The sequence below is a fragment of the Lathyrus oleraceus genome, chromosome 1, assembly GCF_024323335.1.
Source record: "Lathyrus oleraceus cultivar Zhongwan6 chromosome 1, CAAS_Psat_ZW6_1.0, whole genome shotgun sequence".
NCBI classification, from domain to species: domain Eukaryota; kingdom Viridiplantae; phylum Streptophyta; class Magnoliopsida; order Fabales; family Fabaceae; genus Lathyrus; species Lathyrus oleraceus.
Window position 1 is genome coordinate 194,928,048 of NC_066579.1, and position 72,089 is coordinate 195,000,136.

At 36.4% G+C, this 72,089-nt stretch overlaps 2 protein-coding genes and 1 long non-coding RNA gene across 3 annotated transcripts; all 3 read right to left on the minus strand.

Annotated features, from left to right (window-relative positions):
• Positions 1–6,281: 6,281 nt before the first annotated feature.
• On the minus strand, positions 6,282–8,723 carry LOC127127255 (uncharacterized). Its single transcript, XR_007805297.1, has 3 exons — positions 8,031–8,723; positions 7,876–7,947; positions 6,282–6,838 (listed from the first exon to the last, which is right to left on the minus strand). It is a non-coding gene; the product is annotated as an uncharacterized LOC127127255 (long non-coding RNA).
• Positions 8,724–9,086: 363 nt separating this feature from the next.
• Positions 9,087–11,074, minus strand: LOC127099099 (uncharacterized). The gene is made up of 7 exons (XM_051037373.1): positions 10,282–11,074; positions 10,010–10,080; positions 9,840–9,917; positions 9,640–9,749; positions 9,426–9,504; positions 9,263–9,327; positions 9,087–9,150 (listed from the first exon to the last, which is right to left on the minus strand). The coding sequence occupies exons 1-7, from the start codon at positions 11,072–11,074 to the stop codon at positions 9,087–9,089; spliced, it is 1,260 nt and encodes a 419-aa protein (XP_050893330.1).
• A 6,996-nt stretch (positions 11,075–18,070) lies between these two features.
• Positions 18,071–21,039, minus strand: LOC127099115 (uncharacterized). The gene is made up of 6 exons (XM_051037374.1): positions 20,952–21,039; positions 20,698–20,751; positions 20,524–20,619; positions 19,554–20,351; positions 19,200–19,319; positions 18,071–19,089 (listed from the first exon to the last, which is right to left on the minus strand). Exons 1-6 carry the CDS (start codon positions 21,037–21,039, stop codon positions 18,071–18,073), a joined length of 2,175 nt encoding a protein of 724 aa, XP_050893331.1.
• Positions 21,040–72,089: the final 51,050 nt, after the last annotated feature.

Below are 72,089 nucleotides of genomic sequence, written 5' to 3' on the forward strand. Positions count from 1 at the left end.
AGAATATTGTGTGCCTTCCAATCATGTGACCACAATTTCTTATCATTATCATTCCATTGACCTTCTGGTTTTGGTACAACAATATCTTCACCATGTTCATTGTAATTTGGGGTTAAATATACGATACCCCCTGCAATGTTAGCAAAATTCGGTTTGCCCCCTTATAATGTTTTTTTGATCCCCAATGATATGTTATCGAAAAGTTCGAATATGCATAATTATAACCAAAGTATGATAAATAACAAAAAACTGATCAACAAACTCTCAACCACAATCAATTTAATGCAATTCTAAAAGCATATACTATTCCCAATGATAAAATACACAAAAATACTATTGAGACAAATGATCAAACACCTTGTGTGCAATCGATTTTGTTTAGATATTTTTATAGTTTTATTTATCTTCAAATCCAACCAGAATCTAAAGGATTGTGATCAACTCAACAAACCTTTTTCAAATGGTTTTCAAAAGGATCAACCAAACGTATTGAACGCACAATCGATGAAGTTGATAATTTGCAAATTAATCGTAAAAGGGATAGGATAGAGACAATACACATGGATTTGTTTAGGCAGTTCCCCAATCAACCTTGCTATGGGTACGTCTGCCCTCAATTCGAACTCGAATTGAGATAATGAAATAAACCTTAATTTACAAAAGTAGAATACAAGAGAAATGTAGCAATACAAACCTAAAAATCCTAAGTTTGATGTTAATTCTAACACTTTCTCTTCTCTTGATCTGAGCCTGATCAAGTCACCCAACAACGCCAATTTGATCACCGTCATATGCTACTCCTTTGCAAGAACCTTCTGTTCTTCAAAGCCTTCACTCGACCGAATCTACATTGTGAATTGTTATAACCCAGGATTAACTAATATGATCCATCGGCTCACGCTACTCCTTTCCCAGAAACCCCGTTCTTCAAAGCCCTCACTCGATCAGATCCAAATTGCATAACCTTGTCCAACCTTCACTCGATCGGATCCAAATTGTGTAACCTTGTCCAAAACCTTCAAACCCTAATTGATATTGAAGGAAAACCCCAACTTGGTTTTGTTATTTGAAACCCTTCAAGATCTCAACATAATTTACAATTCAACAACCTAAATTGGATGCTATCAACCGATTCTAGATGACACCCAAACAAAGAATGATTATGTGTAGTTTGTTTGTGTTTATGGATAGAATGTAGGTTGAAAATGATGAGAACTATTTGAAATCTCGATTTTGTGTAGGTTTACTCTAGAAACTTACTAGAAACGATGCATGCATGTACAAGTTAGAAGCAAAAAGAATGCAAGAGGCTTAGAAAACAATGCAATTTTTCAAGATTTTTGATGTATGTGTCGACATATGTAAGTCAGATGTTGACCTGGTCGATGCATGTGTCGACATGTATAGGTCATGTGTCTACACATACAATCGTCACATCAAACAGAAGCTACAGGCTTTAAAAATGAGGTACATGTGTCAACCTGTAACTCGTATGTGTCAACGCATAGGAGATTTTTTCTTATATGTGTCGACCTATAGCGCGTATGTGTCAACATATATACTATTTTTCCCATAAAAACTTGTTTTTAATACATGAAACCTTTTTAAACTCATTTCAAAATGTTTTTATGCCTCTTAATGCTAAGATGCACATTAAGGCTCAAAGGATACCATCTAATTTACATAAATGCTAAAATATCCTAGTTTTGACATCATACAAAATACATCTAACGGAAAGTTGCACTCACACAAAACACGAGTAATTACGTTAATTTAAATGAATTTTATTTTATGTTTATAAAATTATAGCTAAGTATTTAAGGTGTAATTGCAATGGGTGCAACAAAATTGGTTTATTCATCAACAAACTATGTTGCACCCGCTACAATTTAACTATCAATTTTGAACTAGAACTTTTTAGGCATAAAAGAAAATTCACTCAAACTAAACATATTATTTGTGTTATGATGATGAATCATTAAAAAAAAATATAAAATCACCAACGATAATATCACTAACAACAACATAACAATATTCACAAAAATATTTTTTAACTCAATAAATCATCACCTTCTTCACACAATTTTTTTTTGTTTTCCATAATTAAAAAGGTGGTGGTTATTACTCCTTCCATACACGTGAAACAAAAATGTGTGAATAAGGTGGTGATCCATTATAATGCAAAGATCTTTGATAAATATTGTGGTTGTTGTTTTGGTGGTACGAGTATTGTTGATTATGTAGTTTTTTTATAAATATGATTAATCATCATAATGTGAGTAATATCGTTAATTCAAGTGAATCGGTTTTATGTCTAGAAAGTTATATATAAGTGAAAAAGGTTTGATTGAAGTGGGTGTAACAAAAATGATTAATGGAGTATCCGTCTTGGTTGCACCCATTACAACTGAGCCTTTAGACATGACCTAGAACTTTCTATACATAGAACTCAATTCACTCAAAATAATAATATTACTTAACTTATGACGATGAATAACATAATTAAAAGAACATACAATTAACAAAAGTCGTACCACCACCATTTACACCATAATATTCACAAAGAAATTTTTACATCAATGAACCACCACCTTTTACAGACTTGTTTGATTTCTGCAACAAAAAAAGATGGTTATTAATGCTTTCAGGCAACATAATAAAATAAGTGTGTAAATATAGAGGTGGTCCATTGAGGTTAAAAATCTTCGTGAACTTTTAGGTAATGATATTAGTGGTATGAATGTTATTGATTGTGAGATTTTTTAATCATGATTAATTATCATAACACGAGAAATAACATTAATTTAAGTGAGTGAGATTATATGTATATAGTTCTAGTTTAGTGTCGAAGATTTGATTGCAATGAATGCAACATATTTGGTTGATACAATAACCATTTTAATTGCACCTATTGGAATTGAACATTCAACAATAAACTAGAAGTTTCTAGATACAAAATCTAATTCACTCAATTTAATCATATTCTTCTTGTTATAATAACAAATCATAATTAAAATAATTTAAAATTCTCAACGCTCATGACGCCAACACCACAATATCCACAAATAACTTTGTACCACAATGAACACTCCCTTAGTCACACATTTTTTGTTTCTCATGATTTTTTTTTTATGAAATCAACTAATTTAAATTAAAGTACAACATATAAAATTAGCATTCATACCTTCAGCAAATGATATGCAACTAATTTGAGTAAAATTAATAATATGCCAACAACTTGTCTTCCTCAATACCAAATTTATTCAAGAAAATCATAATCGTTGAAAATTGATCTATGGAATTACAAAATCATAAAATAGTGTAATACATAATAGGGCGTAGACACATATAAAATTTCAATGATATCCATTTTGGTCAGATCTAAAAATATAATCTCTGAACTGAGATTTATTATCTTGTTCTTAGATCTAATAAATACAAAATTAACAACGTTTAATTAAATCATAGAATAGAAGTTGACAAAAAATATATCTAAGGAATGAAAGAAAAATGCAACTTAATTGATGGTAGGATGAAACCACCATGTAAATCGTTATTCTATCGTCAAAATTAACTCATTTAAACAAAAACATTTGATATATGGTGACGGAGAATTTGTAAAATGATACCTGTATTATAACTTGAAAGCATAAGGTCGAAAGAGTATAGTGAGTCAAAGAGAAAGAAAGGGGGAATGAAATTTTGGACGAAACGCAGCTGACCTTTACTAATATTCTCAAAAACTATAACCTAGCATTTTATACAAAATTAATAAACAGAGGGGGTTGTGCTTGGTAGGTTTTCATATTTTAAATTAAAAATAATTATAGTATTTAGATAGAAAAAAATCACATAAAATAATATTTAATTTCTAATTTCCAAATACACTACATATACATGTATGAAAAATTAAAAATTAAAAATTAAATAATAAATTTATATTTATATATTTTTAGGCATAAACAAACTTTTTGTTCTACCTATTTTTCTCCGATCATCATATTTTTTCCTTCTTAAAATTATGTAAGTTTGGTTCTTTTGTCATTTATGAGCACATGGATTTGTGTTTTAGTAGGTTTTAATATTTTAAAGTGAAAATAGTTATATTATTTAGATATAAGAAAAAAAATCAAATAAAAATAATATTTAATTTTTCATTGTCAAATACACTACAAATACATCTATAATAAAGACTAAAATAATTTGTTGGTCCCTATAAGTTAGCGAGTTTTTGATTTTGGTTCCTATGATTTTTTTTGTTTGAATCCCTATATCTCATTTTTATTTTATTTTAGTCCCTAAAGTCAAAGTCTACAGCCTTTTGACTTTAGGGACTAAAACCAACACAAAAAGTGAGATATAGGGACTCAGACAAAAAAAAAGATACAGAGATCAAAATCGAAAACTCGTTAACTTATGGGGATCAAATGATTATTTAAACCTATAATAAATTTAAACTAAAATTTTAATAATAAATTTATATCAATATACTATTTTATCTTTATACTTTTAGGCTTAAGTAACTGTGAAATAGCCTCTATTGGATGGGGTTTTTTTTCGATGCTTTGTGGTGAGAATATTGACTTTCTTACTATTCATTTTCTTCTCCATAAGATCCATCAGGTGATTTCATAGTGAGATGGTAGGAAGATTCATGGTCTTGATGAGTTTAATTTCTTTTTCTTAAGAAAAATTTATCACCTTCTTAGGGAGGACTATAGTGTGATATTTGATCATTTTCATTGTTTTTATTCCTTACCCCCGAGTTTCTTTTCTTATTTCGTCATATTGATTCCAAAGTTTTAATGCCTTATGAAATTGGGTGATTTTTTACCTATTTCTCTAGCAATCTCTCTCTCTAAGTGTGTTGCTAAAGTGTTAGCAACCAGTTAATTTATGATTATGGATAACCTTATCTCCCCAATCAATCCAACTTAATTAACAAAAGGTTGTTAGTTGATTGGGTGGTTTTTTTAATGACTTGGTGGATGTGGCAAAGTAGTCCAAAGACGCTTGCTTCGTATTCAAGGTGGATTTTAAAAAAGTTTATGATTCAATTGGTTGGTGTTTCCTGGACTATATGTTATACAATTTGGCTTTAATGTTAAGTGGAGATCTTGGATTCGTGCTTTGTGTTCTTTGAAAATCTCTTGATTTTGGTTAATTGTAGTCCAACCCAAGAAATAAGTATCCATAGGGGTTTGAAGCAAGGCGATCTTCTGATGTTGTTTCTCTTCTTGCTTGTGACATAAGTCCTTAGTGGTTTGTTTTCCAAGGTTATGGATCTTTATCTTTTTCTGGGTTTAGGGTTGACTTCTTTGATTTGGTTATCTCCCATCTTTAATACGTATATAATACAATCATTTTGGAAGGCAAATCAGTTGATAATGTTTGGTTGATTAAGGCTATTCTTTGAGGGTTTGAGCTTGCCTTGGGCCTCTGGGTCGACTTTGCTAAGAGAAACCTTATAAGAGTTAATGTAGACACCAATTTTGGGCTTTGATGGTGATTTTCTTCACTGAAAACAAGAGATTATTCCTTTCAAATACCTTGGTTTACTGGTGAGGGAAAGCCACGCATTAAAACTAGTTGGGAACCAGCCACGCATTAAAACTAGTTGGGAACCTTTAGTTGATCTTATTTCTAGATGGTTGGTTACTTTCGCCGAGGCATAGTCATGTCAGCCCGATGACCTATTTAGCTTACTTAACTCGGTCCTTAATGGTATTCACATTTTCTTCTTATTTTCCTTAAAAACGCATGTTAATGTTTGAAAGAATATGCTTAAGATTCAACAAAGATTTCTCTAGGATTAGGTGAAATGTGAGATGAAGATCTCTTGGATTAAAGGGTTAAGTTATCAAACGTCTATAACCCTAAGAAGAAAAATGGATTAGGTGTTCAAGATACCTACTTAGTTATCTTGTCCCTTTAGGGAAAATGGCGGTGGCGACTGATTTCTAGTGCATTTGGCCTCTAGTTGATATTCAGACGGGTAAATACATAAGTAATTCAGTTACCTCCTTGGGGGATGTGAGGGTAATCTTGGATTACATTTTTTCCCTCAAGATTTATAAAAAATCTATGTTTCTTAAATTTATCAAAATCGTGAATTTCGTTTATTTTTATAAATATGCTTGTAAAATCCTTAAACTTGCTAAAATTGAACCTCTTCTCTCTCAATTGCAGCAATATAAGAGTAGTGATTTCCATTGTATCAATGTTTGCAAAAGCCAATGATGGATGATGCATTGTAGGGTAATTTTGATGAAATTTCAAGATTAGGCTGAAGCAACATTACCATAGGAATCAAGTCTGATACATAAGCATTCCTACTAAGTGGATTCTAATATATTAAAAGACAATATTTTTCACACTGCCTCAACTGAAAAAGCTCCAAGATCTCTCCAATATTTCCATGGAATTTTTCAAGATTCATCAAAAGAAAAATCTCAGTTCTATTATGGAATCATGATTCTAGTAGCCCTTACTCTTCTCTCTGCTTCTCCGCCTTTATGTTCGCCTACCTAAGTTTCCCTTTATGACTTCTTGATTTTTCCTTCCGTTCTCTCCACCGTGTGTGTTCTCTCATCCATAGGTTTTCCTTTTTTCTTATAATTTATTCATCCCTTTTTTCTACATCCTTGGCCTTTCTCTCGCCTTTTTCCTATCCTTTCCCCATCCCACTCCCATAGAGAACACTAATTTATTAATTAAACCAAACCCCATTCAAAGGCACTACTCTCCAACAAATCCTTCACCTTAACACATTGGAACTAGCTATGACACCAACCGTGTGCCATCCTCCACCAAACAAGAAATCGACTTTTACCAAAACCTGCAAAATACCAACAAACAACCCATCATTAGAACCAAGAATCTGGAAAACAATATCATTCGTACCAATAATCAAAGCCCAAACCAGAAAACAAATAAAATCTAATATACTCCTTCAGAAAATAACCCAAATCGATAAATAGATGAATCTAAACCAGAATTATTCGTCTACCAAGAGGAAGAAATCCAAGAAAATCAAGTTTTCAAACAAAATGTCATCCTAGGGAAAATCATCATAGAGAAACCTATTCACTAAGGATATATTCAACATGCATTATCTAATATCTGGTGTAATCCTCCAAACTATCTCATGGCCAACATTCCTACTAAACAAAGCAAGCAATAAAACATCAGCAAAGATCCAAAGTACTCAGAGGAAGGGAACTGAAAAAAATATACCCAAACACACACTACAACTCACCTAGCCACACTCAGAAAAGACCAAACAAGCCTCCAAATAATGAGCTCTTTAGCAAAAAGGACAAAATTCAAAAATGCAATAGCTCTTATAACAAGATGAGAAGAAATATGAATGATACATACCTGGACATCAACTTCCCTAATAACAAGGCCAACAGAAACCAACACACTGATACACAAAGCAAGGAGCAGAATAAAGTTGAAAACAATATCACCGAAAAAGGTTATGCCAACACCAGACAACACATCAATAACTTGTATGAGAAAACAAACCATATTCAAACTCGTATAATTGATACTTGTCAAAAATACAAAGTGAACCAGCCCAAGAATATTGAAAGCATGGATCTAACACCCACAGAAACACCAACACCAACAAAAATAACAAATCCATCAGAAACCAGTTGTCCAATGTTATGAGAAATAAAGGGAAGAATTAAGATAATAGAAGCTTGAATGTTACAAATAAGGACAACCACGTCCATCATCATAACATTCACAATAAAACAAAAAGCATCAGGTTAGACATTAGATATCATGAAGTTATCAATAAAGAGAAAAAAACACAAATTACCAAGAAACTACTAAGAGAAATCCTAACATGCACGAAGAGCTTACCTAGAATAAAGGTAGAAGCACAAATCAAGGGGACATCAACTCCTTAGAGAACCCTAATTCTCACCATAGAGACTAAAAAAACAAAAGAGACTTCCAAGTTAGCAAAAATTTAAACAACAACAAGAATACAAATAACACAAAGGATGAAATCTTACCTAAAGTTGACGGATAAGGATAATAATCATCACATATGGAAACCTCTAGAGAAATGATGGATCAAATGCAACATGGGTGCTTGCTTAGATCTAAAAGGAAAATGAGGGCTATGAGAAATTTTTCGGAACTACAGAGGAGAAATAATGGTATTGAACACTTAAATAATAGACGGTGAAGAAAACCCTAAAGAGGCATAAGCAATGGCTTTGAAGAAAGAAATGGACTTGGCTTTAGATTGCTATTTCATGGAAGTTCTTTTTGAGACAGAAAACAAAAGCATGGCCAATATGATTATGGAGGAAGAGAATCATTGTATTATCACTAGTATGATTATCAACAACACTAAGAAGAATATGAAAATTCTTAGAGGAACTATGGCTTGTTTTTCTAATAGAAACACAAACGTAGCGATACAAATCCTAGCCAAACACGCTAAATTTTTTAATAATCGGGTCTGGTTAGGGGAAATTTTTTAATAATCGGGTCTGGTTAGGGGAAACCCCAAAATGCATTTCAGGCTAGTCTAAATTGGACATGAGGTCCATCTAATTCCATCTCATCTTTTATAAATTGGCTAGACATGAATTTGGGGGAATGGGTTGATTTGGATGAATTCTTTCAGGTTTCTAATGGCATGCAAGACTCTTTTTCCTCCTCTCCTTCTCTTTTTTCCCGTAGCCCTCTCTTTTTCCTCCCTCTATTATCTTTATTCAATTTACACTAAACAAAAAATTAGAGAATTAAAGTTAGAAAGAAACTTGCCATATGGGGAATTACCTACTCGCCCTTCTCTTGTTTCAAAAATTCCAAATAGATCATTAACATCAAATGCCATTATTCTAACTAGCGTTCAGATGGGCACGGAACGGGCACTCGCGTGTCCGTCTGCCCGCTTTTTTTAATGCGCACAGCAGAGAAAAATAAATATATGTTTTCTTTTTATGAGGTTTCTACTGTAGGTCGCATTAAAAATAATATTATTACATTTTGAAAATGATAAATAAAGATATTCAAAATTATATTGAAGCATGCAAAGTAATATTGATACTGTGAAATCAATGACGTTCTTTAAGAGGAATGTCGAACATGAAATCTCTATTCGAAGTATTTTCTTTTTCCCTGCAATTGTTTTCCGTAGTAAAGAAAAAATGTAAGACTCTTAAATTAGAATTTTTTTAGAGAAAAAGATAGTAAAATTAATAGTAAGTTGTGTAATATAGCTTTTGCTTACCTTATAAAGATTCGAATCAATTCTTCGTACATCCCTTTATCAATGCGCTCTTGAGATTTAAAAAACTACAAATACATGACGAAATGTCGTATTATAAAAGAAATACATTCAGAACATATGACTCGTTTGAATATAATATGGTTTATTGCGACACAAATAATACCTGGAGAATGGAGATACTTTGTTTTAGTCTAGATTTGGTAGAACAACAATTATGACTTGTTTCTGAATTACCTGGATTTCTGGTAAATAAGGAAAACAATGGACTTAGTAAATATATATGGTTTTATTTACATAAACCCACAAATAGCAGTTAAATTCATGCATTCAAAAATAATCTAGAGTAAATATATTCTTAAATGAATTAAATAAAAAACCTCTCCATCCTTTGAGATATTATTTCTCTTTTCACCATTTTCCAAAGTTGTGTTTTATCTGTTATCACTGTGGAGCTCCAACCGATGGAGTAAATTTTCAAACGTTTGACCTGTTTCAATGAGGATGATAAAAATGTTACTGAAAGAGTGATGAAAGTGCAAGATTTTTTTTATACGTATTACGGAAAAGATAAATACACCTTATTGTCGAGTTTGCCGATGGATGAAATACTTTGTTCATCCTTCCATGTGTTCCATTTACCTTCAAAGTTTGTTATCTAAAATTTATTGCATAAGAATAGTGAGAATAACTATCACCCCATTTATATCTAACATAAAAGCATAAAGTAAATGATTAAGTATAACTTACTTTCATGTTGAAGCAAGTTTCAACATTCTTTCGTCTCAACTCCTTACATAATTGAAAGATTTCATCGTGTTCTAGTTTGGTTGTATATTAAAGCAAAAGAAAATTATATTTACTTATTATTTATCTATGATATAAATAATACAATATAAGTTTGGTATGTCGTGTAACCAAAATGGGAATCAACGTGTGAGCAATTTTTTCAATGTACTTAATAAATATCTGCGGGTGCGATAAAAGAATTTGTTTGTAGACTACATTTTTTGTGTAGTCACCATCTTCTCCTTTCAATTTTCCTTCCCTGGTTAAAACTCTTGTTGTAGTCTGTGAAACACCCCTGGATAAAGCCACATATAACTGTCCATGACTAAAAACATGTCCTGGAAGATATATTCCAACATTTGGAATGGTTTGTCCTTGTGATTTATTTATTGTAATTGCAAAACTTAGTCGCACAGGAAACTGCTTTCTACTAAGGACAAAAGGCAGACTATCACTTGCAGATGTTTTTATTTTAATTCTAGGCAAAAAAGCATGTTTTCCTGCGTTGCTTCCTGTCGGGATTTCCACATCCAACATATTCATAAATAAACCATGACATAATAACCGGGTCCCATTACACAATCCATATCTAGGATCTAAATTTCGTAACAACATCAATGGTGCACCCTTTTTTATCTTTAGAATATGTGGTGGCAAACTACCTTGTGCAATTGAGTTTAAGAATTCTTGCTGGTATAAATTATGATTATCTCCTTCAACCTCGTCAAACGATAACAAATTATGTTCTTCTCCTGGAAACTGATTGATAATCATATCATTCAATTTTTGGACATCATCATTTGTTGGTGTCAAAATAGCTCTTTGTACCATATATGGGGCATCCCAATCATGCAATTCTAAATTAGGAAAAATATGTTGGATAAGTACTTGTATGGAATGTTCACCTTCCCACGAGATTGCAATATGTAAAGGTAACCTCACCATGTCATCTGGTTTGGTAGGTTCAACACCATCAACAATGCGAATAAGAAATTCTGCAAACTCTTGATCATGCAATGATCGCATATTTTGACGCAAATGCAAAATCTTGGTATGATTCCATAAATGAGACTGAACAATACATGTGTAGCACCTCAAATTTGCACCCTACCATTGTGTACATTCATTTCATATTAGGGCATAGCATTAACAATGTCCACTGCATAACATTGCATTGTCCATGTGCCCAAGTGCAAGCTCAGTTGATGAATCAGGTCAGAATGATCAGGAGAATCAGTCAATCAAGCAAGTGAGTGCCATTTTCATTGGGACAAGGCCTTAGGGTTGATTTATCAAGCTCATATGGTCCAAGGATCATTTTGAAGTGGTTTGACCAAAGTTTGGATGCTCAGAAATCACCAGTCATTGTTCAGTCAACCAGAAACCCTAGAAAGTCAACTGTGGTCAACTGTGCCCGATTTTATGGATTGGAAGGTGGGAAATGGTTTGAAAGGCCTCATTCATGTCCATATGAGTCTCATTTGACATATCAAATACCAAGGTTGAAGATTTGGAGGTCAGACAGAAAGTTTCCAAAAATAGCAGGTGACCTGTAATTTCAGCTGCCCAAAATGGAAACTTTTTCCCCTCAAGATAACTTCATCATACAAGCTTCAAATGGAATTTTGTCCAACATGAAAGTTGAAGATCTTGTTCTCACCTTTCCAAAAAATCCAAGAACTTGAAAATCCAATGTGTGGTTTGCAAAATATGGCTCAGTGAATTTCAGAAAAGACCCGTAATCAGGAGGCCATAACTACCACATGGTTTGTCCAAATTGCGAGTTCTTTATATGCACAAACTCCATTCGACATGTACTTCAAGGGTGCATCATTGGATTTTTCCAAAAATGGCCAAGGCAAAAAGTCACTTTTCAACTGGACAGCTGAATTGGACCAGGGGCAAAATCGTCCAAATGTCAAAATATTTGGAATTTTGAGATGGGACCTTTTGTAACACCTCAGGAATGGCATTTGGAGTGTGTTTGAATCCTCATTTCATGGCTAGGCCTCATAATTTGAGTTTTGGCTTGAAGAATGAAAGTGCATAAATTGGACATTTTCCATCACATGGTGAAATTGCAAAATAGGCATCCAATTGAAATGAAACTTGTTTCTACACATTGCATATGGCATTTTGGACTTGTTGGAACCAAAATGGGTCTGCAATTTGGACTGATTTGAAGGAAGGGCATTTTTGGCCATTTTGAAGGAAAATGCATTTTTGCTTACAATGCCAATTTGCTAATTACCTTGATTAATCATGATTTGTGGCATGGTATAAAAGTCTAATTACTGCATAAACCTAACAGAATTTCATTTCACCAAAAAACCAGATCAAGATCATCACTATTCTCTAGAATCTTCAAGAATTCACAAAAAACCAAAATCCTCCAAACTCCATCAAACTTGGATCAATTTGCGATTTTCTTTTTGCATCGATCTTACATTGGCTTATGCTTCGTCTGTTTATGCTCAAGAGCTTCCAAAACCGCGCCATTCTCAACTGCATCTTCAAGGTTCATCCATGGTGAATGGTGATTTCAAGCGATTGGAGCAAAGTCGAGTGAATCAAAGCTTCAAATATCCTTGCCACTAGCCTATACTGTACCTGTTTGGGGTTTATTCGCGCGAATTCAACCGATTCCACTACTGCAATTTCCAGGTAACGTCGGATTCGATTATCACGGTTTGTTGAATCATTGTGTGCGTGTTGTAGCTTGTTAGGTGTAGTTCATCATGCTAGGCTCGGTTTTAGAAACGGATAACCGTAGGTGGAGAAATCCGAACTCGAAGCTTTGACGCGAAATCTTCTTTCGCTCGATCTGTGCGGTACGGTAGGAATTAGGAGTTTTCTTTGGCATAGTGTTGTTGTACGTAGAATAACCTTTCCAACGGTGTACGGTTTTTTGGATTTGGTGAAGAAAAGTTCGAAACCGTTATTGCCGTTGAAGAGCTGGAGCTGCGCGAAGAAGATGAGTGTTTTCTGGAATTTTCATGCTTCGATCTTCCTTCCCTGGCCGCGAATTCAACTTGTTGTTTACCGCTTGAATGAACAAATCATAAGGCGCCACCTCATCTAAGCTAAACGACACCGTTTTTGGCTGGGACTTAAATATTACAATTCTGCCACTGGACTTTAATTTATTTAATTCAATAAATTCTTAGAAAATCATAAAAAATACTATAACACCTTAGAAAATTCATAGAAAAATGTAGAAAAATCAGAAAATTGTGAAAATAATTTTGTTGACTTTGTGGTTGAATGTAGATGATTTTTGACCTATTGGTCAAAGTTGTGCTTGGAATATTTTTCATTTGACCTAGGGTTTCCTCCACATGTGCATAATTTGACACCTTTGAATGATTTGATCATGAAATCCTCATATTGTATGATAAATGGCTGAAAATTTTTGTGATGAATCTTGACTGGCTGAGGTTTTTTTCTATGTAAATTTTATGCATTTTTGATACCTGGCCATGGAGTTATGAATTTTTGAACTTAGGTGTGACAATTTGTGTCACACCTCTTGATGCCAATTTGTTGGATTTTTTAGCATGACCTATCCTTGTTAGAATTGTTTGAAATTTGGTATGGATGCTCATTAACATGTTAGGATCCTTTGTGAATTTTTGTGGAATTATTCATTGTGTTTTCTAATTGATCATGATTTTTCATTTCTGATGGTTGAATTCGCAAGCTCATATGATGCATGTTGGTAGATTGATTGAGAAATGCTCATATGGTACTGTATATTCATGAAATTTGGCATGCTTGTAGTAGACACATGTTAGGACCTCCCTGTTTTGGTCTCATCCATTTCCTTTTTGTTTTCATTGAGTTATGAATTTTTAAAGTGGAAGCATGTGTTGAGGTTGTGATTTGGAGCCTATACTTGTGCCTGTTTTTGTTGATTTTTATTGACATGGTTCCATTTGCCCAATTAAGCTGAAATTTGGTGTGCCATACCTGGATTAGGTCCTGTTTAGATGTAAATTGTTTGAGAATTTTTGGGATTGTGTTGATGTGGATTTGAATGCAATAATTCTGTTTGTAGGCTTAGGGCTTCCTTTGAACTAATTTGCCTTATTTTGTGCATAGAATGAGCATGATGAATGATATGACCATGAAATTTGGTAGAATAGTTCCTGACATGTGTAGCTTTCATTTGGCTTTGGTCCTACTAATTTCCCATGTAATGTCACTGTTTACCATTTGATTGAAGTTAATGTATATTTTGTAGCTTCATTTGATTGTGTTTTTGCATGCTTAGACATGTTGAATTAATTCCCATAGTTCCATTAGTCCAAATGGCTTAAAAATTGACATGTAGCTTGTTGAATGTCCTCTGTTTAGGATATAATTTTTGTGGAGTTTTCCATGCTGTTTTGGTATTTTTTGTGATGTGATCTTGCTGATTGCTCATATGTGGTTTAACATTGTTCACTTTGCCTTACATTGTGTGTAGAATAAAATGTGTACATAGTTTGGATATGGGACCAATTGGGATCCCTTTGTTATTAAAATAGCTTGACTTTGATCATGAATTGGTTGCTGTTTTAGGATTTTTCCATCTTTTTGACCCTAGGCTAGTCCTAGTGGTCATGTTACTTACATTTGAATGTGATTGTGGCTTTTCAGGTTAAGAGGTTAAGGCTTAAGGATATTGTTTCACACTTGGGATGTTTTACTTGACTTGTAAACTAATGTGGCTGTTTTGTAGGATGTTGGTCCACATGGACTTGTGCTACGCACACCATTGTTTGATTGGGATTGTTAATTGGTCATTATATTGTTGTCTGATTATGAATGGGATGCTGATTCTGTTTGACTTTTGTACAGGTACACTTAGTTGCTCAGTTCTCTTAAGAACTTGCTTTGCATTGCTTTGCTTATAAGCAATTGGCATTGAGGTATAGAACCTTCTTCTTCATGTAGTCTGGAGACCCGGCTGTTACCGGGCCGGGCAAACTGTCTGAAGTCCTCCTTAAGAGGCAATGCTTGTGTATGTTTATATTTGTCCCAAGCAGGAAAAGTCCTCATCTGAGGCAATTGGTGGAAGGTAGGGATAAGCAATCTATCCCCCACTATTCTGTGAGTCTTCTCCTTGCTCCCATTACATGGTTGTAGCATTGAGATCCGAGCCCAAGATCTTGTACATTGTACAGTCGAGTCTATGTCCTAAGCGTAGAAGGGTCCCCCCATTCTGGACCCACGCTCCCTTGTCTGATGCTCTCTCTGACTTGAGATAGAAGCAATGAGGCACACCCCTCATCACCTTTCATCTAGCTTCACCTTAGCCCCTCAATGGCAAGGTTAAGAGCTAACCTGACCCCGATACAGAGGCTTGTTTGTTGAGGTTGATATGACCCCTCGACTAAAGCCTAGCCCTGATGTTTGAGCCCCTTGTTGGTGTGTTTATTTCATGCTGTATATGTTTGTGTGGTGTGATTGTATCCCCTAGGTTTGCTAGACTCCGCGTAGTCTCGTTTGCATGTCAATTAAGGTAGCACGGTTCCTTCGTATAGGACTTCCTTTCTTGCTTGAGCTTTCCTAAAACACAAATAAACATTATCCCCTCTTAAGGATACGTCAACTCCTTCTACTACAGGTGAGTAAGTCTCCAAAGGTCGAGCATCAGGTAGATTGTGTAGTGACGTCGTCCACTTAAAAAACACAAACCAACGGGAATAGTTTAGCCGAACTACGGCAACTCTGATTCTCATGTTCAGATGAGATACGTAGGCACGAGACGCGATGTCTTGCCGAGTTTGACTAACCACTAACACTTTCTCTTCTCTCGCCCTCGTTGCGATTGAGACCTTTCTTTTCTCTCGCCCTCGTTGCGATTGAGACCTCCCCTTTCTCTTGCCCTAGTTGCAATCGAGACCCTTGCTTCCTGTGCAAGCCGCGTCTAGGATAGGTTGGCCCTTGTGCCATTTAGCTAGAAACCTTAACTTAGGGTTGACTTTTGCATGACAACATCTAGGCTCGAGTCGTAGTCTCCCTAGAGTTGTGTCTCCCTCTGTTATCTGGTTAGGCTAGAACCTTTGTCCCTGCGTAGGGGAACTACATCGCCCTGATCTTCACACCAGATGAAGTATGTAGGCAGGAGATTGAGCTGATCTCTCCGGGCGCCCTTTTCTTTCCTTTGTGTGTGTTGTCTGACCTTTGCTAGGCTCGAGTCCGCGACTCCTTAGCATTTGCTGTCTGTCTGTTTGTGTGTGTTTGACAGTTATAGGCTGAGTCCCCGACTCCCTATTAACTTGTTGTGTTGTTGTGTGCTTGGAAGCCGATGTAAGTCCATCGAGTGGCATTTGGGTTCCAGTGTGCGTGTGTTTAGGTTCGGATGCTGATGTAAGTCCAGTGATTGGCATTCAGGCTCCACGTTTGCCGTTGCCTGTGTTTGTTTGTGTGCGTGTTAGCCGAGCTACGAATGCTCTGATTCTCCTTCGTCCAAGGAGATACGTATGCATAGGATGCGATATCCTAGCGAGCATGTGTCGTTTCCCCAGTCCGAACTACTTAGACTCTGATGTCTATGCTTGATAGACTAAGTAGGCCCAGGATGCGATATCCTGCCGAGTCAGTTTCAGTCTGTTTTCTTGTGTCTCCTTCAGCCAGTATGTGTGTGTGTGAGCAGTGTTTTTAGCAACCATTTTCCTTCCTATTGTGCGTGGATCCCGTCGAGTACGACGGATGCGTAGGGGTGCTAATACCTTCCCTTCGCATAACCGACTCCCGATCCCATTCTCTTTGGTCGCGAGACCACGTCTTTTCCCAGGTTTACTCTGAGCGTTTCCTTTCCCTCTTTTTGGGATAAATAACGCACGGTGGCGGCTCTGTTGTTTCGTTTTCCCGCCGGTTTTTCGCGTAATGCGACAACATGCTGAAATCATTTATGCCTTAGTACCTTTTCTTACAACAGGAAGAACTTGACAAAAATCCTCCCCCCCATGATCAGAACTTTTCCACCAAATGGAGCATTGTTGCTACAAATGTCTTGTAATGATCGATCTAAGGCTTCCAAACAATTTTTGTTTGTCATTGGTGCTTCATCCCAAATTATTACGGCAGCAACTCTAATGAGATTTGCAAGATCCTTTTGCTTTTCAATACCACAAATGGAACTCGGTTGAATATCAATAGGGATCTTAAATCGAGAGTGTGCAGTCCTACCACCGGGTAACAATGTTGCAGCTATACCAGATGATGCAGTTGCTAAGACAATTTCTCCTCTACTTCTTAAACTTGCCATTAATGTTCTATAAAGGAATGTTTTACCTGTTCCTCCTGGACCATCAACAAAAAATATCCCATTGTGTTTTTGAACAATTACATTCATAATGGTGTTGAATGCAATCATTTGATCATTATTTAACTTAGCAATAGATTCAATATCTTCATTGGGGATATCAATCGCTAACTCCTCTTGTATGATACTCGGAACTGCACCTCTGTCTATTGTAATAGGGGGTAAAGATGGGAGATCATAATCATCAATCTTTTTACCGTGCAGGTTTAAGAGTTCATTCAAGTCCTTCAACAACATATTAGTTAAGTCTGATTCCACATCATTGTTAGCTATTTGATAATCCTCTACCATATGTGTAAAAAACTCATTCCAAAGGCCTCTAACATCAGTAGGTTCACAAAATATTAAAATCGTCACGAATAACCTTCGTAAAGCATATGGCATTCGGAGACTCGTAGCCTCAACCAAACAATCACGAATACTATGATCAGTCTCTAGAAATCCCCTATCCTCGGCTGATTTTTTGAATGTACTAAAAGTCATGCCGTTATTTGTAAGAAGATATTCCCAACTGGTTGGACCTATGACATGCGATAACAACAGTCGCAAGTAAAACTTATCTCCCTCCGAAGGTGATACCGTATAGATTCTCCCGATAACTTTTCTTGTTGATCTCCTACAATGCCATTCCATATCCCGCTTGTTCCAACAATAATGCTCTGGAATCTCTCTATACAGATACTTTCTTGCTTGTGGATCTCGTATATTCAATGCAAAGAATTGTGTGAGCATTGTTTGGAGTTGCGTTCATTATTTAACACATCTGCAATTTGCTGATGATCATAAAAGCGCACTTGATGGCGGTTCGGCAAGTGGATCTGCAATCTTTCAACTGAAGGATATAATCGGTAAAGAGTGAATCGAAATATTTTCCATAATGCCTCGGGAGCACAAATCCATCTTGCATCAACATATTGTTGAACTTCATCCATGTATGATCCTTTATGAACCTCCATAGCCACACGATCAGGGCCCTTGTACACATATTTGTATAGATACTTGATACTTTTAATGCTACTGCAAATCTCTACATTGATGTGACAGTCATACTTTAACAGTAACCAAGGGTTATAAGGAACCACCCATCTATTATCGACAGACCTATCTCTACCTAACGATACAGACTCATCAAACCTTCTCCTATACTCGGGATATGAGTCAGTGCCTTGACGTGTTTCATCCAAGAATTGTTTGGGATACCTTTTTTTACAATGTCCGTCTTTCATACATGGAGACTTTCGGTTGATTATGCCGCAAGGTCCGTGGATCATATGTCTTACAACAACTTCATGCAACTGTGGTTCACATTCTAATTTAGGTATTTCTGCTCTTACCATACTATCATAATCTTTTGGGTCACGCAACTTATCGTTACTTTCTAAGACCAACAACATATGCACATGCGGCAGTCCTCGCTTTTGAAATTCAGTGACATACATGTAGCTTGTAACTTTACCCAAGACTCCTTTATTAATAACATCATCCTTCAATTTCTCAAATTTCGAACGAAATATTCTTATTAGTAAATCTGGACGATCTTGTGGTGTTTGAAAAGGCAAAAGTTCTGATGTTATCTCACTCCAAGAAGGATTGCATGTCATTGTTAGAAAAATATCTGGTTTACCGCCATTAAGAACAATAGCCATGCCATCTTCATAACGTTGTGTCATGTCTCGACGACCGCCAATAAATGATGATGGCAATATTGTTCTTTTTCCAATGTTCTCTACGATGATTCATGAAATGCATTAGTATTAGAATATATGAATTATTAGCATTAGAAGTACAACTAATTATTAATCTAAAACTGTATATTTATGCTATATGAATTTGTACCTGCATTAGTTTCACCAACATGCAAAACATCATGTAAACCTTGGTACAATTCAGAACGTATATCACTTTGGTGCTCTTTAATCCACCTTAATCTCCCTGATTCAATTTTGACATAATTGTCTACAACATATTGTTGCAACAGTCGACCCGCATTTAACAACATTGATTGATCATTTGGGAGAATATATAATTGATTGAAAAAAATGTCGGTGTTAAATGTAAAGTTTTTTAAACAACACTTAGCTAAGTATATTATCTACTAAAATTAATCCAAATTTACCTGAAGCATGTAACTGTAATATGCTCGACATGACAATCTTCGTCAATTGCAATTTGTTGTGTTGATGTCCCAACCATGCGTCCCAAATGGAAACAATACAGGGTATTGCAAAGGATCATAATATCCCTTTGTCTCTTGAACTTTCTTGAGATTTCCATCACAACGAATGACATTAATATCCCTTCCATAATCCATAGAATCTGCATCACATCCAACAATAATTGTCGCAACTTGTTCAGCAGTTGGAAGATTGTATTGATGGTGATTACTTGGACGCTCCTTAAGTATGAGGCTACATTCACTGATATTTGGAAGTATTGAAAGTTGCTTGAACCTAATTATAAAAGGATTAAACTGATGGAGCATTTTCTGTAATTTGTGAACTACATTTTGGTGCAGCTGTGGATTTTCCTGCATTCTATTATGTAGCTCATTATCGGTGTCATAGATGTATAGTTGTAAGAAACGCGGCCTGACACCCTCATTTGGATAGAAACCTCCTATGTTATGGTAAAAAGAACCTTGAGCACGAAATGTGTATATACCACGACCAGATGCAAGAATATTCTCATCAACATGAACACCAATTGAAGTGAATGAAAGCACATGGTTATAACTTCGAATATGTTGCCTAAAATGTTTTCCTTCAGCTGAACCATCCAAAAATAATTGTTGCAATTCTATAGGAGCATCAACTCGTGAGAATGATACCTTTCCACCATTACAACACGTGTCACGTGATTCATGATGAAACAATCTTACATTGCAGTGTCTACAGGTAAATGGATAAGGCAACCAGAATTTTGCCATCATCATATTATTTTTGAAATTTCGAGCAATATTGTGCTTTGCTCGAAAAGCATGTCCTGATTCTACAGGAAGGAGTTTGATATTGATTACTAAATATTATCTAAAATCTAAAATACAAATAAAAAATATATGCAAGATGCTTCAATTATTATATTTTAATATTGCATGATTTTAAATTTTATGTCACATGAGCAAATGCTACATTTATTTGAAGCAAAAATTTTACGAACATACCTTGAGGACGACGTGATAATGCACCATTTTCTCTGGCGTCCATGTTAACATATGATATTACTGCATCCTCCAAAGCTTCATCAACATCCATATCATCTGATACAAAAATAATAATTAATATATATACATTTGTAAAAATTAATACTCGCATACTTAGAACTATATCACTTATACCTGTATCGGATTGACTCGTGTTGTTTCGTTGATTAGGTGATGTGCAATTACGATCTGCGAGTTTAAATACATAAAATAAGATATGATGAAAGCGAACAAAATTATGAAATGTAATAATATATATATATATATATATATATATATATATATATATATATATATATATATATATATATATATATATATATATATATATATATATATATATATATATATATATATATATATATATATATATATTGATAATCACCAACCAAGTGCAACATCATTAACATGTGTAATTCTACTTGGGCCGGCTTCACTGTCATGAGTTCCTTGAAAGTGTGATCTTGGAAAAGTCATATTTATAAAATTTTGAAATGAAACTCTCGACTGACTATTTATAGGGCGAGATGTTTGAGCTTGTTTCTCTTGCTCTTTTCGCCGCCTATAATTTTCACGTCGTCTCGACAAATTGTTTTCTCTCTGCTCGTTGCTCATATTTTGTCTCCTTTTCCTTTCATTTTCGGACCTTCTTGACCTCTGTTGTTGACTTGATATTTGACGGGTATTATTTTCCATTTTATTAATGTAATTGTCAACTGGAAACTATACCGAATCCGCTACACAAACATAAAATAAAAATAAAAAAATTATGAAAATTAAAAAAATAAGCATGAATAACATATAATCATTATATTATTCTATATACTATTTTATTAAGTTATATCATTATATTATGCTTATAAAAAATTATATAAGCATATAATCAAATTATTAATAAACATTAACATAACTTGATATGATATTCTATATACTATTTTCATAACTTGATATGGTATTCTATATACTATTAGCGCGGTGAAAAATAGTATATAGAATAATATATGCTTATATGAAAATAACTTGATATAATCATTATATTATGCTTATAAAAAATGCTTATATGCTTAACAAAAATTATGAAAAATAAATAAATAAGCATGAATAACTTGATGTATTATTCACTTGATATATTTTTATACTATATACTAATTTAACTTGATATATTTTCATACTATATACTAATTTAACTTGATAAATAATTTACCTTAAAATTAAAATTAAAAAAAATGGTATTCTATAAGAGAGAACAAAGTCAAAATGCAATGCAAAAAAAAAGGGAGTGATACTTTTCTTCTCTCTAACACTTTCTATTCCCTTACATCTTTAAATTTCTTTTTATCTCTTTTGGTTACTTTTCTAGAAACTTTAAATTATTTCAGTAACTTCAATTAAATCATGCATCTTTTTCATGTCTCTGCATTAAACTTTGAGGGTTTTTATAAGAACACCACACAATTTCAAGTATACTATAAATTTAAATATGTTGTTGATTTCCGCAAATAACCTACATAAATGTTGCATGGCGAACATAAATGTTGATATATTTTTTAGTGAGATTTTATTTCCGTTTTTTTTTCACATAATATTGAATTTGTGCATTCAAAATAATTTTAATAATTAAATTATTTCTACTTAATCTAACACAGTTAAAATACATTAAATATATCACTTATGTAATAATTATGTAATATATTATTGTATTACACTTTATCTAAAATACGTTAAAATAAGTGTTGCAGTGAATAAGATGATTTTATTATTCAAATTATGAAAATATATTAAAATAAGCATTACACTTTGTATGTTACCCAAAATACGTTAATATTGTTTTCTTTTAACCAATAAAATATATGTTACCCAAAATACGTTAATATTGTTTTCTTTTAAGTAATAAAATATTATGTTACCCAAAATTTCCACCAATTTATTAATTAATATTTCGTTCAACTAATTATTTTAATAATTAATAATTAAATTATTATAGTATGTCAGTCCATTAAATCAATTTAAGTTGTGAACATCACACCCCTGCTAAATCAATTGTGGATTCTGTCTGATGCATTTTGTTTAGGCCGTTACCTAAATATATAGGTGATCTTTTGTCCGAAGGTACTCATATGAAATTTTGTCTCTTTTAATTATTAATTTATTATTAAAATAACTTCTATAATGTTTGTCCTGTCCAAATAATTATGTGAAAGGTATTTTAAATAATTTGTCCGAAGGTACTAATTAGTAAAACGTGGTTATTAAAAATAACCGGTACATGAGTACCTAAATATATGAACATACAAAGTGGTACTAATTTCTTAATGCTTTTTAATTAATATAATATAGAGTTTATAAATTAGGAACTATTAAAAACATCATAATTATAAACGTGTAAACATCAATAAATAATTGGTTATTTTAAACGTTTTAATTCCAGAAAAAGAATTATTAAACACGTTTTATAAACTCTGTGTAAATAATCATAATTATACGTAATTGGTTATTTTAAACGTTTTAATTAAAACGTAATAATTAAAAACATCATAATTATAATTAATTAATATACCACTATATAGAAGTTACTAATTTCTTAATGCTTTTTCTATAATAATACACGTTTTATAAAGTAACTTCTATAATATTTGTCCCGTTCATATATTTTTACATATAAGAAGTCATAAAAGGTGTAACTTTATAACTTTATAACTCATATAATGTTTACATGTGATATTTACATGAGTACCTAAATATATGAACATCACAACTTTTGAAAAAGTGCTAATATGACAAATCTCACACCATAAACTTTGAACCTTCTTTCTTTTTGTTAATGCACTTTTCTTTTCCACTTTCACAATTGCAGAATGGAGGACTATAAATAAGTGAAAAAAGTTGATTATACAAATATGAACGAATCCTAACAAAAATTCCAGTGTTGCTTTCGAAACACATAAAGCAAAGAAGTCATAGATAGAAGTTAGAATTTCACGTACCTTCAAGAAGTTTCCAGCACGTACCTTCAAGAAGTTTCCGGCAAGGCAATTCAATCGCGAAGGTTGGCCGTTGGATGTATCAATGGTGATGTCGGAAGTTCAACGGTGATGTCGGAAGTTCAGCGGTGCTTTTGGTTGTTGTTGTAACCGGAGGAAATGAAAAAAATGAAAATCGTGAATGTTCGTAGGATCGTTGTTGGTGGTGGTTCACCTTCTTTCTTTTTGTTAATGCACTTTTCTTTTCCACTTTCACAATTACAGAATGGAGGACTATAAATAAGTGAAAAAAGTTGATTATACAAATATGAACGAATCCTAACGAAAATTCCAGAGTTGCTTTCGAAACACATAAAGCAAAGAAGTCATAGATAGAAGTTAGAATTTCATGTACCTTCAAGAAGTTTCTGGCAAGGCAGTTCAATTGCGAAGGTTGACCGTTGGATGTATCAGCGGTGATGTCAGAAGTTCAACGATGATGTCGGAAGTTCAACGGTGCTTTTGGTTGTTGCTGTAACCGGAGGAAATGAAAAAAATGAAAAAAATGAAAAATGAAAAATGAAAAATGAAAATCGTTTATGTGTGTAGCCAATGCATCCATTATTTAAAATTAAACTGTTATTTCCTATATGTTGTAACTGCTATTCCTATTTTGTAGGAGTTAAAATTTGATAATAGGAATAAAAATGTGAGAAGTTATAAAGTGAAAATTTTGGTGATGTCACATAAACTCCCACTTACACTTGGATTTTATGTGTGTAAGCCAATGCATCAATTATTTAAAATTAAACAGTCATTTCCTATATGTTGTAACTGCTATTCCTATTTTGTAGGAGTTAAAGTTTGATAATAGGAATAAAAACGTGAGAAGTTATAAAGTGAAATATTTTGTTAAACTGTTTCATAAGTGTAAGATGATATGAGTGCCACATATTATTATCATTGGATAAAATAAAAATAATTAAAAAGTAAAATCGGGAGAAAAATAGGCCGCTCCAAATAGGTGTATCCCTTTTATATATAGGTATAGATAATACAATTCTAAATTTCAATATTAATCTCATGTGATATATATATATATATATATATATATATATATATATATATATATATATATATATATATATATATATATATATATATATATATATATATATATAGAGAGAGAGAGAGAGAGAGAGAGAGAGAGAGAGAGAGAGAGAGAGAGAGAGAGAGAGAGAGAGAGAGAGAGAGAGAGAGAGAGAGAGAGAGAGAGAGAGAGAGAGAGAGAGAGAGAGAGAGAGAGAGAGAGAGAGAGAGAGAGAGAGAGAGAGAGAGAGATTAATTACTATACACGTGTAAAAAGTTTTACACCATCGATTCATCACCATCATCCGTTTGTATTACTTTATAGATTTTTAAAATAAAAGTCAAATTTCTTTTAATATCCGACGTCTATAATTAACTGACGGTGTAAAATCCTTTTACACTGTCAGTGTATTTCAATTAAAATTATATATATATATATATATATATATATATATATATATATATATATATATATTTATATATCTATAACAATATATAAAGGGAATACTTTCTTTTGGTGTAGCCTATTTTTCTACCATTTTTACCCTTATTTTATTGTGTAATTTACCTAATAACTTCCAATAAAACCACTATTATTAACTTCCACGTAACTTCCTACTAATAACTTCCACGTAACTTCCTACTAATAACTTCCACATGTTGTACTTTTTAAAAATTATATTTAAATAAAAAATATCACTTATATTTTCAATGATGTGCATTAAAAAAGCGGACAGACGGGCACGCGAGTGCTCGTCTGGACGCTAGTCTATACTAATATATAAAGGGATAACATGATTTTGGTGTAGCTTTTTTTCCTTCCAAATATACCCTTTTCAATTTTATTTTAAATTTTAACTTCTCTTTCCCACAAACGACGGTTATATAACGGTTTATTATTTTTCACACTATTATCTTTATAAATAATTAAAAATAAAAATAAAAATAAATAAAAATATAATACGATTTATATTTTATGCGAATCAGTATTTGAGAAAGCGGACAGACGGGCACTCCCGTCTGGACGCTAGTATATATAAAGGGAATACTTTCTTTTGGTGTAGCCTATTTTTCTACCATTTTTACCCTTATTTTATTGTGTAATTTACCTAATAACTTCCAATAAAACCACTATTATTAACTTCCACGTAACTTCCTACTAATAACTTCCACGTAACTTCCTACTAACAACTTCCACATGCTGTACTTTTTAAAAATTTATTTAAATAAAAAATATCACTTATATTTTCAATGATGTGCATTAAAAAAGCGGACAGACGGGCACGCGAGTGCCCATCTGGACGCTAGTATCTAGAACAATATATAAAGGGAATACTTTCTTTTGGTGTAGCCTATTTTTCTACCATTTTACCCTTATTTTATTGTGTAATTTACCTAATAACTTCCAATAAAACCACTATTATTAACTTTCACGTAACTTCCTACTAATAACTTCCACATGCCGTATTTAAAAAAAATTATATTTAAATAAAAAATATCACTTATATTTTCAATGATGTGCATTAAAAAGGTGGACAGACAGGCACGTGAGTGCCCGTCCGGACGCTAGTATATATAAAGGGATTTTTTTTTTGGTGTAGCCTATTTTTTTATACCATTTTTATCCTTATTTTATTGTGTAATTTACGTAATAACTTCCAATAAAACTACTATTATTAACTTCCAAGTAACTTCTTACTAATAACTTCCACATGCTGTATTTTTTTAAAATTATATTTAAATAAAAAATATCACTTATATTTTCATGATGTGCATTAAAAAGCGGATACACAGGATGCTAGTGTATATATATATATATATATATATATATATATATATATATATATATATATAGATAGATAGATAGATAGAGAGAGAGAGAGAGAGAGAGAGAGAGAGAGAGAGAGAGAATTAAGTGCAAATACCCAACAAAGACTGCAATGAAACATATGGTTAAGATGTGATCTGTTTGTGAAGAGGTCATGAGTTAAATCCTCACTTAATACTGAAATATTATTTTGTTAATTAGTCATTTATTATTTGACATGTGGCACCAATAATTATTCAAGAAATATTATTTAATATATTAACTATTAATTATATAAAATAATAATATAAAATTAATTTTTTATTTTAAAATTTTGGTGACCGACATTTTATGATGTGACGCCACATGCACAATACCATGTCAGGGTCATATCATAAAATGAATTGCCAATAAAGAAAATTTATTGAAGTTATAGAACACTAGTCCTTTTAATTGTTTAAATCCTTCCTTTCTTAAAGCTGCAATGCACGTGGATGGCCATGTCCATGGCTTGATTTATTGAAGTTACATTTTGTGCCACATATGTAGAACATGTGCATTGAGGTCACACCTCATGTATTTTGTTGCCACGTCCATATTTATTGACAAAAGTACTTATTATGTCGATGTCGTTTACCTTAGATGCTTCATTGACTTCGAGCGAATTCATTAGTATAACTAGGGAATCACTTATTTGGTTTACCTATACTCTAAGTTAGGTGAAGCTTGACTTTGGAAGATTATACATATGACAACAAGCAACATGTTATTTACTGTTGGGTGAGGATATGGGAAAATAGACTTGTCCCTTTTTAAACCAATTCCCAAAAAAAATCTTTTAAGAAATCAGAGTTAAAAGCACATAAGCAAAAATACAACAAATGGATTCAAAAGCTATATGTTTTCTTATCATCATAAGACCAATTCTTCAATCAATATCATAAAAAACTAAAGAGATTGAAGTTGCTTTGATAAGAAATTTAAATCCAATAACTTATATACAATAAGTTCTTAATTGAAGATGAATGTTCAATGAATTATACACATCTCAGACATACACTTATATGATAAAAAAATATAAGCAAGGTCTAATTCTAGATAAAATTCTAATGATGAACAATACTTAACATTCATGGTAATATGCAGGAAAATTAAAAGATGTAGAGAAATAAAAATGTACACCCGATACATAGTTGTTCATCAATTCTTCCTCCCAATGCCTTCTCCACTTTTGATGATTTTCACCATCATAAATGGTAACATCTTCCTTTATTTTTAAGTTTAAAGATACATGTAATTTGGTACAACAAATTATTCTCAACCGAAACACTAACATCCCAATACTTTAGCCAACACGAATCTAAAATAATAATCCATGCGGTTGATAAAGATTAATTAACAGGTAATAATTAAGATCTTTAATGACCTTGATCCAAAAAACTTGATAGACTCAATAATTTTGCTTCAAGTTTCAATTTTGCAGCACCCTTTATTCAAATTTAAGGAAGACTTGTTCGAGTGATTATTCTAACAATGAATGATTCGAAAACTCCCAAATTTGTTTGTGGAAATCTTTACTCGGACCCACCAAAGTCTTACTTGGAATATGGAGAAAAATATTCTCTCGCTTGATAAGTGACATTCAACAATGTGAATAAGAAATTATCCTTTCTTTTGATACAAACAAAAAAAAACTTCTAAAAAAACATTAGATTCCCTAATGCACCTTAGTCTACCTTTCACACTCAATCATTAGAGTTGAGTACCACAACAATGGATTTGTCACATAAGGTTGAAGATGATGAATAATATCTAAAGGATCTCACACAACACAAAGACAAACTTCTCACACTTTCAACATTCTAGGAAGTTTTTCATAAGTTTGAATCTTGGAGATAATGTATTTGTGAATGAAGAAAATTGCATGGTTTCTTTCAAGGTTCTTGGTAAATAAAGATTTGGTTCTTGATGAATATTCTGGGTTTTCTTTCCTGAATGTTTAACAACTTGTGAAAAGAATTTATCTTCATTTGACATCACTTTATGTGTCATGATTACACATGATATCCCTTGTGATCATCAAAGTTACATCGTTTATAAGAGACAAACAAAAAAATTTAAATAGGTGCTAGAGATAACACACAAAAAGGTAGGAAAACTACAATGTGATTCGAGTCAAATCATGAGTTTATTATTTAAATCAAAGAAATAATTATTTGAGCCATGTCTGGGTCTATAATTCGAGTCAAACAAAGTATGGTTAAAATAACATTTGATTTAGAAATATACTTGATTTCCATGATTCGAAACAACTTATATGTGATTCAAATCAAGAAGTGTTTTGATTTGAATCACATACTTCACTGATTTTCGATAGTGGCAAATTCTTCACTTACAAGCAAACATTTGAACTGAATCATAACTTGTCTGCTTCAAATCAAGCCTCACAAAAATGTTGATTTAAGACATTTAACTTATGGTTCAAGCTACTGTGAGTGCACTATTATCTTAGAGGTTTTTGATTGATGTCAAAATTAGGAAATTCGCATTTGTACATTGGATCTTATCTTTCTATGTCTAGGTTGCATTTTCATTTTATGACACTTTTAGATCAAGTCAAACGCATTTGGACAAGTTAAAAAGAAGACTCCCTCTGAAGCATATTGAAAAGAAGACTCTCTGTCAAGAAAGAGTTAATACATAGGGCTTTGGAGTCGACACACATCACTGAGGAGTCGATTACGTCGAGTTATGGTTCGACTCCCACTAAAAGCTATTTTTGAATTTCAATCCCTGTCCCGGATGGGTCGAATCCCAGGAAGTATGGGTCGACTCCCTTTCCCTTAGGAGTCAACTCCCACCTCGAATAGGTCGGCTCCTACTGTTCAAAATGTCCAATTTTGTAATTTTGTAACCTATTATTTTATTGTTTTCTATTTTACACACACACACACACACACACCTATATATAGTCATTCATACATCATTTCACTAATAGAGAAGAAACCTGAAAGACACAAATAAATTTTCATCATCTTCATCCCCTCTCATTGCATTCATATAACAACTACTCATAATATTTTTTGTTGTGTGATCAAGAGATAGTTTGATAAGGTCTAATTAGGATTAGGTTGTCATAAATTGGATTGGAAGGTCTTTGGGGTTTCAAATAATAAAACCAAGTTGGGATTTTACTTCAAGATCGATTAGGGATTTGAAGGTTTTTGGCAAGTTTATGCAAATTGGATTTGATCGAGTGAAAGCTTTGAAGAACGGGGATCTCTTGCAAAGGAGTGGCGTGAGACGATAAATCATCTTGGTAAATCTTGGATGACAACGATTCACAATTTGTATTCGATCGAGTGAAAACTTTAAAGAAAGGGGTTTCTTGCAAAGGAGTTGTGTGAGACAGTGAATCGAATTGGTATTGTTGGGTGACTTGATCAAGCTCAAATCAAGGGAAGAGAAAATGCTAGAATCAACATCAAACATAGAGTTTGTGGGGATGCATTGCTACATTTCTCTTGTAAAACTACAATTGCAAAGGTTAATTATCATTATCTCAATTTGAGTTTGAATTGAGGGCAGACGTACCCATAGTGAGGCCTATTAGGGAACAACCTAAACAAATCCTTGTGTACTCTCTCTCTTTCTCTCTATCTCTTTCACTTTTCATTTGTAAATTGTTGAACTCGTCGATTGTGCTATCAATACGTTTGGTTAAACGTTTTGACAACCTTTTTAAAAAAGTTTTCTTGAGTTGATCACAATATATTATATTGTATTTGTATTTTCAAAATCAACAAAATAATACAAAATTCTAAACTAAATTGACTGCACACAATATGTTCAATAATTTGTCTCAATTGCGTTTTGGGTTTGTAAGACCCCAATTTTGACCCTAAGATCCCTCATGCAATTTCATCATAAGCACTAGCATTGGGATCATACCTTGGCATCCTCCTTACCCCTCTCTCATTGGGTTTGTTTTGGGAGAGATCACCAAGCATCATATGATTGTATCATACTTGCATATTATCATTTTACTAACCAAAATACCAAAAATATGTCTTTGCATTTGCCTAACTCTTTTGTAGGTAGGGCATGATCACATTGATTTTATCAGGTTAATATCTAGGGTTTGAGGCCCTCATGACAAAGAGCATAACCATTAATTTGATCCAATAATGTTTATAGGCATCATATATGAGTCCCATTGATCTCTACATGTTATATTGATCAAGTTTTCTTCAAGAGGTTGGAGGTGATTTGCCTTGGAAACCCTAGTTTGACTGGGTATCTTGAGTAACTTCTCCAACAAGCCATCTCACCAATTGATCAAATTTATAAAGGGACACTTCAAAATTCATAATCTTATGCATATCTGATCTACCATGAGCCAATAAAGTCAAGAGAATTGAAGGATAGCAAGTTAGTTGATGATGGTTGGCCAGATGAATTCATCTGTCAAAACTGGGTCTCCCTAGGCCCCATCTCCTAAACTTTTGACCATATGAAAATGATTCCAAGAGAAACGTTACTCTAAATGACATTCCAAACAACTTTAATGTTGAGATCTAGATCTAGTTTTGCTTGGAAAATCATTTTCTATGTGGGAACATTATAGGTCATTTTGTCTAAACCCTAATTTGAAAGTCAACTTCCCAAGGCCATAACTTGCTCAATTTTTATGAGATGAAAGATTTACAAGTATCAAAATCAAATTCAATATGTCTACTTCAACTTTGATGTTTGTAGTGAGAGATAAATCAACTTTTATGAGCATGTGATATGAGGATAGATTATAGGTCATTTTTGACCTATACCATTGAACAAGTGATTTTTCCAAACTTCAAAAATGCATAACTCTATCATTCTAAATCCAAATGACATGAAATTGGTGACCATTTTTAAGGTATTTGAAAGAGATACAACTTTAATAAAGACACGTTTCTCATTTGAAGCTCACATAAAAAGTTAAGCAAGATGGAATATTGAGATATATGGTTTGACACTTAGAAAAATTTTCAACATGTTGAAATTTCCAAACTTACACCTCAAAGTTCACCATGATCCAAGATCCAAATGAAAATGTGTTCAACATCAAACTTGTTCCCCTTGATCCAAGCTTTCCAAAGAGCCCAAGTTCATGCATTTTGGGTGAAGTTTACTAGGTATGCGCATGGCTTTAACAGAGCTACACCATTGGAGGAAATCAAATGTCCAAAGCTCCATTTCACATTGCCTTGTCAATCAAGCATTATTTGAACTTCAATATAGTTGCAATTGGATCAAAATGGATTGCTTCATGGGCCTGCACACGCCCATACAAGCTTGTGCATCACATTGCCAAATTTAGCAAATTTTCAAGTGTGCAATTATCAAACCCAAATGCTATAAATACATGGCCTCTGAGCTCATTTGAAGCACACCTTGCGCGCCGGCTTTGCTCCCCCATTGAAACCCTCTCATTCTAAAGGAAAACCTAATGATTTTCAATCTGAAAATTGAGTTTAAATCTCAATTGTTTGGAGATTCAAGAACTCCAGGATCCAAAGCCTTGCACCATTGCTAACCACTCCCTGCAAGCTTCTCAAGTGTGATCAGATCGTGTTTGAAGCAAGCAACCTCAAGTTCTGCACAACATTGAAGGTAATTTTTAGAAAACTTCATCTCTTCGATTCTCACTCAATTCTCATCAATTCTCTTGGATCTTTGGTTTTCTGAAGTCCTACCAATATAGTCAAGAAGATTGAGTTGCTTAGAGGTCAAATCGAAGCAACTTAGTTGACACACCTCAAAATTCAACTCCTCATATCTTTCTATATATGTGGAGTTAGTTAAAATTGAGGTCAGATTCGTGCTCTACGCCATTTTTTCTTTCTGATCATGTCCTCCTTTTTTATTTTGGTGATGGTTGAGGGTGGACCAGTCCGGTGAGGTCCATCGGAGAAGAAGACCGGAGCTCTGGCTCCGGAGGTGCGTTGGCACGTCTCCCAGCCATAGGATCCTTTCAAAATGTTTTAATCCTGAGCGCTCATTGTAATTACCCTTAGTACAACGCGCTGACTCGTGTGTTTGGTGGAACGCGCGTTTCAGACCACTTGATCTGCCACCTCAATTAATGAGGGAGATCAAGTGGTCCACGTTTTTTTTGATTTTTTTGATTTTAATTTTTATTCCCTTGAGTTTCATTAATTCATATTAATTTTAATATTGATCCAAAAAATATGAGAGTTTCACAAAAAAAATTCAAATAATTTCCTCTTTCATATTTTGAATTAAAATTATTTTTTGGATCATTATTAATATTTTTCATGATTTAATTGATTTTGTGAATATTTTTAATTGTTTAAAAATACTTTTAAGTCTTTACAAATTCTGAAAAATTTTCTCCAAGGTCCTTTGACCTTGTTTGACCTATGATAAATCTCATGGCCATTTCTTTGGTGTTTTGATGAGGTTTTAGGAATTTGACAAACCATATTTAATTTAAATGCCTTATTTTAGTATTTTTAATTTGAGTAAATGCCAAATAATTGTATTGACCTATTGTGATTATTTGTGTAAGTTTGACTCATGTTGTTAGGCCTTGGTCATGGTTGATTTGACTTTGTTAAGTTAATATCATTGGATTTAGGGGATTGATGGAATGTACATTCCATCTCCCAAAATTAATGAATGATATTAATTTGGTAAAAGTCCTCCTTTGACCAATTTAAGTTTGGATCCATTCCCTTCCCTCTTCATCTCATTCCCTTTCTTTATGCATTCATCTCATTTGGCCTATGATATCTCTAAATCCTAAGGCTAGTTGATTGCAAAATCAACATAAGTATGGATGAGATTAGGCCACCTCTTTTGCATATTCTTTTTGTGTGTGGTATGTTTCATGAGCATAATCCATTATATTATGTCTCTAACATGCATTAACACCAAAATTCTATTACCCAACCTCAAATAGTTGTGACTTATACATAAGTCCAATTATGATTGCTTAACATAACGCTAAATTTTTTACACAAAAGGCATAATATTCTAGTTAGTGAGATTGTAAGTCTCCCCTCTTTCATGGTATTGCGTAGAAACTTGGCCTTTTTTCCTTCTTTTGGAAGATGTCTTGGTTCAAGGATCCATGCTTGTGATAAGTGGGTTGAGTGTTCTCCAAAGAATGACTTAAAATGAAAAGCAAAAGCAAAACAATACTAACTTCTAACTCACTAACAACTAACATTTAATTTCAAGCCTTTTATTTTAATGCACTTTAATTTTTAAGCTCTATTCATTTGACATTATTCATACCATTCTAATTGTTTATGTTAATGTCATTTTCCCTTTGTCCATTTGGACCATATTGTGTGATATATCTTGCTTGTGTATATTTTGTTTATTTGTGTGATCTCGGATCATTAATGTACATAATAAGAACAAAAACCCTAAAAAAACTTTTGTGTGGACTGTTGACTTGATCTTGGACAAATTGGACTTAGAATTTAGGAAACCTCCCTATGCTAAAGGACTTGGGCAATGCCAACTTTTGTGAAACCAAGTGATTGCAATTTGAAACTTCATCTAATATATCATTCAAGATCCCTTTGAGTTCATCTACAACATGATCATTGTGAAGCTGTTATTTTGAACCTATGACTTATGGAATTCATCTGTTACATGGGCTTAATATGAAGAAGATCATGGAATGGCTAAGCTTGGATGTGGCTATCTTTATTTGATGCCTTGCTCTTCAAGTTAATATTGTATGCATTGTTTGTTGCTTGATTCTAATGTCCAAGGGAATTTGGGTTTCTATATGGAATTCTTGCCTATTGGATTTCTACCCATCGGTCAGATCCTTTCAACTCTTAACTTTTAATTTTGTGCATAGGATTAGTCTCTTCATCTCCTCCCCATTTATTTAATTTCAAGATCTCGCCCTCCTTTCAAAAAACTTCTTTGTTTGAACTTGTTATTTTCTGAATTTTGACCACTTTGCAAGATAGAAACTTTGGTCTTATGCCATTGCATTTTCAAACTTCTTTTCTTAATCAAACTTGTAAATAGACTTACCTATACTTGACCTAAACTTTCAAAATCCAAAAAAGAACTAACTCATTCAAACCATTTTCAGGCCTTTGTGCCTTTCAAACTTAATTTTGTTAAAAGCAATGCATCCACTTTGAAATTTGTATCACGAACTACGAGGTTTTGATCGCTCATTTTTATGTTGGTACGTAGGCACAAGGCCGAAGGTCTTGTCAAACACAAAAGTATAATTAATGAATTCTTTTCTCATCCCCTCACTCTATTTGTTTGTAAACATCATTTTATACAAAATACATATGCACACAAAAAAGGGCTCCCTAGGAGTACCTAGGACACTTTGGGTGCTAACACCTTCCCTCTGTGTAACCAACCCCCTTACCTGTAATCTTTGACATTTTATTAGTTTTGATTTGAAAACTTCTTACTTTTGGGTTTTGTTCGTACTTTTTCCCTTTTCCCTTGGAAACAATAAAAGCACGGTGGCGACTCTTGTTATTTGATGTCTAGCTTATCCATAGCTTGATGATCATTAATTTACCGCTACAGAAATTAAGTGGCGACTCTGCTGGGGAGTAGTCTCCAGTGGATTTAGCCTACTTTTTTGGGTGTATATAATTGTATATATGTGATGTATGTATATTTGTATGATATAATTTGCTTGTTGTGCTTGGTGATCTCTGAGTGGTGAGATAAGTTCTAACCCGAACTTGAGTGCAATTTATATAGGAGGATGGTATAGTCATGTTCGACTTGTGTGGAGTAGTTCTTAACAAGTTGGCTTGAGATCCATCTGTTCAGTGGAGACCCTTTTGGATTTGGAAGTGTCACACAAGTATTTGGGGTTAGGCATTACTATCCCTAATCTGGGTCCGAGAAGCTAAGGACCATAGAGCGTTTATCCCCTATTGGCCTATTTAGGATGTAGTGCGGAAACTGTTCAAGTGTAGACTTGATAACATTTGTTACGCGATACTACACTCAGACGAGTTTCTCTTGAGAATATTATAGGTCGATGAGTCAGTCATCTTAACCTGTAATATTCGATAGATGGAATTAAGACTCTGGGAACTTTTTAGAACATGATCTACAAGTTTTTATCCTTAGTTCACTCCTTTGGGGTGGTTCTTACCCAGACTCCATGCTCGTGACTTACAACAAACCCTTGATTATTGGTTGATCCAATCAAGTCTTGTCAATATCAATGGAACTTGGGTGTTGATAAGGTGAAAACCATAATCCACCAAAATGGATGATTGATCTTGACAATGACTTGATTCATCCCTTGACATTTGTTTGCCTTGTGTGTGATCCCTTATTTGTGATTGTTGCATTCATGCACATCATAACATTCATCACACGAAAATTTCAAGGAACTGAGGTATTATTTGCAAATATTTTCAGACCATGGATTTTGGACGAAGGAACACTAAGAAGTACAGTTTCAGATGTCCCGACTTGAAAGAGTTAAGGAAGCTAGCATCTTTTGTATTAGATCCTTTGGACTTCAAACAACGCCATGGGAAGCTTCTATACATCTTGTTTGCTTATGTGGTTGAAGGACTTTTGAGTGTACTAGTGCAGTTTTATGATCCTCTCTACCATTGTTTCACTTTCCCAGATTTTCAGCTCGTGCCTACATTGGAGGAGTATTCTCATCTCTCGGGGATACCTGTTTCTAGTAGAGTACCTTTTAGTGGATTGGAAGAGATTCCCAGATCTCGTCTTATTATTGAACCTCTTCACTTGAAGAAGTCTGAGATAGAGGCTCATTGGGTGAAGAAAGGAGGATTGTTTGGGTTGTCATCTGATTTCCTCATCAAGGAAGCTACTGCTTTTGCTCAAGACGGTAGTGTGGATGCTTTTGAAGCTATCTTTGTGTTGCTCATTTATGGATTAGCTTTGTTCCCTAACATTGACGGTTTTGTTGATGTTAACGCCATTAGACTTTTCTTGATTGGGAATCATGTGCTTACTTTGTTGGGTGATATGTATTTCTCTCTGCATCTAAGGAACTCTAAGGGTGGTGGAACTATTGTCTGTTGCATTCCTCTTTTGTACAAGTGGTTTATTTTGCACTTGCCTCAGACGCCTACTTTTGTGGAGAACAAACAATGTCTACGGTGGTCTCAGAGACTTACGTCTCTCACTAATGATGATATGGTTTGGTATGATCCTTCTTTGGGCAGTTTGGACATTATTGATAGTTGTGGTGAATTCTCTAATGTACCTCTCATTGGTATACAAGGAGGAATTAACTACAACCCTGCTTTGGCTCGTCGTCAACTTGGGTTCCCCTTGAGAGACAAACCTAATAACACTTTGTTAGAAGGTCTTTTCTATCAAGAGGGTAAAGATCCTCAACATTGGAAGCATAAGATTGTGCATGTTTGGCATAATGTGCATAGGAAGGGAAGATCCGAGCTTGGTCCGCGCAATTGTGTAGCTTTGGAAGCTTATACTCTTTGGGTGAAGAAGAGAGCCTTGGAGTTGAAGATGCCTTATCCTTGTGAAAGACTTATGTCTATGGTTGTGGTTGAGCCATTAACTCTCCCTAACCAAGATGTGGAGGAGTTGGAAGACGCTCTCGCTAAGATGAAGCAAGAGAAGGATATGTGGGAAGAGAGTTTTCGTGCTTTGAGCAAAAAGCATGAAGAGTTGCAGTTGGAGTCTAAGGACAAAGATGCACTTATTGAGCTACTTGAAGACCGAGTGACAAAGAGACAGAGAGAGCCAGAGGTTTCATCTTCTAGCATGCCTCAGCCTTCCGTTGCTTGGAAGAAGATTGTTGATCAACTTGTCCTCGAGAAGGCTCAGATGAAGGCTTCTTTCAAGACTAAGATTCAACGCATTCAAAGGAAGTACGCGTCTGCAGCCAGATCTTCTGACATTGTTGTTAGGGATCCTTAGGATGACTAGTCTCCTTTTCTCTTGTATTTTTATTTGGTTTCTGAAATTGTACTCAGTGTAATCCTTCCAATTATATAAATAAAAAGAGATTTTTGGTAATATCAAAATGTTGCAATTATTGTTAAATATATATATTTGCAAACGATATAGTAAGTTCCTTGAAAACAAAAATAAAAAAACAAGCATTGCATTTCATGCATCATTTGCATAAGCAGGTTTCTCTTTCGCCAGATGTCTCATTGGTGTTTCTTTTGTGCTTTAGCCAAGCTGACTCATCGATACAACAATCGCGCCAATCATTTGAGAATCATGGAACATCTCGAGCAAGAGAACAGAGAACTGAAGGAAGAGATTGCCCGACTGACTGCCATGACGGAGTCAGTGCTAGCTACCCAGAGTCAATCTTCTCCAACGCCTGTAACTCCTCCTCCGAGGACTGTTATTTAGCGCCTACCATGCCCTCCATATTCCCATGGGGAATGTCGTGCAACTTTGTGCCTGAAGGCTTCGCGCCTACCTTTGCTTCCATGTCGACATCTAGCCCGGTCATGTATGTGCCACCTCCCGTTGTGCACACCTTACCTCGTGTAGAGGACACCATTTATCACTCTGAGCCGTCTGAGGGTCCGGATGTTTACGAGAAAATGGACGAAATGAAGGATCAGTTTCTTGAGCTGCGCAAGGAATTGAAGACACTAAGGGGTAAGGATTTGTTTGGGAAAAGTACTGCTGAGTTATGTTTAGTGCCAAATGTGAAGATCCCAGTGAAGTTCAAAGTGCCTGAATTTGAAAAGTATAAAGGGAACACATGTCCACTCATTCATCTAGTGATGTATGCCCGCAAGATGTCTACCCAAACTGATAACGATCAACTGTTAATTCACTACTTCCAAGACAGTTTGACCGGTGCTGCGCTCCGTTGGTATATGGGGTTGGACAGTGCAAGCATTCGCACATTCAACGACTTGGGGGAGGCTTTTGTCAAGCAGTATAAGTACAATGTGGATATGGCACCTGATAGAGACCAGATAAGGTCTATGTCTCAGAAGGATAAAGATACATTCAAAGAGTACGCACAAAGATGGAGGGAATTGGCTGCTCAGATCACTCCTCCTTTGGAGGAAAAAGAGATGACAAAGATCTTTCTGAAAACCCTGAGTTCATTTTATTATGAACGTATGATGGCTAGTGCCCCTAGTGACTTTACCGAAATGGTAAACATGGGGATGAGGATTTAGGAAGGTGTCCGAGAAGGACGTTTGTCAAAAGATGAAGCATCGTTAAGTAAGAGGTATGACAGTAGCTTTGGGAAGAAGAAGGACAACGAAGCTAATGCAGTAACCAGTGGGAGGCAGAGAAGGCCTCATATCAGGAAGAGTCAACCACCCCGTCAACACCATCATCAAGTATCTTCAGTAATTCCAGTATTTTCAAATAATCAATCAGTACCAATTCAACAACAACAACATCAACCACAACAACCACAACAATGAACAAACGCCTACAACAACAACAATACCAACAATCATCATCAACAAAACTTCGAGAGGAAGAAGGTCTCTTTTGACCCAATTCCTATGTCATACGCAGAACTCTATCCATCTTTGGTTCTCAATAACCTAATCTAACCAAGAAACCCGCCGCAAATTCCAAAACCACTTTCGTGGTGGTATAAACCTGAACTTCGTTGTGCTTTTCATCAAGGGGCACCCAGACATGATATAGAAAACTGCTATCCACTTAAGTATGAGGTTCAGAAGCTGATGAAGAGTGGAATGGTGTCCTTTGAGGACCGTACGCCGAACGTGAAAGCAAATCCATTACCCGCCCATGGAAATTCTTCTGTTAATATGGTGGATGGTTGTCCTAGCGAGTTTAAGGTTTTTGATGTTTGTTTTATCCGGAGGTCCTTAGCGTAGATGCATAAGGACATTTGCTTGGTGAGTGATTGTGAGCATGACCACGAGGGTTGTGTTGTTTGCAGTGTCAACCCAAGAGGTTTTGGAGTTGTGAAAAGGGACATCCAACGACTGATGGATGAAAGCATGATTCATATTGTTCAACCTCGTCATGTAGATGATGATGTAAATGTCATAGTGCCCATTTTCAAGCAGCCAAAGAGATTGGTAATTTAATACAACAACAACAATAGTAACAATGTCAGCAATAGGTCAGTATCGTCGTTGGTTATACGGTTAGCAGGTCCAGTCCCGTATTCATCTGATAAAGCTGTTCCGTATCAGTATAATGCTATGATGATGAAAGATGGTCAAGAGGTCCCGTTACCAATGACCAGTTCTGTGGTGAGCATTGCTGATGTTACCAAGGTGACCCGAAGTGGTCGTGTGTTTGGGCCGATATTCCCAAAGGATAAAGAAGAATCAGTTATTAGTAAGAAGGTGGAAGTGCCTGTTGTAGATCCGATTAGTGCTTCAAAGGGTAAGTCTGGTGAATCCAGCGATTTGAAGGCTAATGATGATGATGAAGTCCTTCGACTGATCAAAAGTAGTGAGTTTAATGTGGTGGGGTAGCTGCTCCAAACCCCCTCAAAGATCTCAGTGTTGTCTCTGCTCATGAACTCAGAAACGCACAAAGAAGCACTGCAGAAAGTTCTCGAGCAAGCTTTTGTGGAACATGATGTTACAGTGGATCAGTTCGATCATATTGTGGCTAACATCACTTCCTGGATCAATCTCAGCTTTTGTGATGAAGAACTCCCTGAGGAGGGCAAAAATAATAAATTGGCTTTGCATATCTCTATGAATTGCAAAGATGATGCTTTGTCAAATGTGCTTGTTGACACCGAGTCTTCATTGAACGTGAAGGTTGAGAAAAACAAGAAATGGGGGTTTGAATTGTTTTGGAAATAAAAACTTTTTCAGAAATCAAAACACACAGAATTTTATTCTGGTTCGCTTGAAAATCAAAGCTACTCCAGTCCACCCGGCCAAGGTGATTTCGCCTTCAAAAAGGACTTAATCCACTAATCTTGAAAGATTACACAACCAATCGTCTAAGAGAATAATCACTTAGTCCTCTCAAGTATTCAGACTGCGCAGAGTCACTTGAGGAAATAGTTTAAGCAAAAAGTAAATTATAATGTAAAGTGCTTCTAACAACAAGCAAGTATTACAAAAAATATGAGAGCAAAAAGCTTTTCACGTAAGAGTAGCAACTCGTGAAAAAGAGAGAGAATGAATGATATTTCTGTGTCTCAAGTGTGTCTCTCTATAGAAGTAATTCGTCCTTTATATAGTCGTTGTGAAGGATCATTGGAGTGATGACAGAATCTTGGTCATTCAAGAATAATTAATGTCATTACTTCTGTTGTTTCTTTCTAAAACCATTTTGTCCGCCTCATTATTCCTTTATTCAAATACTTCCTTTCCATAATGAGATTCCTTTCCGTTACGCGTTCTGGACTTGTGAGTCTGCATCAGAGTCTCGATATACCAGAGTTTGTCTTCGAAGGCTGATTATGTCTGACTTCATCAGAGCTTCTCAGTGCTATAGACTTCTTAAGAATCAGAGTCTAATTCCAGTAGTCTTTTGTTGGAGCTTCTGACTTCTTACTGTTACGCTGGTATCTGCGTTGATCAGAATCAGAGCCTTCTGGACGTATTCCTTTCTAAGTGGCATCTAATCATCTAATACTTTGTATCTGATATGATTTTGTATCTGATGTATGGTCAGAATCCTGCGTAAATGTTCAGAGTCCTGAACACTAAGAAAAATCTCGTTAGAGTACCATTTTTGGTTTCATCCTTTGTTATCATCAAAATCTTAGAGATATATTGTAGAACCAACTTTGTTCCTACAATCTCCCCCTTTTTGATGATGATAAAACAGTTCAGATTAAAGATGAAACATTTAAAGAAACTCTTAGATCAGATATTAAGTGGGCTCCCCCTGAGTTAGATCTTGGATAGTTCAGAAGTTCTTACCGGACCTTCCATGGTTTTGGTGCTTTTAGTAACTTTCCTACATATCTTAAGTCATTGATTTTTAGAGAAAATGGTTGCAGTGCTTTGAGAGGAATTAGATATGTTTTCATCAGAGCTATTTTAGTTCTCCCCCTTTTTGTCAGAATAAAAAAGACTTAGAAAAATAGTTGATATTAATAGATAAGCATTTACATAAGCCAGAAAGCAGAAAGCAAGAAACAGACATCGAAACACAGAAAGCAACAAGCAAAGCAGGGAAAGCAACAAGCGAATCATAGAAAACAAAAAGCAGAAATATCCTAGGTGCCTAAGGGTTTGGAGATGGAGGCATCCTCTGGAGCAGCTGGGACAACAAGTTCTGAATGTTTACATTGACAGAGTCCTGTTGATCCAGTCTGGCTCGAACTACCTATTGTTCTTTCTGCATCTCTTCGAGGGTCTTCAGGACCAGAGGGACGGATCCAAAGTTGGAGGACTCCCCCTGAGTCAGTTCAGTAGCTCTGGCTTTGGCGGCAGACTCTTCAGCAAGGCGTGCTGCTTCTTCAGCATCAGCTTTGGCTTTTGCCTCAGCTTCAGCAGCAGCAGCATCAGCAACATCAGCAAGAGCCTTTGCTTCAGCTTCTCTGATTCTCAGAAGTTCTTCTTGGCGCGCTTTCTCTTTAGCTTCCTATCTTTCCCTTTCCTCAGCTTCTCTGGCTAGACGCTCTTGGAGTCTGATCTCAACGTCTCTGATGAAGTCATTGCGGACTTGTTCAGAGAGGCCTTTCAGCTTGAAGGCTTCAGAGGTCATCCAACTTATCACTATGTTCCAGTGAGTCCTTACAACAGAGGGATCATCACTGAGACCAGAGTTAATGGTCAGAGACTTGACCTTTTCAACTGAAGACTCTGCAAAAATCGTAATTGCTTCTTCAAGGGTTAGAAGTGTAGTTTCTGGTTCATTGGCAGAGGCTTGGGAGGGTGAGGTGGGGGCACTTAGGTTAAGTGTGGGATTTGTTGGGTCAGCGGAAGTGATGGGTTGTGGTATTTCAGAGTGTGGTGGTTCAGATGGTTGTGATTCAGAGTGGATTAGTTCTGAGGGTTGTGGTTCAGAGTGAGTTGGTTCTGATGGTGGAGGTTCAGAAGTGGTTGTGTTTGGATTTTCCAGAGGTGAGGAAGTGACCTCAGGTTCAGGGTTAGAATGTGATGGCTTTTGAGAGGCCAGAGCACGGTCTTGGAGCTAAGCCAGAGTGGGGGAGTGAGGGTCAGAAGGTTCGTCCCTCTGAAACAGGTACAATTGTGGTAGCAAGGTTGAATTTTGGGGATGGTAGGTTAGAGGATCTGGTGGTTGAGGGGGGAGTGTCAGCAGTGGTATAGATAGGGTTTGTTTGAGGGAGAGAAGAAGCAATTGGTTTAATTTTTACAGAGGGAGGGAGAGATACAAACTTACCTGGAGAGCCAACCAGAGGAACTGAGGGTCTTGATCTAGATGTTTCTCTCAGCTTCGCTTTCTTCGCTTGCTTGGTCTTCTCAGAGGGCTCTCGCGCCCTCTTCTGGAAGTCTGGTGGAAACTCAGGAAGCCAGTCCACTTGGAATTCTGTGATGTCCACCCCTTGCTTGTACAAATCCTCTAGATAGTAAGAAATTACTTCTGGAGGGTCGATCTTGGAGAATAAATAGAGTCCGTTGGGGATCTCCCTCCGATCTTTAAGTGCTTCCCAGGAGGTATCAAGTGTTGGCTTGGCTCTCACTTGATCAATGATTCCCATGCTCTTCAAATTGCGAGCATTCAGGGGTTTGCCAGTGTCAATCATGACGTCTTCCATGAGTCTGAGTTGAATTAGATGGTCCACGAGGCCACTCTCAATCAGCACATTAGATATTAGTCTCCCCAAAGGGATGTAGTTTCTTGTCTTCATATTGTTTCTGGTATCTTTCACGGAGTCTCTGAGATACTTGAATAGAAGAGCAGGTAGGCAAAGCTTTAGACCCTTGTGAATGCAGTAGAGGATGCATTTCTGGTCTGTGTTGATGTAGTCTGAGGAGTTAGAAGTCGGACGGTGATAGATGGTGCCTAAGATAATCTTCAGCCATACCCGGAGGTTCTGATGCAGTTCCTTGTTCTTGGAATGCTTGCCTTCAGCATTCTATTGAAATATTGTAGGGTTTATCTCCTGGGACAGATACTTTGCCCTAGGGTTGATGTTGTATATGCGTCTTCCTCCAGTCTTCTCCATGTTTAGAAGAGAAGCAATCTATTTCTTTGTGATAACTATCTTGACTCCCAGAACGTAGGAGACAATGTAGTGATCATCAAAGTCAACGAATCTCCAGAACTCCTTCACCAGATTGGTGTACACTGGGCCATAGAGGCGTTGAAAATAATTTTCCCACCCTTGCTTCTTTAGTTCATCAGTGAGGTCGACGCTATTTCTCTTTATGTTGTCAAAGTCCACCAAGGTTTCACAAAGAACTTCCAGCTTGTCAAACGGAGTTGCAAGATGAATGTGAGGCTCACGATCAAGAATGTGAGGTTCTTTGTAGATAGGAGTGGAAACGACGTCGGTGGTTGCAGGGTTTTGTTGACTTGAACTTGGCGCTTGCTCATTTGAGTTCATCTGTTGAGAGAAGTTGTATACTGACTTTTGTTGAGAATCCATGAAGAAGGTTGAAAATGATGATGAATGTTGAAGAACTGGGTAAGAACTGCAGAAAAGCCTTTGAGAGAGGAGAGAACTAAGAGAGAGGGTTAGGTGAGTTCGTGAGTGTAAAAGTGTGCAATTGTAAAATGTGAAGAGTATAAATACACAATTAGGGCGCATGCAAAACGACACATAAATGAGAGTTTAAAAGATAGCATGTTAACCAAGTAAGCACGTTAGAGAGGAGAATGATGACAACTCATAAATGATGTCTAATCCCAAAATCAGCATACTGCTCGAGGAGATATCAAGAGTCTGTTTCTTGATTACTGCTAGACAAATGTCTAGAAGTTCCAAGGTCAGACGCATGATGTACCACATGTTACTTTATCTGATCTTTAGGAATACCAAAGGGTTGTGATCGGTCACCATTTCCATTGAATTCCCACCGTTAATCCGACATATTTTCATCACTTTGGTAAGATTTATGTTTGTTTATAGTTGCTTCAGAGTCATTTATCATGTTTTGTTGGTTTGGTATCGCATTGCATTTGATTACAAGTTTATGTCAAAAAGATCTCTTTTATGCTTCGTTTGGTAGTGTTATTGTTACAGGCCATTGCACAGGTTTAAAAGCATTAATAGTGAAGTTATGGATACTCAGAAAGGCAAAATTATGAAGAGACAGCAGGTCAACACGGGCACCCGTGTGCTACAACACTGCCCGTGTTGTTGGTCAGGCAAAGCAAAATGGGAGAAGAAAAACAGAGATCAACACGGGCACCCGTGTGGTGACACACGGTCGTGTTGTTTAAAACAGTGCATTAACACGGGCACCCGTGTGGAGGAACACGGCCCGTTTTGTTGCCTCTGTAGCTTGATTTAAAGATACCCTTTTTGGAGAGCACATACGGGCACCCGTGTGTACACACACGGCCCGTGTTGTTGGGCGTGGCGTGGAAACCTAAACTTCTGCTTTGTGAACCTATTCTGCTCATTAAGGGTAGTTTGGACCTTTTGCTTGGAGGTGATTCATCTGAAGCTATTAGAAGGCTTGGAAGGGAAATGAGAAAAACACTTTTTGACGGACGAAAGAAAACACGACATTGAGAAGATAGCTACTACGGAGGATTCGAACACGACGAGATTCAAGGGTTCCGACCATTAAAGATCAAAATCTCCTAGTTCTTTGTAATGTCTAATTTTCATACTATGATTTCGTTTCCTACTATGAGAGGCTAAACCCCCTATGTTAGGGGGGTGGTCCTGATTTGATCGTATGTTATGAATTTGAACAAATGATTTCCTTATTACTATGTTACTTATTTCAATTCAATTGTGTGATGTTATTATGCATTTGTATCGGACAAATACAAATTGATTTATGACTATCAATAACAGGATTGTGATTGTTAGGGTTTTCACACAATTAGGTTTATGATTGCATCATCTAGGACTAGTAACTTTTGTAAACCACCGCAAACCTTGATATTGTTTATGATTAAAACCAATGATTAATTGAATGGACATTTGAGTAAGAATTGGTAGTTTAATAGTTTCTTCCTTACGGACTTAAGGAAGAACATTCTGAGGTTAGGTAATTGAATGTGTCATATGTATTAAGGAAATCTTGACTGATTTCATAACTGGTTAAATCAACCACCTCCCCTAGCATGCTTTAACTTAATCAATTACATTTTTACTGTCTTTTGTGTTTATTGCTGAAATTTCTAAAACAACCAAACCATTATATTTTTGTTCTGATAGAATTAAAGTTAAATAAGTATTTCCTACGCAATCCTTGAGATCGATACTTGGAAATAAAACTCCTTATTACTACATCGGTAAAAATAGTACACTTGCTATTTTTCCGATCAACTTTTTGGCGCCGTTGCCGGGGATTGCCAAAATACATATTTTAATTTCTATTCTATCGAAATTTTGTTGCTCGCCAACCAAAATTTTATCTGTGACAATTTTGTTATTCAATTCTAATCTTTGTCTAACTTGTTTATGCGAGGTAAGGCCTCAACGGATTTTCCTTTTGACGCAGATCCAGAAAGAACTCTTCGCACTAGGCTAAGACAAGCTAAGAGAGAAAAACTGGAATTAGCAGAGAAAGCGGAGGGGGAAGTTATTTCAGTGCACTCAGAGAATTCAGATTCAGACGCGGAAACAGTTCCTGAAATCATGGCTGCTAATCCACCACCACCACCACCAGAGAGACTCCTCGGTGACTATGGTAGAACCAACACCCCGGGTGGTCGTATGACAATTGTCAACCAACCGGTTAATGTGGAATAATTTCAGCTGCATCCCAGCACCATTAATCAACTCGAAAGACGGTCCTTCTCTGGAAGAGTGAATGAAGATACCAACAAGCATCTGCAAAGATTTTTAACCATGAGCACAACACTGAAAATGCCTGGACATAGCGAAGAAGCAATCCGACTCCGTATGTTCCCATTCACTTTAGCAGATGAGGCCGAAGAGTGGTTCTATTCCTTACCTCCTGGTAGTATCACTACATGGGAGCAAATGGAAACAGCATTCTTGCAGGAGTATTTTCCCGCATCTGTGTCCTTGCAAAAAAGATATGAGATCCCGAACTTCAAGCAGAAGGAGGGTGAGTCACTAGGAGATGCCTACAAATGATTCAAGAGAACCCTAGTGGCTTGTCCTACTCATAACATGGATGAAACTGAACAGATGCAAATGTTTGTCAATGGCCTTCGAATTCAAACGAGACAAATCCTTGATTCAGCAGCTGGTGGCTCAGCCAACTTTGCAACAGCCACCGGTATGAAGAAGATAATTGAAGCTATTGCCTCGAATGAGCATTTGGAGTTATATGACAGGGTATCAAGCAAATCTGCAGTTATTGACTTGAAGCTTGAAACAAACAAACAGGTGAAAATTGAAGAAGCTGTTGCTGCGGAGGTAGAGAAAAGGTTGAAAGCACTAAACATAGGTGCTCAGAAAGTGGCTCAAGTGCAACAGGCACCGAGTGAAGTGTGTGGCATCTGCAATGGACCATACAATATTGTTCATTGCTTTGCAACACCGCAACAGATAGAAGATATACAGTTTTTAAAGCAAAACAACCCCTACTCCAACACATACAATCCGGGGTGGAAGAATCATCCCAACTTTGCATGGAAAGATCAAAGAGGGAACGTGCAACAGCAGTCACAGGGTCAATATCAAAATCAATATCAACAGCAGCAACAACAGGTACCTAAGAAGGCAGATTGGGAGATCGCAATTGAAAAGATGGCAGCTCACAACATCCAATTCCAAGAGGAGACTCGAAATAATCAGAAGAACACTATAACATCCATAAAAAATCTTGAAATTCAGATGGGTCAAATTGCTCAACAATTAGCCTCAAACTCCCAGGCACCTGGCACGCTTCCCAGTGGAACAATCATTAATCCCCGTAATCAAAGTCACATTAAAGCTGTGGTCACCAGAAAAGGAAAAGCTAAGGAACTACAAGTTGACGAACAGGTCGAAGAAGATGGATTGTTGGAAGTTGACTTGGAGATTAGAGAAGAGCCAAAACAAACTGAAGAAGTGGTGGTGAAGCCGACAAGCCAACAAGAGAAACAAAAACCAAAGATCATTCTTCCTTTTCCGACAAGAACAAAGAAGAAAGATCTCCATGATTTTTTTTTTGAGAAATTCTTAGAATTATTCAAGAAGCTCGAGATCAACATACCTTTTGCTGAAGCTCTGGAACAGATGCCGATCTACGCCAAATTCATGAAAGACATCATATCGAAGAAAAGGTCGATCGACGACGAGCCAGTCATGCTAACTGAAACTTGTAGTGCTATTTTGCTGGGCCTAAAAATTCCGATGAAGAAAAAAGATAGAGGTGTAGTCACTATTCCTTGTACCATTGGAGACAGATCATTCAAAAAGGCACTGATCGATTTGGGAGCAAGTGTTAGTCTAATGCCCCTCTCGATTTACAAAAAACATGAGTTAGGGGAGGTGCAGGATACTCGCATGACACTGCAGTTTGCGGATCATTCTATGAAGAGACCCTATGGTATAGCAACAGATGTTCTGGTGAAGATTGATAAATTTGTATTCCCGGTGGATTTTGTGATACTCAAGATGCCGGAAGATGAGGAAATTCCTCTCATATTGGGAAGACCGTTCCTTGAAACTGGAAGATGCATGATAGATATTGAGGAAGGAACCATGACCCTCAAAGTTTATGATGAAAAGCTCAAAATTGATATGAGGGGTACTACGAAATTCAAGGATGACGAAGGGGCGAGTAAAAGTATTGAAGTGTTAGATACAGTTTTTGCTCAATCTATGCAGATTGCAACACCCAAGCTTCCTTTGGAGAGAGTTTTGAGTTTATCTATCGTTGAGGGTACTGAAGGAATTGATGAGAAAGAATCCGAAGTGGTAGCGATGTTAAAAGAACAACCGCCTTGGGTTCGTTCCCGACCGCAACGGTGGGAAGAGCTTCGACCTAAAACATCTCCAGAATCAAAACAGGATATAAAAAAAGGGATAAAGTTGAAACAATTACCAGAACATCTCAAATATGTATTTCTTGACAATGAGGAAAAATGTCCAGCAATCATCAATTCAGGTTTGAGAGAGATCCAAGAAGGAGAGCTAATCAAAGTCCTCAAGAAATACAAGGGTGCTATTGGATGGGCGATGGACGATTTGAAAGGAATCAGCCCGACACGGTGTATGCACAAGATTTTGATGGAGGATGATCAGAAACTGGTCGTCCAACCTCAAAGAAGACTGAATCCAGCTATGAAAGAAGTCGTTCGCAAGGAGGTTGTTAAACTTTTAGATGCGGGGTTGATTTACCCAATATCCGACAGTTCGTGGGTGAGCCCAGTTCATGTGGTACCAAAGAAGGGAGGGACAACTGTGATAAAAAATGAGAAAAATGAGTTGATACCCACCCGTACTGTTACAGGTTGGAGAGTTTGCATAGACTATAGAAGACTGAACACTGCAACAAGGAAGGACCATTTTCCCTTACCTTTTATTGATCAGATGTTGGAAAGATTGGCAGGTCATGATTTCTATTGTTTTCTGGATGGGTACTCAGGGTACAACCAAATTGCTGTGGCACCTGAGGATCAAGAAAAAAACAGCGTTCACATGCCCGTATGGAATCTTTGCTTATAGAAGAATGCCATTTGGTTTATGCAACACACCTGCGACATATCAGAGGTGCATGACATCCATATTTTGAGAAGCATATGGAGGTGTTTATGGATGATTTTTCGGTTTTTGGATCTTCTTTCGAAAATTGTTTGTATAATCTGTCACTTGTGCTGGAAAGATGTCAACAAACCAATCTAATCCTGAATTGGGAAAAGTGTCACTTCATGGTGAGAGAAGGGATAGTACTAGGTCATAAAATTTCCCATAAAGGAATAGAAGTTGACAAGGCAAAAGTAGAAGTGATCTCCAATCTCCCTCATCCTGTGAATGAGAAAGGTATACGGAGTTTCTTGGGACATGTAGGATTCTATCGTAGGTTCATCAAAGATTTCTCTAAGATCGCAAAACCTTTGACTAGCCTGCTTGTGAAGGATACTCTGTTTCTGTTTGACAAAAAGTGCAACGAAGCCTTCAATACTCTGAAAAATAAATTGGTGTCTGCTTCTATAGTGATCTCGCCTGACTGGTCTCTACCCTTTGAGATAATGTGCGATGCGAGCGACATAGCAGTAGGGGCAGTCTTGGGGCAATGAAAAGACAAACTCCTCCACGTCATCTACTATGCTAGCCATGTGTTGAATCCAGCCCAGATGAATTATGCAACCACAGAGAAGGAGTTATTGGCTATGGTTTATGCTTTTGACAATTTTCGGCAATACTTGTTGGGAACAAAGGTAATTGTTTATACTGACCATGCTTCTTTGAAATATCTTTTTTCTAAACAGGACTCGAAGCCAAGGCTGCTCAGATGGATCTTGCTGTTGCAAGAATTTGACCTTGAAATTCGAGACAAAAAGGGGTGTGAAAACACCGTTGCTGACCACCTATCTCGAATGTCCCTGATTGAAGAGACGAAAGAAGAACATCCCATAAAGGACGAGTTTATAGATGAAAGAATCCTCGCGGTGGTGGGTGTTCCTTGGTTTGCTGACTACGCAAACTACCTGGTGGGTGGTATAATTCCTGACGACTTTGATTATAACAAAAAGAAAAAGTTTCTTCATGATTGCAGGTTCTATTTGTGGGACGAACCATTCTTGTATAAGAAAGGGGTAGACGGACTGATTCGTCGATGTGTCCCTGAGAAAGAACAAAATGAAGTCTTAAAGGCATGTCATGACTCAGATTATGGGGGGACACTTTAGTGGAGACAGGACAACCGCAAAAGTCCTTCAATCAGGGTTGTACTGGCCTACGTTGTTTAAGGATGCCCAAGTCATTGTGAAGGAATGTGACAGATGCCAACAGACAGGGAATATTTCTAGGAGGAATCAGATGCCTCAAAAGGGAATGCTTGAAGTGGAATTATTTGATGTTTGGGGGATAGACTTTATGTGGCCATTTCCACCCTCATTTGGAAAAAAATATATTCTGGTGGCTGTGGACTATGTCTCCAAATGGGTGGAAGCCGTTACCCTCCCTTCTAATTATGCGAGAGTAGTGGTAAACTTTCTCAAACAAAATATCTTCTCAAGGTTTGGTGTGCCTAGAGCACTTATCAGTGATGAAGGAACACATTTCTTGAATAAGCTCATGGAGAACTTATTGAAGAAATATAACGTGAAGCACAAGATGGCCACACCATATCATCCCCAAACAAGTGGGCAAGTTGAAGTGTCTAATCAGCAAATTAAACAGATTTTGGAAAAGACAGTGAGTGCTTCAAGAAAAGATTGGGCGATCAAATTAGATGAAACTTTATGGGCGTACCGAACCGCTTTCAAAACCCCAATTGGCATGTCTCCGTATCAACTGATTTATGGTAAGGCGTGTCATCTTCCTCTGGAATTAGAGCACAAAGCCTTTTGGGCATCCAAGTTCTTAAATTGTGATCTTGCAAAAGCCGGTGAATCCTGAATTCTTCAACTTCACGAGTTAGAAGAATTTCGTAATCAGGCATATGAGAATGCAAAGATGTACAAAGAGCAAACCCGGAAGTGGCATGATCAGAGAATCATCATGAAAGATTTATGGGAAGGACAACTGGTATTATTGTTCAATTCGAGGCTCAAGTTGTTTCCTGGGAAATTGAAATCAAGATGGTCTGGGCCATTTGTCGTGCAGAAGGTCTTTCCCCATGGAGCAATAGAGATTAAGAACCAAAACAATGGGGATATATTCAAGGTGAATGGCCAGAGGCTGAAGCCCTATTACATAGGCCAAGATCCTGGATTGATTGACCATGTGCGCCTCGCCTAATGAGGTGGACAACCGTCGAGCCATGCGACGTTAAATGAAGCGCTTCGTGGGAGGCAACCCACGTGTTCGATTGTTAACTTATTTTCTTTTTTCTTTTCTGTGTGTGTGTGAAACGTTGTTGCAGGTAAGGAGTGGAACTTGGAGAGTATAGTCATAATCACCTCTCAGCGAAAGGATACCATACCTATGAAGCATAGCAGAATTCAGAAATTGAGGAAAACAGGTCATCCACACGGCCACCCGTGTCGTGACACACGGCCCGTGTTGTGCTGCAAGAGGGAATACTGGGCATCCACACAGCCACCCGTGTTGTGACACACGGCTGTGTTAATTAAAACAGTGGATTAACACGGGAGCCCGTGTGCAGGAACACGGTCGTGTTAATTAAAACAGTGAATTAACACGGGCGCCCGTGTGCAGGAACATGGCCGTGTTGTTCTTAATGGGTTGATTTTTGAAATTTTGTGATTTTGAGCAATTTTAATGTTGGGACCCACTTGATATTAAATCTCTTCCCCACCACTTATTCTCTCTTTTTCTGATTTTTTGAAAGCTTCTCTCTCCCTCTTCCTCCATTGCTAACCTAGCCTCCACCCTTTAAGCTCCCCTTTTCTCATAGCTCCACTCACTTTCACCTTATCTCACCTTCACAAAAATCGTTCCTCTCGTCGTCCTCTACACAGTGACGGTGGCAGTTTTCACTAATCTGTTCTTTGGATTTTGAGAAATTTTTTAGGTACCATTATTCCCCCAAAGCGTATAAGCAAGGAGAAGGATGTAGCCACGTCTTCTCGGTCGAAGCAACGGGCTAGACGCTCTCCGAATCCTCATGGCATTTTGTTTGAACAACCGAATCATCAAGAGAGGTATGTGATTCTCGCTAAACGTAAGCTCATTCCGACACGATATATGTGTGATGCTACACTGGATGAGTTAGGTTTAAAGGAAGAGGTGCACCGCATGTTTCACAACATCGGTATGTTAGAATTCATGCAATTCGAAGCACCGACCTTCGCTCGTATCATACTTGAATTCTTAAGTACGGTTGAGTTTAAGATGAGGAGAAGGTGGATAGGTTCAGAGATGGAATTTTATGGTCAAATTACTTTCCGATTGTTCGATGAAGATCACGAGTTATCTGTTGAGGAACTTGGGAGTATTCTGAGACTTCCGGTATCTGGACCCGGAACCCCTCCAGACACTTTTTCAGCAATTGATTTCTGGAGGGCTATCACAGGTAAAACTGGCTATAACCCTAGCTCGGGAAAAGCTTCTGGGATTCATAACCCTTGCTTCAGATATGCACAAAAAGGGTTAGCCTACACCTTGTTCGGATGGGGTGATAGTACCGGGGTCGCTGCTAAGAGAGAGTTATTTTTTCTTCATTGCATGGCCCACAATAAGCGAATCAATGCAGCTGCTTTCGCCGCCAATCATTTGAAGCAAGTTGGCCATGCAACTACAGGTGATATTTCTGTGGGTGGTATGATCACGCAGATTGTGGGCCACTTTGGGTATGATCAACTCTTGCTGGAAGAAACTGCAGTGGTGGGAAAGACTAAGATCGACATGCACACTTTAGTCAATCAGCAAATGATTGCCATCATGCCGACTCATTACTCTCTGGTGATTCACAATGTGGAAGTGCTCGCACTACCAACACCTGGTTCCATTAGAATTGCAAATGTTGCTAACTGGTTGTACACAGGTTCAACCCCATCTGTAGGGGACGATGCTCAGTTTGACCATGACCTTTCAGGTGAGGAAATGGAAGAAGATGGGAGGCCAGCTACCCATGGTATGCCACCCCCACATGATTCGAGCCTACATGGTGAAGGATCCTCTTTTATGTCTCAAGACCAATGGGGTTGGCTCCAAACTGAGATGGGAACTCTCCGCACCGAGCAAAATAGACAAGGTGCGGAATTAGACAGACAGGGTGTGGAACTGTTCCGACAAGGGACAATCATGGATGACATGCAAGCCATGATGCAACGTCTGATGTTGCATTTCCCGCACGATCCTCCGCCTCCTCCACAACAGTGATCACTGTAAGTCCCCTTTGTTTTGAATTTAAACATTGAGGTCAATGTTTAGTTCAAGTGTGGGGGAGTTTTCTCCTTTCATGTTTTAATTCTCTTTCAATTTGTTTTGTTTTTGTTATGTTATCGTTATATTAGTGTGTTTGTTTGTTTTGTTAGTGTGTTTGTTTGTTTTGTTTGTTTTCTTTTCTTTTGGACTTACTGTGTGTACAGAGTGATGAGAAACGGTTGGACGAGCTCGAGATCAATGGTAGTGGATGAATGACACACCTCAAACTTAGGCTGATAAGGCACCCCGGAAGTTGATGCAACCTTGAGAAAATAAAGTCAGACACAATTTGGGGACACCGGACCAAGAGAGCGGTATGGAAAAACCAAGTCAGAAAAGAACCACATAACACGAGGAAGCTTCAGAGCTTGCAAAGCTAACCAACACGGTGAGATCACAAAAAGCCAAACACTAAATATCAGCATGAGAGTTCATCCAGGTATGACTCTATCACTCTGATTTTGCGTATGTCCTTTTGACACGTCACAGCATGACAACACACACTGAGGCAAGTTGTTTGTTTAGCTAGGGCCTTTCTAGCCATCCCTATCTGTATGTTTCCCTTCATGAACCCCGTTAAGCCTTAGCCATTTTATTCATCACAAACCCCCTGTTAACTATTAATCATTCATTTTTTTCCATCACTCGGTATGATTGTTGTGAATTGCAAGATGTGCATAAAACTAAGTTTGGGGTGGAAATCTTGAAAGAGAGGGCAAGTGCATAATAAGAGATCATACAAAAAGAAAATATTATGTATATTTCAAAAAAAAAAAAAACAAAAGAGAAAAATGCACTTGCCGAGACTTAAGACTCTAACACCTATAAAATGCTCGAAAAATTTGAGTAGAAAAAGAGTCAAAAGAGTGAAATTAACCCCCAGAGTATACGTGATGCACGAGAAAAAGAGAAAGAAAAATCACACAACATGACTGCCGAGTTCAAAACCCTTTGTTATCCATTTTTTTTGTTTATCCCACCGTACCCAAGCCCCGTTACAACCCAAAAAGACCTCGTAAAGTGTGTGGAATCTGCTGTTGTCGTGACATTAGAATGTATTCAGATTTAAGAGTTTGGTATTGCATACTGTGTTGTGAGTGTACACCCCTAACCATGAGAGATGTTGTGAGAGTGTGAAAAGCTTCCAGGTGACGGGGCTTCTGATGTGGAAATGTGGTAAACTGCCTGAGTCGGAGAGACCTGAAACTCGATTGGAAAGGAATAACACAAATTGTGAAAGACTAGGTTGCATTGTGGAAAAGGAATTCGTGGGTGACCTTTGTTTGGACTCAATACATCACTTGGGGACAAGCAATGAGACAAGTTTGGGGTTGTGATCGGTCACCATTTCCATTGAATTCCCACCGTTAATCCGACATATTTTCATCACTTTGGTAAGATTTATGTTTGTTTATAGTTGCTTCAGAGTCATTTATCATGTTTTGTTGGTTTGGTATCGCATTGCATTTGATTACAAGTTTATGTCAAAAAGATCTCTTTTACGCTTCATTTGGTAGTGTTATTGTTACAGGCCATTGCACAGGTTTAAAAGCATTAATAGTGAAGTTATGGATACTCAGAAAGGCAAAAATATGAAGAGACAGCAGGTCAACACGGGCACCCGTGTGCTACAACACTGCCCGTGTTGTTGGTCAGGCAAAGCAAAATGGGAGAAGAAAAACAGAGATCAACACGGGCACCCGTGTGGTGACACACGACCGTGTTGTTTAAAATAGTGCATTAACACAGGCACCCGTGTGGAGGAACACGGCCCGTGTTGTTGCCTCTGTAGCTTGATTTAAAGATACCCTTTTTGGAGAGCACACACGGGCACCCGTGTGTACACACACGACTCGTGTTGTTGGGCGCGGCGTGGAAACCTAAACTTCTGCTTTGTGAACCTATTTTGCTCATTAAGGGTAGTTTGGACCTTTTGCTTGGAGGAGATTCATCTGAAGCTATTAGAAGGCTTGGAAGGGAAAGGAGAAAAACACTTTTTGACGAACGAAAGAAAACACGACATTGAGAAGATAGCTACTACGGAGGATTCGAAGACGGCGAGATTCAAGGGTTCCGACCATTGAAGATCCAAATCTCCTAGTTCTTTGTAATGTCTAATTTTCATACTATGATTTCGTTTCCTACTATGAGAGGCTAAACCCCCTATGTTAGGGGGGTGGTCCTGATTTGATCGTATGTTATGAATTTGAACAAATGATTTCCTTATTACTATGTTACTTATTTCAATTCAATTGTGTGATGTTATTATGCATTTGTATCGGACAAATACAGATTGATCGATGACTATCAATAACAGGATTGTGATTGTTAGGGTTTTCACACAATTAGGTTTATGATTGCATCATCTAGGACTAGTAACTTTTGTAAACCACCGCAAACCTTGATATTGTTTATGATTAAAACCAATGATTAATTGAATGGACATTTGAGTAAGAATTGGTAGTTTAATAGTTTCTTCCTTACGGACTTAAGGAAGAACATTCTGAGGTTAGGTAATTGAATGTGTCATATGTATTAAGTAAATCTTGACTGAATTCATAACTGGTTAAATCAACCACCTCCCCTAGCATGCTTTAACTTAATCAATTACATTTTTACTGTCTTTTGTGTTTATTGCTGAAATTTCTAAAACAACCAAACCATTATATTTTTGTTCTGATAGAATCAAAGTTAAATAAGTATTTCCTACGCAATCCCTGAGATCGATACTTGGAAATAAAACTCCTTATTACTACATCGGTAAAAGTAGTACACTTGCTATTTTTCCGACCAGGTTGGTTTCTGGAGATTTCTAACTCAGATGACTTCTAACTGGTAGTAGCATCAGAGTCAGATACATAATCCATCTGTTTACTTCAGAGTCTTATTTTGTTATCTTAGAAGCACATTTTATTCAGGACAATTTTGAATGTTTAGATTTTTTAAGATAAAAGAGAATCTATCTTCAGCAAGGGGTTTGGTAAAAATATCAGCCCATTGATGGTCTGTATCAATAAATTTTAAAGTTACTACCCCTTTATGAACATAGTCTCTAATGAAGTGATGTTTTATTTCTATGTGCTTAGCTCTGGAATGCAAAATAGGATTCTTACTTAAACATAACTCTGGAATGCAAAATAGGATTCTTACTTAAACATATGGCAGCAGTATTGTCACAGAAGATGGGAATGTTACTCTCAAAGATTTGAAGATCTTCTAGTTGATTCTTCATCCAGAGCATCTGAGTCGTGCATAGTGATGCTGAAATATATTCTGCTTCTACAGTGGACAAAGCTATGGTTGATTTCCTTTTGCTGGCCCAGGATATCAGGTTCTTTCCCAAGAGCTGACAGTTCCCAGATGTACTTTTACGTTCCATTCTGTCCCCTGCGTAATCTGCATCACAATAACCAGAAAGTCTATACTCTTATGTTTTCTCATACATCAGGCCCATGTTAGGGGTTCCTTTCAGATACCTGAGTATTCTTTTAACAGCTTCTGGCTAACTTCTTCTTTTTCCATAATGCAAGTTGGATGCATAGGTGCCTTAGCAGGTTTGCATTCCGCCATTTCGAATTTCTTCAGAATGTCTTTAATGTATTTACTTTGATGAACATAGGTGGCTTCTGAAGCTTGATTGATTTGAATTCCTAGAAAGAACTTTAGTTCTTGCATTAAGCTCATTTCAAATTCTACCTGCATTAGCTCAGAAAATTCTTGACATACAGAGGGATTAGCTGAACCAAAAATAATGTCATCAACATATATCTGGAATATCATGAGGTCATTACTAATGTTTTTATAGAAGAGCGTAGAGTCAACTTTTCCTCTAATAAAGTCATGTTCCAGAAGAAAATTGCTTAGTCTTTCATACCAAGCTTTAGGAGCTTGTTTTAAGCCGTATAATGATTTCTTAAGTTTAAAAACATGTTCTGGACAATTTGAGTTTTCAAAACCTGGAGGTTGATTGACATACACTTCTTCTAATATATAGCCATTAAGAAATGCACTTTTGACATCCATTTGATATAGTTTGATTGAATGATTTACAATAAATGAAACAAGTAAGCGAATAGATTCTAACCTGGCGACTGGGGAAAAGGTTTCATTGTAGTCAATGCCTTCTTGTTGACTGTACCCTTGTGCCACCAGTCGAGCTTTATTTCTGACAACTTCACCTTTTTCATTTAGTTTGTTTCTGAACACCCATCTGGTTCCAATAATGTGAGTGCCTTTGGGCTTAGGAAGAAGATCCCAGATGTCATTCTTTGAGAATTGATCTAGCTCTTCTTGCATGGCTAGAACCCAGTCATCATCTTGAAGTGCCTCATCACAGGAAGTAGGCTCAATCAGAGATACTAGTCCTAGAGGAATTTCTTCAGGTACCTTGAATGTTGACCTAGTTCGGATAGGTTCATCCTTGTTTCCCAGAATCAAATCTTCAGAGATGTTGGGGCGACTTCTTGATTTCTTCTGGATAGCTGAGACTTTAGTTGCATCTGGACTTTGTTTATCTGATACTTCCGGTGCTTTGGTCTTTTCGTCAGAACCTGCAAGAGTAATCTCCAGATCTGCAAGTTTCTCAACTAGCTTTGACTTTTCAGGGTCAAGCTTATCATCAAATCTAACATGAATTGATTCTTCCATAATTTTGTTTTCTGTGTTGTATACTCTGTAGCCTTTAGAGCGTTCTGAGTATCCTAAATAATACCTTTTTGTGATTTTGAATCAAACTTGTTCAGATGTTCTTTGGTATTCAGAATAAAGCAAGAGCATCCAAAAGGATGAAAATAAGAAATGTTGGGTTTTCTTCCCTTACACAGTTGATAGGGAGTCTTATCCAGAATAGGTCTTATAGAGATTTTATTCTAAATATAACACACTGTATTTACTGCTTCAGCCTAAAAGTGCTTAGCCACATTTGTTTTATTGATCATGGTTCTGGCCATCTCTTGGAGTGTCCTATTCTTCCTTTCTACAACTCCATTTTGTTATGGAGTTCTAGGACAGGAGAAATCATGGGATATTCCATTAGAATCAAATAGTTCCTCAAAAAATTTATTTTTAAATTCTCCACCATGATCACTTCTGACTCTAATGATTTTAGAGTCAAATTTGTTTTGCACTTTAGAACAGAAGCTAGTGAATACAGAGTGAGACTCACTCTTGTGCTTTAGGAATTTTACCCATGTCCAGCGACTAAAATCATCAACAATAACTAGTTCATATTTCTTTCCATTGACTGATACTGTTTTAACAGGACCAAACAGATCAATGTGAAGAAGTTCCAGAGGATTAGAGGTGGAAACAATATTTTTCTTTTTAAAAGAAGATTTGGAAAATTTTACTTTCTGACATGCTTCACATAGAGCATCTGAAGAAAACTTCAGCTTAGGTAGACCTCTAACTAACTCGAGTTTATTTAGCTGAGATAGTTTTCTCATGCTAATGTGGCCCAAGCGTCTGTGCCATACCCATTGCTCTTCATGAACAGACATTAAACATTTTACATTTTGTTCTTTTAAGTCTGAAAGATTTATTTTGTAAATATTGTTTTTCCTCTTGCCAGTGAATAGGACTGTTCCATTATTCTGATTAATTGCTTTACATGTTTTTTGATTGAAGATTACATCATAGTCGTTATCACTTAATTGACTTATTGATAACAAATTATGCATTAATCCTTCTATATAGAGAACATCAGATATAGAGGGGAGAGTTCCATTACCAATAGTTCTGGAGCCTTTGATGCTTCCTTTCTTATTTCCTTCAAAACCTACGAAGCCATCATCTTTAAGTTCCAGGCTTTGGAACATATACTTTCTTCCCGTCATGTATTGCGAGCATCCAGAGTCCAGGTACCATGACTGGTGTCTTAACTCTACTGCATAAGATATCTGCTACATAAACAATCTTATCCTCTGGTACCCAGAATCTTTTGGGTCCTTTATGATTAGTTTTCCCAGAGTTTCTTAAAACTTTAGGTTTTCTAGCATTATCAAAACGTTGTGCTTGTGTATGTGTGTAGTGATAAGAAAACGGAGATTTAGGTTTGTCATTAGTGGAAGATTTATCTTCACTAGGGTCATACCCAATTCCTCTTCTATTGTTCTGACTAACCCTATAAATCATGGATGCCATTCTGCTTCTCTCTATCCCATTCTTCAGAAAATTTTGAAAAGATTTTTCCAATTCATAAATTACTGCGTTTGAAGTTTGTGGAGCTTGAGATAACGCTTCTTCAAGTTCTAAACATTGTTTATTTGTAGAATCTCTTTCTAATGTCAACATTCGGTTTTCATCTTTTAGATCTGAAACTGTTATCTCAAGTTTACCACATTCTTCGATGGTTTCTTCAAGAACCTCTTTTACAACTTTAAATTTTTGTTTAAGTTTCTGATATGAGTTTAGAGTTTCAGAAAGGCATGATTCGAGGTCACAGCGAGAAAGATCAGAAAATACCTCTTCGGATTCAGATTCTCCATCTGATGTATTTCTGGAGGTGGTAGCCATGAGTGCAACATTTGCCTGTTCATCAGAGTTTGATTCTGAGGAATCATATCCACTGTCATCCCAGGTGGCCATCAGTCCCTTTTTAGTTCTGAAGGAACTTTTCTTGAAATTTTCTCTTCTAGAGCTTTCTTTCTTCAACTTGGGACATTCGTTTCTGTAATGACCTGTTTCCTTACATTCATAACATGTTATATCTTTGTTAGATTTACCTCTGCAAGTTGATTCTGATCGATCTCCCTTGGTTCTTGGTTTTCTGAAGTTATTATTCCTTTTTCTCCAGAGTTGTTTTACTCTTCTGGTTAAAAGGGATAATTCTTCTTCATCGTCAGAGTCTTCCTTTTCAGAGTCATCAATGTCTTCTTCTTCAGCCTGGAAGGCTTTGTTTCTATCTGGTTAGTGTCTTTCGGATCTGGACTTTAGTGCTACAGATTTGATCTTCTTTTGAGGTTCATCTTCCTCCAGTTCTATCTCGTGGCTTCTGAGTGAACTGACGAGTTCCTCAAAGCTGATACTGTTAAGATCTTTTGATAGCTTAAAAGTTGTGACCATAGGTCTCCATTTCTTTGGCAAGCTTCTAACAATCTTTTTGACATGATCCGCAGTTGTATATCCTTTATCTAGCACTTTGAGTCCTGCAATTAAAGTTTGAAATCTAGAAAACATTACCTCTATAGCTTCATCGTCCTCCATTTTGAAGGCTTCATATTTCTGGATTAGAGCCAGAGCCTTTGTTTCTATGACTTGAGAATTTCCTTCGTGAGTCATCCTCAGGGAGTCAAGTATTTCTTTAGTTGTTCCCCTGTTGGTGATCTTTTCATATTCATGGTAGGAAATAGCATTGAGTAGTATCATTTTGGCTTTGTGATGGTTCTTGAATTCACGCTTCTGATCATCTGACATTTTGCTTCTGGAAATAGCAACTCCAGCGTCTGTCACAGGTGGTGTGTAGCCAATTGTGACAATATCCTAGAGATCAGCGTCGTAGTCCAGAAAGAAACTTTCAGTTCTGTCTTTCTAATAATCAAATTTCTCTCCATCAAAGATTGGAGGTTTAACATTGTAACTATCTCTTTCATTGGTGTTGGCCATAGTTTTTCTCACGTTGGATCTCTCTACTGTAAGAACGAAGTGCGCCTAAGAGGGGGGTGAATTAGGTTCTTTAAAATTTTATCCGGTTTTATGATATGAAGTTGATAATATTTCTGGTTTGGAAATTTATGAAAGATGTAAAGGCGGAAAGATAAATGACACAAGGATATATCCTGGTTCCCCTCACAATCCGAGAGTACTCCAGTCCCCTTACGCAGTAAGAGATTTTCACTATGTTTGGTAACTTGTGCAAGAAATAACCAAAAACCAAGAACAAACCTCTTGGACCAAGAACAATCCTCTTGGATTTTGACTAAGTCACCCTATGAGAACAATCCTCTCAATGTGACTAATATTGCTTCCTAACAATCCTAGAAAGCAATGATACAACAAGTATAATTTTTGTATAAGAGTTTGAATAGATGAAATAGATCAATCACTTGATTGACCTTCTCTTTCAAGTAAAACAAATCACAAGGATAATATTAGGGCTCAATGTGTATGAATATATGAGAGTATTTTTCTGAAATATCTATGTAACAATGTTGGAAAAATATCTCAATGAAAGTTGATGTATATATGAACACTTTGGTTAAAAGTTGGTATATTTGAAGTTTGTAATTTGTATGAAAGAGGTTAGTGATAAAATCTGAAAAGTATAGTATATATAGGAGACTCTATACCCTTTAGAAAGGCTGCATATAAGTGGAACAATGCAATGGTCAAGGGCAAGAGATATGAATTCGTATGGCACTGAATAACAATAAAGAAGTGCCACTGGTTCAGGTGTAACCGGTTACCTGAAGGATGTAACCGGTTACATGGTTACGTTATGGCCCAGAAATTCAAAAACTCGATCATGTAACCGGTTACTTAAATGATGTAACCGGTTACATCATATTGAAAATGATCAAATATAAAGGTTTTTTGCTACTGCCAGGGATGTAACCGGTTACATGATATTGGTAACCGGTTACATGAACTTAAAAGACCAAAAATAGTGTTTTGTAAAAGGGTAAGTGTTTATGGTATGTATTTGATGATTTGGTAATGCATTTGACTAAATGTTTTGAGCACTAACAAATATCAATGCAAAGAGTTTTAGCTTGTACCCATATAAGTTGAAGATCAATTGCTTTGAGTCTTTAATCTTCATGAAATTTGTAAGCAAGCTTTGATCCTTATGCAATTTGTCTTGGCTCGTCCTTTTTGATATTCTTGAAATATGTTGTCTTCATCAAAACAAAGTCTTTAAGCAATTTTGGAGAAGCTTGAAAATACATCTACACTGTTAAGTGTTTGATTAGAAAATCAATAACAGAGTCGTAGCTCTGATACCAACTGAAGGTTGAGAAAAACAAGAAAGGGGGGTTTGACTTATTTTGGAAATAAAAACTTTTTTAGAAATCAAAACACACAGAATTTTATACTGGTTCGCTTGAAAATCAAAGCTACTCCAGTCCACCCGGCTAAGGTGATTTCACCTTCAAAAAGGACTTAATCCACTAATCTTGAAAGATTACACAACCAATCGTCTAAGAGAATAATCTCTTAGCCCTCTCAAGTATTCAGACTGCGCAGAGTCACTTGAGGAAATAGTTTAGGCAAAAAGTAAATTGTAATGTAAAGTGCTTCTAACAACAAACAAGTATTACAGAAAATATGAGAGCAAAAAGATTTTCACGTAAGAACAGCAGCTCGTAAAAAAGAGAGAGAATGAATGATATTTCTGTGTCTCAGGTGTGTCTCTCTAGAGAAGTAATCCGTCCTTTATACAGTCGTTGTGAAGGACCGTTGGAGTGATGACAGAATCTTGGTCATTGAAGAATAATTAATGTCATTACTTCTGTTGTTTCTTTCTAAAACCATTTTGTCTGCCTCATTATTCCTTTATTTAAATACTTCCTTTCCATAATGAGATTCCTTTTCGTTACGCGTTATGGACTTGTGATCTGCATCAGAGTCTTGATATACCAGAGTTTGTCTTCGGAGGCTGATTATGTCTGACTTCATCAGAGCTTCTCAGTGCTATAGACTTCTTAAGTATCAGAGTCTGATTCCAGTAGTCTTTTGTCGGAGCTTCTGACTTCTTACTGTTGCGCTGGTATCTGCGTTGATCAAAATCAGAGCCTTCTGGATGTATTCCTTTCTGAGTGGCATCTGATCATCTAATACTTTGTATCTGATGTATGGTCAGAATCCTGCGTAAATGTTCAGAGTCCTGCACACTAAGAAAAATCTCGTTAGAGTACCATTTTCGGTTTCATCCTTTGTTATCATCAAAATCTTAGAGATATATTGTAGAACCAACTTTGTTCTTACAGAATGTACTGCCGAAGTCAACATTGTCAAAGTTATCATATCAAGGAGCGCCTATGAGGTATAGCGGTGTAATCGTCAAAGCTTTTGACGGTTCGCGCAAAACAGTGATAGGTGAAGTGGACCTTCCAGTTAAGACAGGTCCGAGTGACTTCCAGATTACTTTTCAAGTAATGGATATCCACCCAGCCTACAGTTGCTTGTTGGGAAGGCCATGGATCCATGAGGCGGGAGTTGTTACCTCCATATTGCATAAGAAGCTCAAATTTGTGAAGAATGGAAAACTTGTAATCGTTGGCGGGGAGAAGGCGTTGTTGGTTAGCCACCTGTCATCTTTCTCTTATGTTGAAGCTAAGGATGAGGTTGGAACTCCGTTCCAAGCCTTATCTATTGCTGCTGAAAAGAGAGTTGGGGCACCTATCTCCTCATTGAAAGATCCAAACAAGATTGTAGAAGAAGGCAATGTTGATCAGTGGGGGCGCATGGTAGAGGTCTCCGACAATAAAGGCAGAACCGGTCTGGGTTTTAAATGTGGTTCATCAACTGCAAGCTCTGAAGATATGCAACTTAGCTTCCGTAGAGGAGGGTTCATTCATGGCAATGAAGAACACTTAGCTGTTATGCTAGAGGATGACGAAGAGGAAGACTACCAATTTTGTGACGCATGGAAAGGCTTGCAACAATTGGATTGTTGTTGATGTTCCTATTATTTTACATCGATCTAAGTAATTGCTTTTATATGTTTTCAAAATCCTTCTCCTATGCCTAAGGGAGAAGCGAACATTGTTTGGGCATTTTCAAATTGATCATTAATAAAATTAATTCTATTCATCCACATCTATGATGTTTGTTTTTACTTTTTGCTTTATTCTGAAAATGGTAATCACAAAAAACATAAATAAACAATATAATTGTAAATCTGCATAATATTTGGTCACAAATTCACTTCTTTAAAATCAAAATATCAAATCATTATGTAGGTTGGTTCCTAACCCCATTGAATACAATGATCCTTCTTCTTCTCCAAATTTTGAATTTCCCGTGTTTGAGGCAGAGGAGGAAAGTGAAGAAGAAGTAAGTGATGAATTATCTCGTCTTCTTGAGCATGATGAAAAGCCATTCAGCCATTCGAAGAGCAGATTGAGTTAGTCAACTTGGGTTCCAAGGATGATGTGAAGGAAGTCAAGATTGGGTCTCGACTGTGTCCAGATGGGAAGAAGGGGTTGATTGATCTTCTTTTGAGAGTATTTAGATGTGTTTGCTTGGTCCTATCAAGACATGCCTGATTTGGATTCTGAGATTGTGGAGCATAGATTGTCGTTGAAGCCAGAATGCCCGCTAGTCAAGCAAAAATTGAGAAGAATGCATCCTGATATGGCTGTGAAGATCAAAGAAGAAGTGCAGAAGCAGATTGACGCCAGTTTCCTTGTGACCGCTGAGTATCCACAATGGGTGGCCAATATTGTGCATGTGCCAAAGAAAGATGGAAAAGTCCACATGTGTGTTGATTATAGAGATTTGAATACAGTCAGTCCAAAAGATGATTTCCCTTTGCCACTCATTGATATGTTGGTGGACAATACTGCTAAATTCAAAATCTTTTCGTTTATGGATGGATTTTCCGGATATAATCAGATCAAGATGGCATCCGAAGATATGGAGAAGACCATATTCATTACACCCTGGGGAACATTCTGTTATAGAGTGTTGCCTTTTGGTTTAAAGAATGCTGGTGCAACTTACCAAAGAGCAATGACTACTCTTTTTCATGATATGATGCATAAAGAGATTGAAGTTTATGTCGATGACATGATTGCTAAATCAATTGATGAAGAGGAACATGTTGAGCATTTGTTGAAGCTATTCCAGCATTTGAGGAAGTATAAACTCCGCTTGAATCCCAATAAGTGTACTTTTGGTGTTCGTTCTGGTAAGTTGTTGGGCTTTATTGTCAGCGAGAAGGGTATTGAAGTTGATCCTGCCAAGGTCAAAGCAATACAAGAGATGCCCGCTTGAATTATATCTCAAGATTCATTTCACACATGACTGCCACATGTGCGCCTATATTCAAGCTTCTTCGGAAAGATCAGTCTTGTGATTGGATCGAAGACTGCCAGAAAGCTTTTCATAGTATCAAGGAATATTTGCTCGAACCTCCGATTTTGTCTCCACCTGTTGAAGGAAGACCAGTGATCATGTATTTGACTGTGCTTGAAGACAATATGAGTTGTGTTCTATGTCAGCAAGATGAGACTGGAAAGGAAGAATTTGCGATTTACTACTTCTGTAAGAAGTTCACCGACTGTGAGACTCGGTATTTTATGCTTGAGAAGACTTGTTACGCATTGACTTGGGCTGCTAAGTGTCTGCGTCAATATATGATAAATCATACCACTTGGTTGATATCCAAAATGGATCCAATCAAGTATACATTTGAGAATCCTACTTTAATTGGGAGGATTGGCCGTTGGCAGATGTTGTTATTAGAGTATGATATTGAATACCGATCTCAGAAAGCGATTAAAGGTAGTGTCTTGGCTGACCATTTGGCTCACCAACCGATTGAAGATTATCAGTCAGTGCAATATGATTTTCCTGATGAACAGATCTTGTACTTGAAAATGAAAGATTGTGATGAACCATTGCTTGAAGAAGGGCCAGAACCTGGTTCCCGTTGGGGCATGGTATTTGGTGGAGCTGTTAATCAATATGGAAATGGAATTGGGGCAGAGATCATTACTCCTTAAGGCACACACTTTCCCTTTATGATAACATGAAATAGTATCACATTCTAGGACTCAATTTAATTAAATTATATTGTTATTTACTTCAATTTATTTCATTTTATTAGATATTACGCGGTATTTTCTTTCTATTCATCTCAGGTGGTTTATTTGAAGCACAAGTAAAAAAGGAAGAAAAGGAGGTGCAAAAAGGAATGAAAAGAAGCAAATATCAAAAGCCAAAGCCCAGCCCAAAAAGCACAGGCGCTGTGCCTGTGACGAGCGTCACAAAGGCTGTAACGAGCGTCACGCTTTACACACTTGTGTGATGAGCGTCACACATGGTGTGACGGACGTCACACCATTCTCCTATATTTTTGGCTTCAGAGACGTTGAGTCCTATTTGCACGCCTGACCATTCGCCACGTGAAGACCTTTGACGCGGAATACCTTTGGAAACAGTTACCACAAGTGACCAATATAAATAGTAACCTTACGGAAAACCCTGGAGGTTCGACACTTCTTCGCCGTTTTCTCTCTTTCGCAATTTTTCTCTTCCAGCAGTACAAGCACATTTTTACAGCATTACTTTTACGATTTTTATATTGTTTCCTTTGCAATTTCTATTTTCTTTTTCAGCACTTAGTTAATTCTTTTTCGCACAATAGTTTCTACACCGGAAACTATTGTGTACCTTTCACCGGATCTAACCTTACGTTAGAATCTAGTTTTTTTTTCCTTCGCTTTTATTTTTCTGTTTGATTGAAGAATTCAAGAACAAATCCAACCGGCCTGTGGTGGAGTGTTCAAGACTGCTATTTAATTTCTCAGGTTCTTTAATTATTGTTTGAATTTATATATGCCCTGCTTTACTGTTTATTTATATTATTTGCCTGAGATGAATCTGTTTATGCATGATAATTATTTAAGTCTGTTTAGCATGTCTGGCTAAATTATTTAGGTATCGGTATGTAACGTAAGCGGAATGAAGGAATCAAAACCAAATTGGTTTAATTAAGTTTAAAATTAAAATCACTCTTTTTACGGTCTCAATTTACAGGTTTAATAACAAGGTTTTTGTACGAAAGTAAAAGACATAAAGAAGTTAAAAGCAATAGAACGAGAGTTTGAGTTTTTGACTGGACAGTGTAAATTGGACATTAATTCTAGATCAGGGCGAGAGCAATTTTTAGAGTTAATTAAATTCTAATCTTTTTCAAAAAGTATTTTTAAAGATTGAATGTGAGGACGAGAGTTAAGCATTTGAATTTAATTATATAACCTAAGTCAACAGAGCGAGAGTTTGAGATAAGGGTGTTTAAACGATTAGTGTTTTCTTAAAAAGAGTTTCTACGGATTCTATTGTTTTCAAAAAGTGGTTTTTGATTTAACTAATAAGTGACAGCTACGTTAATATAAAATCATAGTTTATTCAACAGAGCGAGAGTTTGAGATAAGACTTTTAATCAATAGTGTCAACTGAAAGGATTTATTTTAAAACCAAGAAACCAACAAAGAATTGATTCCCTAATTACGACGAACTACATACCGATATCCGCTTATTAGATATTTATTTTAGATCTTATTTTAGTTTTAGCTTTTCCCCCAAACAATCAAATATTACCTGCCTTAGCTTTACAAAGTAACCTTAGAAAACGGTATATCGATTCATAAGTCCCTGTGGGATCGATATCTTTTAAAACTACGCGATAGAACTGTGCACTTGCAGTTTGTACCCCAAATTCGACTCATAAAGTCGCGATCACTTTACAACCAAATTGACTTTCAAGTGTACAAACAATATGGCAGAGTATGAAGCTTGCATTATGGGGTTCGAAGAGGCCATGAATCTCAGAATCAAGTATTTAGATGTCTTCGGAGACTCAGCTTTGGTTGTAAATGTAACACCCCTTTTTCTACCCCAAAATACTTAACATATAATAAAAGTATATAAGCACGCATATAAACTAAAGGGCGTCACATCGACGTTTTCAAAAAACTAAAAGCTTTCAAAAACCAAACATCAGTCATCATCAATACACAATACACCTGGTCATTTAAAATAACACATTTCACTTATCATGAATATTCAAGAATATGCGTTCACAGTGGATAATAATGAATACTCATGCATTTCATAAAATGATCCATGTCCCATACCATGATCATCTCTCAATAATCTCTTCAAGATAAAAGAAGACCATATCCAGAATATTTGGCATTACGGCCTCTCAAACAGCAATTGCAAATAAACATGTTCATAAGTAATAACATAATGCATATCCAAATAAGATATGAGTTCAATACTACTAATCTACCCCGTGTTACATGACCAGAGCATTGACTCACTACCTAGTCTCCAAACTAGAATACGGAAGCTCTCCGGCTAAATCTCGAATGAGCTACCTTCCACATACTTCAGCAATACTACTCCTGAGTATCTGCGCGATGCCCATGTAAAGGCAACACTCAAATAGAAAGGGTGAGAATTCAAATCATTATGAAGAAGTATAATAAGGCACAATGATTAAATCAACAATTAAAGGAATTCATCACACTTCGTATAACCATGTAAATAATACTAACCAATATTTATTTCACATGTTTCAAACATCCATCAAAACGCAAAGAGTATAATATTAAAATCTAATATTATATTCCCAAAAATACACATAACTACAATTATCACATAATCATATACTTTGCCAAGTTATGTCTCCAAACATCATCAAATTCAATTACCATATCTCATACACACATCACAATCACAATAATGCATACACTCAATTATCACATAACTCTAATGTGATTCAATGCAAGACATGTGACTCTATGCATGCGGTACCTCAATGTGAACCCAATGTTTCACCGCTTTCCGATTCAATATCTAGAATCCAAGCCACGCTTCCGATCCGGACAAGATCAAAGCCACTACGTCTGTTTCCAATTAAGGATCAACGTCTACTACGCCTATTTCCAATTAAGGATCAACGTATGCTACACCTATTTCCAATTAAGGATCAACGTATGCTACGCCTATTTCCAATTAAGGATCAACGTCTACTACGCCTATTTCCAATTAAGGATCAACGTATGCTACCATGTGAACCCACAGTTTCACCGCTTCCACTATGAAGCCGACCATGCCATGAATGAATGTATACCAACACATATGCAATTAAGATCATCTCTACCATCTTAAAATTCCACATATCACCATAATTCAACTATATGAATTATCCACCAATGGTACATATACACATTCATAACAATTATACCATTCACATAATATGCAATTAAGATCATCTCTACTATCTTAACACTCCACATATCACCATATATAAACTAATTACCAAATACGCACAATTAGATTTCATTTCAAAATGATTACAGCATTTAAAATCCTCAATTTGTCACTTTTCAACAGTGTTAACCGGTTAACGCATATGGGTAACCGGTTAACGCGAACCAAAACGCACTCCCTGGAAGATTTCAACAGTGTTAACCGGTTAACGGTTTTGGGTAACCGGTTAACGCAAAACAGAAAGAAATTCCTGGCATATTTTCAACAGCGTTAACCGGTTAACGCTTTTGGTTAATCGGTTAACGCAAAACAGAACACAATTTCTAACAGGTTTTCAACAGTGTTAACCGGTTAACGCTTTTGGTTAACCGGTTAACGCAAAACAGAATGCCTTAACACAAAACAGAATGCAGAATTTTTGGGCAGGTTTATAGCAAGTAACCGGTTAACGCCCCTAGGGTAACCGGTTAACACAAAAACAGAATGCATAATTTTCTGTGTTTTTCATCGTTGGAGGACTTTCGGACCTCCGATTTCAATTCCGTAAAAACCCAAACGTTCAGAAAATTATAACTCACACAATACTCTAAATATATAACATTAATTTGCAGTTTTAACACAATCAATCACCACAAATCAAGGATACTTATCAAAACCTAACAATTCCAAACAACCATACAAAATTAGGGATTTTAACCTAAACATACTTCTACCCATTGACCCAATCATACTAACCCATAATAATAAGGATTCCCCCCTTACCTCTTCGATTTTCTGGAAACCCTAGCTCCTCTCTTGTTCTTCCCCTCTTCTCCTTACTTTTCCTCTTCTCTTTCTCTATTGTCGTCAAATGATCAAATAATCCTAATCCTCACTCTCTTCACCTCTTATATACTAGTATTCTATTTGGGCTTAAGGAATGATACCTCTAATTTAATTAATAGGCCCAATAAGATCTAATATTTAAATATATCTAATTAGTTCAATTAAATTAAACTAACACAATATGCACACCAAGTTAATTAATTCAATTATTCATTATATCTCATATCAACTAAATAATTAATTAACACACCAAATTAATTAATATAATCAATTATTACTACCCAACAACCAATTAACTAATTAACACTCCAAATAAATAAAATAAAATATAGTAATAATAATATAAGAAATAATTACTAAAATTGGGTTGTTACAACTCTCCCCCACTTAAAAGATTTTCGGCCTCGAAAATACCTCAAACGAACAACTCCGGATACGATTCCTTCATCTTATCCTCGAGTTCCCAAGTAATATTGCCCTTGGCGACTCCGCCCCATATCACTTTCACTAAAGCAATTTCCTTACCACGAAGCTTCTTCACTTCTCGATCTTCAATTCGCATAGGTGATGTATCAACCGTCAAATTATCCCTCACTTGAACATCATCTAATGGAACAACATGCGATGGATCCGCAATGTACCTCCTCAGTTGAGACACATGGAACACAACATGAAGATTAGAAAGTGATGGTGGTAATGCAATCCGATATGCCACTTCACCTATCCTCTCGGAAATCTGATAAGGACCAATGAAACGCGGCGTCAACTTATGCGACTTCAAAGCTCTACCAACACCCGTTATTGGCGTAACTCGAAGAAACACATGCTCATCTTTCTCAAACTCAAGAGCTTTCCTCCTCTTATCATGATAACTCTTTTGACGACTCTGAGAAGCCTTCATCTTCTCTTGAATAATCTTAATCTTATCCGTAGTCTCTTGAATCAACTCGGGTCCAACCACATCACTCTCTCCCGATTCGTACCAACATAAAGGAGTTCTACACCTTATGCCATAAAGAGCCTCAAAAGGTGCCATTCCAATACTCGAATGGAAACTGTTGTTATACGTAAACTCGATCAAAGGCAAGAAACTATCCCAATTTCCTCCTTGTTCCAAAACGCAAGACCTCAAAAGATCTTCAAGTGACTGAATAGTCCTCTCCGTTTGACCATCAGTTTTTGCGGATGATATGCCAAACTCAACGCAACTTCGTATCCAAAGCACTTTGCAAACCTTCCCAAAATCTCGAAGTGAACCTTGGATCTCTATCCGAAACAATGCTCGACGGAATACCATGTAAACACGCAATTCTTTCGATGTACAACTTAGCAAGTCTCTCCATCGAATAATCCATCCTTATCGGAATAAAATGAGCATATTTCATCAACCTGTCCACAACGACCCAAATCGCCTCACAATTACTCAATGTTCTCGGCAAGCCCGAAACAAAATCCATAGAGATACTATCCCACTTCCACTCGGGAATAGATAACGGTTGCATCAAACCAGACAACTTTTGATGTTCAATCTTTGACTTTTGACAAGTCAAACATGAATACACAAATTCCGCTACGTCCTTCTTTATACCTTGCCACCAAAACATCTTTCTCAAGTCTTGGTACATTTTAGTAGCACCAAGATGAATACTCAGACCACTTCTATGCCCCTCCTCGAGAATCCTCTTTCTCAAATCCGCAACATCCGGAACACAAACTCGATCATGACACCTCATGATACCATTCTCGTCAATCTGAAAGTCACCACCTTTGCCTTGATTAATCAATGTCGTAACATCGACTAATTTCAAATCTGACTTCTGACCATCTCTAATCTCGTCAAGAATGCCACACGTAAGCTTAAACATACCAAGTTTAACAC

Excerpts from the sequence above, each read along its gene's own strand:
- LOC127099099 (XM_051037373.1), bottom strand. The coding sequence starts at position 11,074 with ATGCGATCATTGCATGATCAAGAGTTTGCAGAATTTCTTATTCGCATT. Across the intron at positions 10,081-10,281 it reads AAAATTGAAAGGAGAAGATG|AACACGATGAAATCTTTCAA; the intron begins GTGACTACACAA and ends CAACCAAACTAG. Across the intron at positions 9,151-9,262 it reads TTGATTCGAATCTTTATAAG|GGAAAAAGAAAATACTTCGA; the intron begins GTAAGCAAAAGC and ends AAACAATTGCAG.
- LOC127099115 (XM_051037374.1), bottom strand. The coding sequence starts at position 21,039 with ATGACTTTTCCAAGATCACACTTTCAAGGAACTCATGACAGTGAAGCC. Across the intron at positions 20,620-20,697 it reads CACGAGTCAATCCGATACAG|ATGATATGGATGTTGATGAA; the intron begins GTATAAGTGATA and ends TTTTTGTATCAG. Across the intron at positions 20,352-20,523 it reads ATTATCACGTCGTCCTCAAG|AATCAGGACATGCTTTTCGA; the intron begins GTATGTTCGTAA and ends TCCTTCCTGTAG.